Consider the following 72,089-nt stretch of genomic DNA (forward strand, 5'->3'; position numbering starts at 1 on the left):
GCAGGCCCCCACTCATGTCCCACTCATGTAACCCAGCACCCCCACCCCCCAGCAGTCAGGGGCACCTGCCAGCAGGCCCCCACTCATGTCCCACTCATGTCCCCCAGCACCCCCACCCCCCAGCAGTCAGGGGCACCTGCCAGCACGCCCCCACTCATGTCCCACTCATGTCCCCCAGCACCCCCACCCCCCAGCAGTCAGGGGCACCTTCCAGCAGGCCCCCACTCATGTCCCCCAGCACCCCCACCCCCCAGCAGTCAGGGCAGCTGCCAGCAGGCCCCCACTCATGTCCCACTCATGTCCCCCAGCACCCCTACCCCCCAACAGTCAGGGGCACCTGCCAGCAGGCCCCCACTCATGTCCCACTCATGTCCACCAGCACCCCCAGCCACCAGCAGTCAGGGGCACCTGCCAGCAGGCCCCCACTCATGTCCCACTCATGTCCCCCCAACACCACCACCCCCAACAGTCAGCGGCACCTGCCAGCAGGCCCCCACTCATGTCTCACTCATGTCCCCCAGCATCCCCACCCCCCAGCAGTCAGGGGCACCTGCCAGCAGGCCCCCACTCATGTCCCACTCTTGTCCCCCAACACCCCCACCCCCCAGCAGTCAGGGGCACCTGCCAACAGGCCCCCACTCATGTCCCACTCATGTCCACCAGCACGCCCCAGCAGTCAGGGGCACCTTCCAGCAGGCCCCCACTCATGTCCCCCAGCACCCCCACCCCCCAGCAGTCAGGGTCACCTGCCAGCAGGCCCCCACTCATGTCCCCCAGCACCCCCACACCCCAACAGTCAGGGGCACCTGCCAGCAGGCCCCCACTCATGTCTCACTCATGTCCCCCAGCACCCCCACCCCCCAGCAGTCAGGGGCACCTGCCAGCAGGCCCCCACTCATGTCCCACTCATGTCCCCCAACACCCCCACCCCCCAGCAGTCAGGGGCACCTGCCAGCAGGCCCCCAACTCATGTCCCACTCATGTCCCCCAACACCCCCCAGCAGTCAGGGGCACCTTCCAGCAGGCTCCCACTCATGTCCCCCAGCACCCCCACCCCCCAGCAGTCAGGGGCACCTGCCAGCAGGCCCCCACTCATGTCCCCCAGCATCCCCACCCCCCAACAGTCAGGGGCACCTGCCAGCAGGCCCCCACTCATGTCCCACTCATGTCCACCAGCACCCCCAGCCACCAGCAGTCAGGGGCACCTGCCAGCAGGCCCCCACTCATGTCCCACTCATGTCCCCCCAGCACCCCCACCCCCAACAGTCAGGGGCACATGCCAGCAGGCCCCCACTCATGTCTCACTCATGTCCCCCAGCACCCCCACCCCCCAGCAGTCAGGGGCACCTGCCAGCAGGCCCCCACTCATGTCCTCCAACACCCCCACCCCCCAGCAGACAGGGGCACCTGCCAGCAGGCCCCCACTCATGTCCCACTCATGTCCACCAGCACGCCCACCCCCCAGCAGTCAGGGGCACCTGCCAGCAGGCCCCCAACTCATGTCCCACTCATGTCCCCCAACACCCCCACCCCCCAGCAGTCAGGGACACCTGCCAGCAGGCCCCCACTCATGTCCCACTCATGTCCCCCAGCAACCCCACTCCCCAGCAGTCAGGGGCACCTGCCAGCAGGCCCCACTCATGTCCCCCAACACCCCACCCCCCAACAGTCAGGGGCACCTGCCAGCAGGCCCCCACTCATGTCCCCCAGCACTCCCAACCCCCAGCAGTCAGGGGCACCTGCCAGCAGGCCCCCACTCATGTCGTCCAGCACCCCCACCCGCCAGCAGTCAGGGGCACCTGCCAGCAGGCCCCCACTCATGTCCCCCAGCACCCCCACACACCCCAGCAGTCCCAGCAGTCAGGGGCACCTGCCAGGAGGCCCCCACTCAGTTCCCACTCATGTCCCCCAGCACCCCCACCCCCAGCAGTCAGGGGCACCTGCCAGCAGGCCCCCACTCATGTCCCACTCATGTACCCCAGCACCCCCACACCCCAGCAGTCAGGGGCACCTGCCAGCAGGCCCCCACTCATGTCCCCCAGCACCCCCACCCCCCAGCAGTCAGGGGCACCTGCCAGCAGGCCCCCACTCATGTCCCACTCATGTCCCCCAGCACCCCCATCCCCCAGCAGTCAGGGGCACCTTCCAGCAGGCCCCCACTCATGTCCTCCAGCACCCCCACCCCCCAGCAGTCAGGGGCACCTGCCAGCAGGCCCCCACTCATGTCCCACTCATGTCCCCCAGCACCCCTACCGCCCCAACAGTCAGGGGCACCTGCCAGCAGGCCCCCACTCATGTCCCACTCATGTCCACCAGCACCCCCAGCAGTCAGCGGCACCTGCCAGCAGGCCCCCACTCATGTCCCACTCATGTCCCCCCAGCACCCCCACCCCCAACAGTCAGGGGCACCTGCCAGCAGGCCCCCACTCATGTCTCACTCATGTCCCCCAGCACCCCCACCCCCAGCAGTCAGGGGCACCTGCCAGCAGGCCCCCACTCATGTCCCACTCATGTCCCCCAACACCCCCACCCCCCAGCAGTCAGGGGCACCTGCCAGCAGGCCCCCACTCATGTCCCACTCATGTCCACCGGCACGCCCACCCCCCAGCAGTCAGGGGCACCTGCCAGCAGGCCCCCAACTCATGTCCCACTCATGTCCCCCAACACCCCCACCCCCCAGCAGTCAGGGGCACCTGCCAACAGGCCCCGCACTCATGTCCCACTCATGTCCCCCAGCACCCCCACTCCCCAGCAGTCAGGGGCACCTGCCAGCAGGCCCCACTCATGTCCCCCAGCACCCCACCCCCCAACAGTCAGGGGCACCTGCCAGCAGGCCCCCACTCATGTCCCCCAGCACTCCCACCCCCCAGCAGTCAGGGGCACCTGCCAGCAGGCCCCCACACCTGTCCCCCAGCACCCCCACCCCCCAGCAGTCAGGGGCACCTGCCAGCAGGCCCCCACTCATGTCCCCCAGCACCCGCACACAGCCCATCACCCCCAGCAGTCAGGGGCACCTGCCAGCAGGCCCACACTCATGTCCCACTCATGTACCCCAACACCCCCACCCCCCAGCAGTCAGGGGCACCTACCAGCAGGCCCACACTCATGTCCCACTCATGTCCACCAGCACGCCCACCCTCAGCAGTCAGGGGCACCTGCCAGCAGGCCCCCAACTCCCCCACCCCCCAGCACCCCCAGCAGTCAGGGGCACCTGCCAGCAGGCCCCCACTGCCAGCAGGCCCCCAATCATGTCCCACTCATGGACCCCAGCACCCCCACCCCCCAGCAGTCAGGGGCACCTGCCAGCAGGTCGCCACTCATGTCCCCCAGCACTCCCACCCCCAGCAGTCAGGGGCACCTGCCAGCAGGCCCCCACTCATGTCTCACTCATGTCCCCCAGAACCCCCACCCCCCAGCAGTCAGGGGAACCTGCCAGCAGGCCCCCACTCATGTCCCACTCATGTCCCCCAGCACCCCCACCCCCCAGCAGTCAGGGGCACCTGCCAGCAGGCCCCCACTCATGTCTCACTCATGTCACCCAGCACCCCCACCCCCCAGCAGTCAGGGGCACCTGCCAGCAGGCCCCCACTCATGTCTTCCAACTCCCCCACCCCCCAGCAGACAGGGGCACCTGCCAGCAGGCCCCCACTCATGTCCCACTCATGTCCACCAGCACGCCCACCCCCCAGCAGTCAGGGGCACCTGCCAGCAGGCCCCCAACTCATGTCCCACTCATGTCCCCCAACACCCCCACCCCCCAGCAGTCAGGGGCACCTGCCAGCAGGCCCCCACTCATGTCCCACTCATGCCCCCCAGCAACCCCACTCCCCAGCAGTCAGGGGCACCTGCCAGCAGGCCCCACTCATGTCCCCCAACACCCCACCCCCCAACAGTCAGGGGCACCTGCCAGCAGGCCCCCACTCATGTCCCCCAGCACTCCCACCCCCCAGCAGTCAGGGGCACCTGCCAGCAGGCCCCCACTCATGTCGTCCAACACCCCCACCCGCCAGCAGTCAGGGGCCCCTGCCAGCAGGCCCCCACTCATGTCCCCCAGCACCCCCACACACCCCAGCAGCCCCAGCAGTCAGGGGCACCTGCCAGCAGGCCCCCACTCAATTCCCACTCATGTCCCCCAGCACCCCCACCCCCAGCAGTCAGGGGCACCTGCCAGCAGGCCCCCACTCATGTCCCACTCATATCCCCCAGAACCCCCACCCCCAACAGTCAGGGGCACCTGCCAGCAGGCCCCCACTCATGTCTCACTCATGTCCCCCAGCACCCCCACCCCCCAGGAGTCAGGGGCACCTGCCAGCAGGCCCCCACTCATGTCCCACTCATGTCCCCTAACATCCCCACCCCCCAGCAGCCAGGGGCACCTGCCAGCAGGCCCCCACTCATGCCCCACTCATGTCCACCAGCACGCCCACCCCCCAGCAGTCAGGGGCACCTGCCAGCAGGCCCCCAACTCATGTCCCACTCATGTCCCCCAACACCCCCACCCCCCAGCAGTCAGGGGCACCTGCCAGCAGGCCCCCACTCATGTCCCACTCATGTCCCCCAGCACCCCCACCCCCCAGCAGTCAGGGGCACCTTCCAGCAGGCCCCCACTCATGTCCCCCAGCACCCCCACCCCCCAGCAGTCAGGGGCACTGGCCAGCAGGCCCCCACTCATGTCCCACTCATGTCCCCCAGCACCCCCACCCCCCAGCAGTCAGGGGCACCTGCCAGCAGGCCCCCACTCATGTCTCACTCATGTCCCCCAGCACCCCCACCCCCCAGCAGTCAGGGGCACCTGCCAGCAGGCCCCCACTCATGTCCCACTCATGTCCCCCAACACCCCCACCCCCCAGCAGTCAGGGGCACCTGCCAACAGGCCCCCACTCATGTCCCACTCATGTCCACCAGCACGCCCACCCCCCAGCAGTCACGGGCACCTGCCAGCAGGCCCCCATCTCATGTCCCACTCATGTCCCCCAACACCCCCCAGCAGTCAGGGGCACCTTCCAGCAGGCCCCCACTCATGTCCCCCAGCACCCCCACCCCCCAGCAGTCAGGGGCACCTGCCAGCAGGCCCCCACTCATGTCCCCCAGCACCCCCACCCCCCAACAGTCAGGGGCACCTGCCAGCAGTCCCCCACTCATGTCCCACTCATGTCCACCAGCACCCCCAGCCACCAGCAGTCAAGGGCACCTGCCAGCAGGCCCCCACTCATGTCCCACTCATGTCCCCCCAGCACCCCCACCCCCAACAGTCAGGGGCACCTGCCAGCAGGCCCCCACTCATGTCTCACTCATGTCCCCCAGCACCCCCACCCCCCAGCAGTCAGGGGCACCTGCCAGCAGGCCCCCACTCATGTCCCCCAACACCCCCACCCCCCAGCAGACAGGGGCACCTGCCAGCAGGCCCCCACTCATGTCCCACTCATGTCCACCAGCACGCCCACCCCCCAGCAGTCAGGGGCACCTGCCAGCAGGCTCCCAACTCATGTCCCACTCATGTCCCCCAACACCCCCACCCCCCAGCAGTCAGGGGCACCTGCCAGCAGGCCCCCACTCATGTCCCACTCATGTCCCCCAGCAACCCCACTCCCCAGCAGTCAGGGGCACCTGCCAGCAGGCCCAACTCATGTCCCCCAACACCCCACCCCCCAACAGTCAGGGGCACCTGCCAGCAGGCCCCCACTCATGTCCCCCAGCACTCCCACCCCCCAGCAGTCAGGGGCACCTGCCAGCAGGCCCCCACTCATGTCGTCCAGCACCCCCACCCGCCAGCAGTCAGGGGCACCTGCCAGCAGGCCCCCACTCATGTCCCCCAGCACCCCCACACACCCCAGCAGCCCCAGCAGTCAGGGGCACCTGCCAGCAGGCCCCCACTCAATTCCCACTCATGTCCCCCAGCACCCCCACCCCCAGCAGTCAGGGGCACCTGCCAGCAGGCCCCCACTCATGTCCCACTCATGTACCCCAGCACCCCCACACCCCAGCAGTCAGGGGCACCTGCCAGCAGGCCCCCACTCATGTCCCACTCATGTCCCCCAGCACCCCCACCCCCCAGCAGTCAGGGGCACCTGCCAGCAGGCCCCCACTCATGTCCCACTCATGTCCCCCAGCACCCCCATCCCCCAGCAGTCAGGGGCACCTTCCAGCAGGCCCCCACTCATGTCCTCCAGCACCCCCACCCCCCAGCAGTCAGGGGCACCTGCCAGCAGGCCCCCACTCATGTCCCACTCATGTCCCCCAGCACCCCCACCGCCCCAACTGTCAGGGGCACCTGCCAGCAGGCCCCCACTCATGTCCCACTCATGTCCACCAGCACCCCCAGCCACCAGCAGTCAGCGGCACCTGCCAGCAGGCCCCCACTCATGTCCCACTCATGTCCCCCCAGCACCCCCACCCCCAACAATCAGGGGCACCTGCCAGCAGGCCCCCACTCATGTCTCACTCATGTCCCCCAGCACCCCCACCCCCCTGCAGTCAGGGGCACCTGCCAGCAGGCCCCCACTCATGTCCCACTCATGTCCCCCAACACCCCCACCCCCCAGCAGTCAGGGGCACCTGCCGGCAGGCCCCCACTCATGTCCCACTCATGTCCACCGGTACACCCACCCCCCAGCAGTCAGGGGCACCTGCCAGCAGGCCCCCAACTCATGTCCCACTCATGTCCCCCAACACCCCCACCCCCCAGCAGTCAGGGGCACCTGCCAACAGGCCCCGCACTCATGTCCCACTCATGTCCCCCAGCACCCCCACTCCCCAGCAGTCAGGGGCACCTGCCAGCAGGCCCCACTCATGTCCCCCAGCACCCCACCCCCCAAAAGTCAGGGGCACCTGCCAGCAGGCCCCCACTCATGTCCCCCAGCACTCCCACCCCCCAGCAGTCAGGGGCACCTGCCAGCAGGCCCCCACACCTGTCCCCCAGCACCCCCACCCCCCAGCAGTCAGGGGCACCTGCCAGCAGGCCCCCACTCATGTCCCCCAGCACCCCCACACAGCCCATCATCCCCAGCAGTCAGGGGCACGTGCCAGCAGGCCCCCACTCATGTCCCACTCATGTCCCCCAACACCCCCACCCCCCAGCAGTCAGGGGCACCAGCCAGCAGGCCCCCACTCATGTCCCACTCATGTCCACCAGCACGCCCACCCCCCAGCAGTCAGGGGCACCTGCCAGCAGGCCCCCAACTCATGTCCCACTCATGTCCCCCAACACCCCCACCCCCCAGCAGTCAGGGGCACCTGCCAGCAGGCCCCACTCATGTCCCCCAACACCCCACCCCCAACAGTCAGGGGCACCTACCAGCAGGCCCCCACTCATGTCCCCCAGCACTCCCACCCCCCAGCAGTCAGGGGCACCTGCCAGCAGGCCCCCACTCATGTCGTCCAGCACCCCCACCCGCCAGCAGTCAGGGGCACCTGCCAGCAGGCCCCCACTCATGTCCCCCAGCACCCCCACACACCCCAGCAGCCCCAGCAGTCAGGGGCACCTGCCAGCAGGCCCCCACTCAATTCCCACTCATGTCCCCCAGCACCCCCACCCCCAGCAGTCAGGGGCACCTGCCAGCAGGCCCCCACTCATGTCCCACTCATATCCCCCAGAACCCCCACCCCCAACAGTCAGGGGCACCTGCCAGCAGGCCCCCACTCATGTCTCACTCATGTCCCCCAGCACGCCCACCCCCCAGCAGTCAGGGGCACCTGCCAGCAGGCCCCCACTCATGTCCCACTCATGTCCCCTAACACCCCCACCCCCCAGCAGTCAGGGGCACCTGCCAGCAGGCCCCCACTCATGCCCCACTCATGTCCACCAGCACGCCCACCCCCCAGCAGTCAGGGGCACCTGCCAGCAGGCCCCCAACTCATGTCCCACTCATGTCCCCCAACACCCCCACCCCCAGCAGTCAGGGGCACCTGCCAGCAGGCCCCCACTCATGTCCCACTCATGTCCCCCAGCACCCCCACCCCCCCAGCAGTCAGGGGCACCTTCCAGCAGGCCCCCACTCATGGCCCCCAGCGCCCCCACCCCCCAGCAGTCAGGGGCACTGGCCAGCAGGCCCCCACTCATGTCCCACTCATGCCCCCCAGAACCCCCACCCCCCAGCAGTCAGGGGCACCTGCCAGCAGGCCCCCACTCATGTCTCACTCATGTCCCCCAGCACCCCCACCCCCCAGCAGTCAGGGGCACCTGCCAGCAGGCCCCCACTCATGTCCCACTCATGTCCCCCAACACCCCCACCCCCCAGCAGTCAGGGGCACCTGCCAACAGGCCCCCACTCATGTCCCACTCATGTCCACCAGCACGCCCACCCCCCAGCAGTCAGGGGCACCTGCCAGCAGGCCCCCAACTCATGTCCCACTCATGTCCCCCAACACCCCCCAGCAGTCAGGGGCACCTTCCAGCAGGCCCCCACTCATGTCCCCCAGCACCCCCACCCCCCAGCAGTCAGGGGCACCTGCCAGCAGGCCCCCACTCATGTCCTCCAGCACCCCCACCCCCCAACAGTCAGGGGCACCTGCCAGCAGGCCCCCACTCATGTCCCACTCATGTCCACCAGCACCCCCAGCCACCAGCAGTCAAGGGCACCTGCCAGCAGTCCCCCACTCATGTCCCACTCATGTCCCCCCAGCACCCCCACCCCCAACGGTCAGGGGCACCTGCCAGCAGGCCCCCACTCATGTCTCACTCATGTCCCCCAGCACCCCCACCCCCCAGCAGTCAGGGGCACCTGCCAGCAGGCCCCCACTCATGTCCCCCAACACCCCCACCCCCCAGCAGACAGGGGAACCTGCCAGCAGGCCCCCACTCATGTCCCACTCATGTCCACCAGCACACCCACCCCCCAGCAGTCAGGGGCACCTGCCAGCAGGCCCCCAACTCATGTCCCACTCATGTCCCCCAACACCCCCACCCCCCAGCAGTCAGGGGCACCTGCCAGCAGGCCCCCACTCATGTCCCACTCATGTCCCCCAGCAACCCCACTCCCCAGCAGTCAGGGGCACCTGCCAGCAGGCCCCACTCATGTCCCCCAACACCCCACCCCCCAACAGTCAGGGGCACCTGCCAGCAGGCCCCCACTCATGTCCCCCAGCACTCCCACCCCCCAGCAGTCAGGGGCACCTGCCAGCAGGCCCCCACTCATGTCGTCCAGCACCCCCACCCGCCAGCAGTCAGGGGCACCTACCAGCAGGCCCCCACTCATGTCCCCCAGCACCCCCACACACCCCAGCAGCCCCAGCAGTCAGGGGCACCTGCCAGCAGGCCCCCACTCAATTCCCACTCATGTCCCCCAGCACCCCCACCCCCAGCAGTCAGGGGCACCTGCCAGCAGGCCCCCACTCATGTCCCACTCATGTACCCCAGCACCCCCACACCCCAGCAGTCAGGGGCACCTGCCAGCAGGCCCCCACTCATGTCCCACTCATGTCCCCCAGCACCCCCACCCCCCAGCAGTCAGGGGCACCTGCCAGCAGGCCCCCACTCATGTCCCACTCATGTCCCCCAGCACCCCCATCCCCCAGCAGTCAGGGGCACCTTCCAGCAGGCCCCCACTCATGTCCTCCAGCACCCCCACCCCCCAGCAGTCAGGGGCACCTGCCAGCAGGCCCCCACTCATGTCCCACTCATGTACCCCAGCACCCCCACCGCCCCAACTGTCAGGGGCACCTGCCAGCAGGCCCCCACTCATGTCCCACTCATGTCCACCAGCACCCCCAGCCACCAGCAGTCAGCGGCACCTGCCAACAGGCCCCCACTCATGTCCCACTCATGTCCCCCAGCACCCCCACCCCCAACAATCAGGGGCACCTGCCAGCAGGCCCCCACTCATGTCCCACTCATGTCCATCGGCACACCCACCCCCCAGCAGTCAGGGGCACCTGCCAGCAGGCCCCCAACTCATGTCCCACTCATGTCCCCCAACACCCCCACCCCCCAGCAGTCAGGGGCACCTGCCAACAGGCCCCGCACTCATGTCCCACTCATGTCCCCCAGCACCCCCACTCCCCAGCAGTCAGGGGCACCTGCCAGCAGGCCCCACTCATGTCCCCCAGCACCCCACCCCCCAAAAGTCAGGGGCACCTGCCAGCAGGCCCCCACTCATGTCCCCCAGCACTCCCACCCCCCAGCAGTCAGGGGCACCTGCCAGCAGGCCCCCACACCTGTCCCCCAGCACCCCCACCCCCCAGCAATCAGGGGCACCTGCCAGCAGGCCCCCACTCATGTCCCCCAGCACCCCCACACAGCCCATCAACCCCAGCAGTCAGGGGCACCTGCCAGCAGGCCCCCACTCATGTCCCACTCATGTCCCCCAACACCCCCACCCCCCAGCAGTCAGGGGCACCTGCCAGCAGGCCCCCACTCATGTCCCACTCATGTCCACCAGCACGCCCACCCCCCAGCAGTCAGGGGCACCTGCCAGCAGGCCCCCAACTCCCCCACCCCCCAGCACCCCCAGCAGTCAGGGGCACCTGCCAGCAGGCCCCCAATCATGTCCCACTCATGTACCCCAGCACCCCCACCCCCCAGCAGTCAGGGGCACCTGCCAGCAGGTCCCCACTCATGTCCCCCAGCACTCCCACACCCCAGCAGTCAGGGGCACCTGCCAGCAGGCCCCCACTCATGTCTCACTCATGTCCCCCAGAACCCCCACCCCCCAGCAGTCAGGGGAACCTGCCAGCCGGCCCCCACTCATGTCCCCCAGCACCCCCACCCCCCAGCAGTCAGGGGCACCTGCCAGCAGGCCCCCACACATGTCCACCAGCACCCCCACCCCCCAGCAGTCAGGGGCACCTGCCAGCAGGCCCCCACTCATGTCCCCCCAGCACCCCCAACCCCCAACAGTCAGGGGCACCTGCCAGCAGGCCCCCACTGATGTCCCACTCATGTCGCCCAGCACCCCTTTCCCCCAGCAGTCAGGGACACCTGCCAGCAGGCCCCCACTCATGTCCCACACCACCCCCATCCCCCAGCAGTCAGGGGCACCTGCCAGCAGGCCCCCACTCATGTCCCCCAGCATCCCCACCCCCCAGCAGTCAGGGGCACCTGCCAGCAGGCCCCCACTCATGTCCCACACATGTCCCCCAGCACCCTCACCCCCCAGCAGTCAGGGGCACCTGCCAGCAGGCCCCCACACATGTCCCCCAGCACCCCACCCCCAAGCAGTCAGGGGCACCTGCCAGCAGGCCCCCACTCATGTCCCACTCATGTCCCCCAGCACCCCCACCCCCAGCAGTCAGGGGCACCTGCCAGCAGGCCCCAATTCATGTCCCATTCATGTCCACCAGCACCCCCAGCCATCAGGGGCACCTGCCAGCAGCCCCCCACTAATGTGCCACTCATGTCTCCCCAGCACCCCAACCCCCAACAGTCAGGGGCACCTGCCAGCAGGCCCCACTCATGTCCCCCAGCACCACACCCCCCAACAGTCAGGGGCACCTGCCAGCAGGCCCCCACTCATGTCCCCCAGCACTCCCACCCCCCAGCAGTCAGGGGCACCTGCCAGCAGGCCCCCACTCATGTCGCCCAGCACCCCTACCCCCCAGCAGTCAGGGGCACCTGCCAGCAGGCCCCCACTCATGTCCCCCAGCACCCCCACACACCCCAGCACCCCCAGCAGTCAGGGGCACCTGCCAGCAGGCTCCCACTCATGTCCCACTCATGTCCCTCAGCACCCCCCCCCAGCAGTCAGGGGCACCTGCCAGCAGGCCCCACTCATGTCCCACTCATGTACCCCAGCACCCCCACCCCCCAGCAGTCAGGGGCACCTGCCAGCAGGCCCCCACTCATGTCCTACTCATGTCCCCCAGCACCCCCACCCCCCAGCAGTCAGGGGCACCTGCCAGCAGGCCCCCACTGAGGTCCCACTCATGTCCCCCAGCACCCCCACCCCCCAGCAGTCAGGGGCACCTTCCAGCAGGCCCCCACTCATGTCCCCCAGCACCCCCACCCCCCAGCAGTCAGGGGCACCTGCCAGCAGGCCCCCACTCATGTCCCACTCATGTCCCCCAGCACACCCACCCACCAACAGTCAGGGGCACCTGCCAGCAGGCCCCCACTCATGTCCCACTCATGTCCACCAGCATCCCCAGCCACCAGCAGTCAGGGGCACCTGCCAGTAGGCCCCCACTCATGTCCCACCCATGTCCCCCCAGCACCACCAACCCCAACAGTCAGGGGCACCTGCCAGTAGGCCCCCACTCATGTCTCACTCATGTCCCCCAGCACCCCCACCCCCCAGCAGTCAGGGGCACCTGCCAGCAGGCCCCACTCATGTCCCCCAGCGCCCCACCCGCCAACAGTCAGGGTCACCTGCCAGCAGGCCCCCACTCATGTCCCCCAGCACTCCCACCCCCCAGCAGTCAGGGGCACCTGCCAGCAGGCCCCCACTCATGTCGCCCAGCACCCCCACCCCCCAGCAGTCAGGGGCACCTGCCAGCAGGCCCCCACTCATGTCCCACAGCACCACCACACACCCCAGCACCCCCAGCAGTCAGGGGCACCTGCCAGCGGGCTCCCACTCATGTCCCACTCATGTCCCCCAGCACCCCCACCCCCCAGCAGTCAGGGGCACCTGCCAGCAGGCCCCCACTCATGTCCAACTCATGTCCCCCAGCACCCCCACCCCCCAGCAGTCAGGGGCACCTTCCAGCAGGCCCCCACTCATGTCCCCCAGCACCCCCACCCCCCAGCAGTCAGGGGCACCTGCCAGCAGGCCCCCACTCATGTCCCACTCATGTCCCCCAGCACCCCCACCCCCCAACAGTCAGGGGCACCTGCCAGCAGGCCCCCACTCATGTCCCACTCATGTCCACCAGCACCCCCAGCCACCAGCAGTCAGGGGCACCTGCCAGCAGGCCCCCACTCATGTCCCACTCATGTCCCCCCAGCACCCCCACCCCCAACAGTCAGGGGCACCTGCCAGCAGGCCCCCACTCATGTCTCACTCATGTCCCCCAGCACCCCCACCCCCCAGCAGTCAGGGGCACCTGCCAGCAGGCCCCCACTCATGTCCCACTCATGTCCCCCAACACCCCCACCCCCCAGCAGTCAGGGGCACCTGACAGCAGGCCCCCAACTCATGTCCCACTCATGTCCCCCAACACCCCCCAGCAGTCAGGGGCACCTTCCAGCAGGCCCCCACTCATGTCCCCCAGCACCCCTACCCCCCAGCAGTCAGGGGCACCTGCCAGCAGGCCCCCACTCATGTCCCCCAGCACCCCCACCTCCCAACAGTCAGGGGCACCTGCCAGCAGGCCCCCACTCATGTCCCACTCATGTCCACCAGCACCCCCAGCCACCAGCAGTCAGGGGCACCTGCCAGCAGGCCCCCACTCATGTCCCACTCATGTCCCCCCAGCGCCCCCACCCCCAACAGTCAGGGGCTCCTGCCAGCAGGCCCCCACTCATGTCTCACTCATGTCCCCCAGCACCCCCACCCTCCAGCAGTCAGGGGCACCTGCCAGCAGGCCCCCACTCATGTCCCCCAACACCCCCAGCAGACAGGGGCACCTGCCAGCAGGCCCCCACTCATGTCCCACTCATGTCCACCAGCACGCCCACCCCCCAGCAGTCAGGGGCACCTGCCAGCAGGCCCCCGACTCATGTCCCACTCATGTCCCCCAACACCCCCACCCCCCAGCAGTCAGGGGCACCTGCCAGCAGGCCCCCACTCATGTCCCACTCATGGCCCCCAGCACCCCCACTCCCCAGCAGTCAGGGGCACCTGCCAGCAGGCCCCACTCATGTCCCCAGCACCCCACCCCCCAACAGTCAGGGGCACCTGCCAGCAGGCCCCCACTCATGTCCCCCAGCACTCCCACCCCCCAGCAGTCAGGGGCACCTGCCAGCAGGCCCCCACTCATGTCGTCGAGGACCCCCAACCCCCAGCAGTCAGGGGCACCTGCCAGCAGGCCCCCACACATGTCCCCCAGCACCCCCACCCCCCAGCAGTCAGGGGCACCTGCCAGCAGGCCCCCACTCATGTCCCCCAGCACCCCCACACACCCCATCACCCCCAGCAGTCAGGGGCACCTGCCAGCAGGCCCCCACTCATGTTCCACTCATGTCCCCCAACACCCCCACCCCCCAGCAGTCAGGGGCACCTGCCAGCAGGCCCCCAATCATGTTCCACTCATGTCCACCAGCACGCCCACCCCCCAGCAGTCAGGGGCACCTGCCAGCAGGCCCCCAACTCCCCCACCCCCCAGCACCCCCAGCAGTCAGGGGCACCTGCCAGCAGGCCCCCACTGCTAGCAGGCCCCCAATCATGTCCCACTCATGTACCCCAGCACCCCCACCCCCCAGCAGTCAGGGGCACCTGCCAGCAGGTCCCCACTCATGTCCCCCAGCACTCCCACCCCCAGGCAGTCAGGGGCACCTGCCAGCAGGCCCCCACTCATGTCTCACTCATGTCCCCCAGAACCCCCACTCCCCAGCAGTCAGGGGCACCTGCCAGCAGGCCCCCACTCATGTCCCACTCATGTCCCCCAGCACCCCCACCCCCAGCAGTCAGGGGCACCTGCCAGCAGGCCCCCACACATGTCCACCAGCACCCCCACCCCCCAGCAGTCAGGGGCACCTGCCAGCAGGCCCCCACTCATGTCCCACTCATGTCCCCCCAGCGCCCCCACCCCCCAACAGTCAGGGGCACCTGCCAGCAGGCCCCCACTGATGTCCCACTCATGTCGCCCAGCACCCCTTTCCCCCAGCAGTCAGGGACACCTGCCAGCAGGCCCCCACTCATGTCCCACTCATGTCCCACATCACCCCCATCCCCCAGCAGTCAGGGGCACCTGCCAGCAGGCCCCCACTCATGTCCCCCAGCATCCCCACCCCCAGCAGTCAGGGGCACCTGCCAGCAGCCCCCCACTCATGTCCCACACATGTCCCCTGGCACCCCCACCCCCCAGCAGTCAGGGGCACCTGTCAGCAGGCCCCCACACATGTCCCCCAGCACCCCACCCCCCAGCAGTCAGGGGCACCTGCCAGCAGGCCCCCACTCATGTCCCCCAGCACCCCCACCCCCCAGCAGTCAGGGGCACCTGCCAGCAGGCCCCCACACATGTCCCCCAGCACCCCACCCCCCAGTAGTCAGGGGCACCTGCCAGCAGGCCCCCACTCATGTCCCACTCATGTCCCCCAGCACCCCCACACGCCAGCAGTCAGGGGCACCTGCCAGCAGGCCCCCACTCATGTCCCTCTCATGTCCCCCAGCACCCCCACCCCCCAGCAGTCAGGGGCACCAGCACCCCCAGCCCCCAGCAGTCAGGGGCACCTGCCAGCAGCCCCCCACTCATGTGCCACTCATGTCCCCCCAGCACCCCCACCCCCCAGCAGTCAGGGGCACCTGCCAGCACGCCCCCACTCATGTCCCCCAGCACCCCCACCCCCCAGCAGTCAGGGGTACCTGCCAGCAAGCCCCCACTCATGTCCCACTCATGTACCCCAGCACCCCCACCCCCCAGCAGTCAGGGGCACCTGCCAGCAGGCCCCCACTCATGTCCCACTCTTGTCCCCCAGCACCCCCACCCCCCAGCAGTCAGGGGCACCTGCCGGCAGGCCCCCACTCATGTCCCACTCATGTCCCCCAGCACCCCCACCCCCCAGCTGTCAGGGGCACCTTCCAACAGGCCCCCACTCATGTCCCCCAGCACCCCCACCCCCCAGCAGTCAGGGGCACCTGCCAGCAGGCCCCCACTCATGTCCCATTCATGTCCACCAGCACCCCCACCCCCCAGCTGTCAGGGGCACCTTCCAACAGGCCCCCACTCATGTCCCCCAGCACCCCCACCCCCCAGCAGTCAGGGGCACCTGCCAGCAGGCCCCCACTCATGTCCCACTCATGTCCCCCCAGCACCCCCACCCCCAACAGTCAGGGGCACCTGCCAGCAGGCCCCCACTCATGTCTCACTCATGTCCCCCAGTACCCCCAACCCCCAGCAGTCAGGGGCACCTGCCACAGGCCCCCACTCATGTCCCACTCATGTCCCCCAACACCCCCACCCCCCAGCAGTCAGGGGCACCTGCCAGCAGGCCCCCACTCATGTCCCACTCATGGCCCCCAGCACCCCCACTCCCCAGCAGTCAGGGGCACCTGCCAGCAGGCCCCACTCATGTCCCCAGCACCCCACCCCCCAACAGTCAGGGGCACCTGCCAGCAGGCCCCCACTCATGTCCCCCAGCACTCCCACCCCCCAGCAGTCAGGGGCACCTGCCAGCAGGCCCCCACTCATGTCGTCGAGGACCCCCAACCCCCAGCAGTCAGGGGCACCTGCCAGCAGGCCCCCACACATGTCCCCCAGCACCCCCACCCCCCAGCAGTCAGGGGCACCTGCAGCAGGCCCCCACTCATGTCCCCCAGCACCCCCCACACACCCCATCACCCCCAGCAGTCAGGGGCACCTGCCAGCAGGCCCCCAACTCATGTCCCACTCATGTCCCCCAACACCCCCACCCCCCAGCAGTCAGGGGCACCTGCCAGCAGGCCCCCACTCATGTCCCACTCATGTCCCCCAGCACCCCCACCCCCCAGCAGTCAGGGGCACCTTCCAGCAGGCCCCCACTCATGTCCCCCAGCACCCCCACCCCCCAGCAGTCAGGGGCACTGGCCAGCAGGCCCCCACTCATGTCCCACTCATGTCCCCCAGCACCCCCACCCCCCAGCAGTCAGGGGCACCTTCCAGCAGGCCCCCACTCATGTCCCCCAGCACCCCCACCCCCCAGCAGTCAGGGGCACTGGCCAGCAGGCCCCCACTCATGTCCCACTCATGTCCCCCAACACCCCCACCCCCCAGCAGTCAGGGGCACCTGCCAACAGGCCCCCACTCATGTCCCACTCATGTCCACCAGCACGCCCACCCCCCAGCAGTCAGGGGCACCTGCCAGCAGGCCCCCATCTCATGTCCCACTCATGTCCCCCAACACCCCCCAGCAGTCAGGGGCACCTTCCAGCAGGCCCCCACTCATGTCCCCCAGCACCCCCACCCCCCAGCAGTCAGGGGCACCTGCCAGCAGGCCCCCACTCATGTCCCCCAGCACCCCCACCCCCCAACAGTCAGGGGCACCTGCCAGCAGTCCCCCACTCATGTCCCACTCATGTCCCCCAGCACCCCCACCCCCCAGCAGTCAGGGGCACCTGCCAGCAGGCCCCACTCATGTCTCACTCATGTCACCCAGCACCCCCACCCCCAGCAGTCAGGGGCACCTGCCAGCAGGCCCCCACTCATGTCTTCCAACTCCCCCCACCCCCCAGCAGACAGGGGCACCTGCCAGCAGGCCCCGACTCATGTCCCACTCATGTCCCCCAGCACCCCCACCCCCCAGCAGTCAGGGGCACCTGCCAGCAGGCCCCCACTCATGTCTCACTCATGTCCCCCAGCACCCCCACCCCCCAGCAGTCAGGGGCACCTGCCAGCAGGCCCCCACTCATGTCCCACTCATGTCCCCCAACACCCCCACCCCCCAGCAGTCAGGGGCACCTGCCAACAGGCCCCCACTCATGTCCCACTCATGTCCACCAGCACGCCCACCCCCCCAGCAGTCAGGGGCACCTGCCAGCAGGCCCCCATCTCATGTCCCACTCATGTCCCCCAACACCCCCCAGCAGTCAGGGGCACCTTCCAGCAGGCCCCCACTCATGTCCCCCAGCACCCCCACCCCCCAGCAGTCAGGGGCACCTGCCAGCAGGCCCCCACTCATGTCCCCCAGCACCCCCACCCCCCAACAGTCAGGGGCACCTGCCAGCAGTCCCCCACTCATGTCCCACTCATGTCCCCCAGCACCCCCACCCCCCAGCAGTCAGGGGCACCTGCCAGCAGGCCCCCACTCATGTCTCACTCATGTCACCCAGCACCCCCACCCCCCAGCAGTCAGGGGCACCTGCCAGCAGGCCCCCACTCATGTCTTCCAACTCCCCCACCCCCCAGCAGACAGGGGCACCTGCCAGCAGGCCCCGACTCATGTCCCACTCATGTCCACCAGCACGCCCACCCCCCAGCAGTCAGGGGCACCTGCCAGCAGGCCCCCAACTCATGTCCCACTCATGTCCCCCAACACCCCCACCCCCAGCAGTCAGGGGCACCTGCCAGCAGGCCCCCACTCATGTCCCCCAGCACCCCCACCCCCCAGCAGTCAGGGGCACTGGCCAGCAGGCCCCCACTCATGTCCCACTCATGTCCCCCAGCACCCCCACCCCCCAGCAGTCAGGGGCACCTGCCAGCAGGCCCCCACTCATGTCTCACTCATGTCCCCCAGCACCCCCACCCCCCAGCAGTCAGGGGCACCTGCCAGCAGGCCCCCACTCATGTCCCACTCATGTCCCCCAACACCCCCACCCCCCAGCAGTCAGGGGCACCTGCCAACAGGCCCCCACTCATGTCCCACTCATGTCCACCAGCACGCCCACCCCCCAGCAGTCAGGGGCACCTGCCAGCAGGCCCCCATCTCATGTCCCACTCATGTCCCCCAACACCCCCCAGCAGTCAGGGGCACCTTCCAGCAGGCCCCCACTCATGTCCCCCAGCACCCCCACCCCCCAGCAGTCAGGGGCACCTGCCAGCAGGCCCCCACTCATGTCCCCCAGCACCCCCACCCCCCAACAGTCAGGGGCACCTGCCAGCAGTCCCCCACTCATGTCCCACTCATGTCCCCCAGCACCCCCACCCCCCAGCAGTCAGGGGCACCTGCCAGCAGGCCCCCACTCATGTCTCACTCATGTCACCCAGCACCCCCACCCCCCAGCAGTCAGGGGCACCTGCCAGCAGGCCCCCACTCATGTCTTCCAACTCCCCCACCCCCCAGCAGACAGGGGCACCTGCCAGCAGGCCCCGACTCATGTCCCACTCATGTCCACCAGCACGCCCACCCCCCAGCAGTCAGGGGCACCTGCCAGCAGGCCCCCACTCATGTCCCACTCATGCCCCCCAACACCCCACCCCCCAACAGTCAGGGGCACCTGCCAGCAGGCCCCCACTCATGTCCCCCAGCACTCCCACCCCCCAGCAGTCAGGGGCACCTGCCAGCAGGCCCCCACTCATGTCGTCCAGCACCCCCACCCGCCAGCAGTCAGGGGCACCTGCCAGCAGGCCCCCACTCATGTCCCCCAGCACCTCCACACACCCCAGCAGCCCCAGCAGTCAGGGGCACCTGCCAGCAGGCCCCCACTCAATTCCCACTCATGTCCCCCAGCACCCCCACCCCCAGCAGTCAGGGGCACCTGCCAGCAGGCCCCCACTCATGTCCCACTCATATCACCCAGAACCCCCACCCCCAACAGTCAGGGGCACCTGCCAGCAGGCCCCCACTCATGTCTCACTCATGTCCCCCAGCACCCCCACCCCCCAGGAGTCAGGGGCACCTGCCAGCAGGCCCCCACTCATGTCCCACTCATGTCCCCTAACACCCCCACCCCCCAGCAGCCAGGGGCACCTGCCAGCAGGCCCCCACTCATGCCCCACTCATGTCCACCAGCACGCCCACCCCCCAGCAGTCAGGGACACCTGCCAGCAGGCCCCCAACTCATGTCCCACTCATGTCCCCCAACACCCCCACCCCCCAGCAGTCAGGGGCACCTGCCAGCAGGCCCCCACTCATGTCCCACTCATGTCCCCCAGCACCCCCACCCCCCAGCAGTCAGGGGCACCTTCCAGCAGGCCCCCACTCATGTCCCCCAGCACCCCCACCCCCCAGCAGTCAGGGGCACTGGCCAGCAGGCCCCCACTCATGTCCCACTCATGTCCCCCAGCACCCCCACCCCCCAGCAGTCAGGGGCACCTGCCAGCAGGCCCCCACTCATGTCTCACTCATGTCCCCCAGCACCCCCACCCCCCAGCAGTCAGGGGCACCTGCCAGCAGGCCCCCACTCATGTCCCACTCATGTCCCCCAACACCCCCACCCCCCAGCAGTCAGGGGCACCTGCCAACAGGCCCCCACTCATGTCCCACTCATGTCCACCAGCACGCCCACCCCCCAGCAGTCAGGGGCACCTGCCAGCAGGCCCCCATCTCATGTCCCACTCATGTCCCCCAACACCCCCCAGCAGTCAGGGGCACCTTCCAGCAGGCCCCCACTCATGTCCCCCAGCACCCCCACCCCCCAGCAGTCAGGGGCACCTGCCAGCAGGCCACCACTCATGTCCCCCAGCACCCCCACCCCCCAACAGTCAGGGGCACCTGCCAGCAGTCCCCCACTCATGTCCCACTCATGTCCACCAGCACCCCCAGCCACCAGCAGTCAAGGGCACCTGCCAGCAGGCCCCCACTCATGTCCCACTCATGTCCCCCAGAACCCCCACCCCCAACAGTGAGGGGCACCTGCCAGCAGGCCCCCACTCATGTCTCACTCATGTCCCCCAGCACCCCCACCCCCCAGCAGTCAGGGGCACCTGCCAGCAGGCCCCCACTCATGTCCCACTCATGTCCCCCAACACCCCCACCCCCCAGCAGTCAGGGACACCTGCCAGCAGGCCCCCACTCATGCCCCACTCATGTCCACCAGCACGCCCACCCCCCAGCAGTCAGGGGCACCTGCCAGCAGGCCCCCAACTCATGTCCCACTCATGTCCCCCAACACCCCCACCGCCCAGCAGTCAGGGGCACTTGCCAGCAGGCCCCCACTCATGTCCCACTCATGTCCCCCAGCACCCCCACTCCCCAGCAGTCAGGGGCACCTGCCAGCAGGCCCCACTCATGTCCCCCAGCACCCCACCCGCCAACAGTCAGGGGCACCTGCCAGCATGCCCCCACTCATGTCCCCCAGCACTCCCACCCCCCAGCAGTCAGGGGCACCTGCCAGCAGGCCCCCACTCATGTCGCCCAGCACCCCCACCCCCCAGCAGTCAGGGGCACCTGCCAGCAGGCCCCCACTCATGTCCCCCAGCACCCCCACACACCCCAGCACCCCCAGCAGTCAGGGGCACCTGCCAGCAGGCTCCCACTCATGTCCCACTCATGTCCCCCAGCACCCCCACCCCCAGCAGTCAGGGGCACCTGCCAGCAGGCCCCCACTCATGTCCCACTCATGTAACCCAGCACCCCCACCCCCCAGCAGTCAGGGGCACCTGCCAGCAGGCCCCCACTCATGTCCCACTCATGTCCCCCAGCACCCCCAGCAGTCAGGGGCACCTGCCAGCAGGCCCCCACTCATGTCCCCCAGCACCCCCACCCCCAGCAGTCAGGGGCACCTTCCAGCAGGCCCCCACTTATGTCCCCCAGCACCCCCACACCCCAGCAGTCAAGGGCACCTGCCAGCAGGCCCCCACTCATGTCCCACTCATGTCCCCCAGCACCCCCACCCCCCAACAGTCAGGGGCACCTGCAGGCAGGCCCCCACTCATGTCCCACTCATGTCCACCAGCACCCCCAGCCACCAGCAGTCAGGGGCACCTGCCAGCAGGCCCCCACTCATGTCCCACTCATGTCCCCCCAGCACCCCCACCCCCAAAAGTCAGGGGCACCTGCCAGCAGGCCCCCACTCATGTCTCACTCATGTCCCCCAGCACCCCCACCCCCAGCAGTCAGGGGCACCTGCCAGCAGGCCCCCACTCATGTCCCACTCATGTCCCCCAACACCCCCACCCCGCAGCAGTCAGGGGCACCTGCCAACAGGCCCGCACTCATGTCCCACTCATGTCCACCAGCACGCCCACCCCCCAGCAGTCAGGGGCACCTGCCAGCAGGCCCCCAACTTCATGTCCCACTCATGTCCCCCAACACACCCCAGCAGTCAGGGGCACCTTCCAGCAGGCCCCCACTCATGTCCCCCAGCACCCCCACCCCCCAGCAGTCAGGGGCACCTGCCAGCAGGCCCCCACTCATGTCCCCCAGCACCCCCACCCCCCAACAGTCAGGGGCACCTGCCAGCAGGCCCCCACTCATGTCCCACTCACGTCCACCAGCACCCCCAGCCACCAGCAGTCAGGGGCACCTGCCAGCAGGCCCCCACTCATGTCCCACTCATGTCCACCAGCACGCCCACCCCCCAGCAGTCAGGGGCACCTGCCAGCAGGCCCCCAACTCATGTCCCACTCATGTCCCCCAACACCCCCACCCCCCAGCAGTCAGGGGCACCTGCCAGCAGGCCCCCACTCATGTCCCACTCATGTCCCCCAGCAACCCCACTCCCCAGCAGTCAGGGGCACCTGCCAGCAGGCCCCACTCATGTCCCCCAACACCCCACCCCCCAACAGTCAGGGGCACCTGCCAGCAGGCCCCCACTCATGTCCCCCAGCACTCCCACCCCCCAGCAGTCAGGGGCACCTGCCAGCAGGCCCCACTCATGTCGTCCAGCACCCCCACCCGCCAGCAGTCAGGGGCACCTGCCAGCAGGCCCCCACTCATGTCCCCCAGCACCCCCACACACCCCAGAAGCCCCAGCAGTCAGGGGCACCTGCCAGCAGGCCCCCACTCAATTCCCACTCATGTCCCCCAGCACCCCCACCCCCAGCAGTCAGGGGCACCTGCCAGCAGGCCCCCACTCATGTCCCACTCATATCCCCCAGAACCCCACCCCCAACAGTCAGGGGCACCTGCCAGCAGGCCCCCCACTCATGTCTCACTCATGTCCCCGAGCACCCCCCACCCCCCAGCAGTCAGGGGCACCTGCCAGCAGGCCCCCACTCATGTCCCACTCATATCCCCCAACACCCCCACACCCCAGCAGTCAGGGGCACCTGCCAGCAGGCCCCCACTCATGCCCCACTCATGTCCACCAGCACGCCCACCGCCCAGCAGTCAGGGGCACTTGCCAGCAGGCCCCCACTCATGTCCCACTCATGTCCCTCATCACCCCCACTCCCCAGCAGTCAGGGGCACCTGCCAGCAGGCCCCACTCATGTCCCCCAGCACCCCACCCGCCAACAGTCAGGGGCACCTGCCAGCAGGCCCCCACTCATGTCCCCCAGCACTCCCACCCCCCAGCAGTCAGGGGCACCTGCCAGCAGGCCCCCACTCATGTCGCCCAGCACCCCACCCCCCAGCAGTCAGGGGCACCTGCCAGCAGGCCCCCACTCATGTCCCCCAGCACCCCACACACCCCAGCAGTCAGGGGCACCTGCCAGCAGGCTCCCACTCATGTCCCACTCATGTCCCCCAGCACCCCCACCCCCCAGCAGTCAGGGGCACCTGCCAGCAGGCCCCCACTCATGTCCCACTCATGTAACCCAGCACCCCCACCCCCCAGCAGTCAGGGGCACCTGCCAGCAGGCCCCACTCATGTCCCACTCATGTCCCCCAGCACCCCCACCCCCCAGCAGTCAGGGGCACCTGCCAGCACGCCCCCACTCATGTCCCACTCATGTCCCCCAGCACCCCCACCCCCCAGCAGTCAGGGGCACCTTCCAGCAGGCCCCCACTCATGTCCCCCAGCACCCCACCCCCCAGCAGTCAGGGCAGCTGCCAGCAGGCCCCCACTCATGTCCCACTCATGTCCCCCAGCACCCCTACCCCCAACAGTCAGGGGCACCTGCCAGCAGGCCCCCACTCATGTCCCACTCATGTCCACCAGCACCCCCAGCCACCAGCAGTCAGGGGCACCTGCCAGCAGGCCCCCACTCATGTCCCACTCATGTCCCCCCAGCACCCCCACCCCCAACAGTCAGCGGCACCTGCCAGCAGGCCCCCACTCATGTCTCACTCATGTCCCCCAGCATCCCCACCCCCCCAGCAGTCAGGGGCACCTGCCAGCAGGCCCCCACTCATGTCCCACTCTTGTCCCCCAACACCCCCACCCCCCAGCAGTCAGGGGCACCTGCCAACAGGCCCCCACTCATGTCCCACTCATGTCCACCAGCACGCCCCAGCAGTCAGGGGCACCTTCCAGCAGGCCCCCACTCATGTCCCCCAGCACCCCCACCCCCCAGCAGTCAGGGTCACCTGCCAGCAGGCCCCCACTCATGTCCCCCAGCACCCCCACACCCCAACAGTCAGGGGCACCTGCCAGCAGGCCCCCACTCATGTCTCACTCATGTCCCCCAGCACCCCCACCCCCCAGCAGTCAGGGGCACCTGCCAGCAGGCCCCCACTCATGTCCCACTCATGTCCCCCAACACCCCCACCCCCCAGCAGTCAGGGGCACCTGCCAGCAGGCCCCCAACTCATGTCCCACTCATGTCCCCCAACACCCCCCAGCAGTCAGGGGCACCTTCCAGCAGGCTCCCACTCATGTCCCCCAGCACCCCCACCCCCCAGCAGTCAGGGGCACCTGCCAGCAGGCCCCCACTCATGTCCCCCAGCATCCCCACCCCCCAACAGTCAGGGGCACCTGCCAGCAGGCCCCCACTCATGTCCCACTCATGTCCACCAGCACCCCCAGCCACCAGCAGTCAGGGGCACCTGCCAGCAGGCCCCCACTCATGTCCCACTCATGTCCCCCCAGACAACCCACCCCCAACAGTCAGGGGCACATGCCAGCAGGCCCCCACTCATGTCTCACTCATGTCCCCCAGCACCCCCACCCCCCAGCAGTCAGGGGCACCTGCCAGCAGGCCCCCACTCATGTCCTCCAACACCCCCCACCCCCCAGCAGACAGGGGCACCTGCCCGCAGGCCCCCACTCATGTCCCACTCATGTCCACCAGCACGCCCACCCCCCAGCAGTCAGGGCACCTGCCAGCAGGCCCCCAACTCATGTCCCACTCATGTCCCCCAACACCCCCACCCCCCAGCAGTCAGGGACACCTGCCAGCAGGCCCCCACTCATGTCCCACTCATGTCCCCCAGCAACCCCACTCCCCAGCAGTCAGGGGCACCTGCCAGCAGGCCCCACTCATGTCCCCCAACACCCCACCCCCCAACAGTCAGGGGCACCTGCCAGCAGGCCCCCACTCATGTCCCCCAGCACTCCCAACCCCCAGCAGTCAGGGGCACCTGCCAGCAGGCCCCCACTCATGTCGTCCAGCACCCCCACCCGCCAGCAGTCAGGGGCACCTGCCAGCAGGCCCCCACTCATGTCCCCCAGCACCCCCACACACCCCAGCAGTCCCAGCAGTCAGGGGCACCTGCCAGGAGGCCCCCACTCAGTTCCCACTCATGTCCCCCAGCACCCCCACCCCCAGCAGTCAGGGGCACCTGCCAGCAGGCCCCCACTCATGTCCCACTCATGTACCCAGCACCCCCACACCCCAGCAGTCAGGGGCACCTGCCAGCAGGCCCCCACTCATGTCCCCCAGCACCCCCACCCCCCAGCAGTCAGGGGCACCTGCCAGCAGGCCCCCACTCATGTCCCACTCATGTCCCCCAGCACCCCCATCCCCCAGCAGTCAGGGGCACCTTCAGCAGGCCCCCACTCATGTCCTCCAGCACCCCCACCCCCCAGCAGTCAGGGGCACCTGCCAGCAGGCCCCCACTCATGTCCCACTCATGTCCCCCAGCACCCCTACCGCCCCAACAGTCAGGGGCACCTGCCAGCAGGCCCCCACTCATGTCCCACTCATGTCCACCAGCACCCCCAGCAGTCAGCGGCACCTGCCAGCAGGCCCCCACTCATGTCCCACTCATGTCCCCCCAGCACCCCCACCCCAACAGTCAGGGGCACCTGCCAGCAGGCCCCCACTCATGTCTCACTCATGTCCCCCAGCACCCCCACCCCCAGCAGTCAGGGGCACCTGCCAGCAGGCCCCCACTCATGTCCCACTCATGTCCCCCAACACCCCCACCCCCCAGCAGTCAGGGGCACCTGCCAGCAGGCCCCCACTCATGTCCCACTCATGTCCACCGGCACGCCCACCCCCCCAGCAGTCAGGGGCACCTGCCAGCAGGCCCCCAACTCATGTCCCACTCATGTCCCCCAACACCCCCACCCCCCAGCAGTCAGGGGCACCTGCCAACAGGCCCCGCACTCATGTCCCACTCATGTCCCCCAGCACCCCCACTCCCCAGCAGTCAGGGGCACCTGCCAGCAGGCCCCACTCATGTCCCCCAGCACCCCACCCCCCAACAGTCAGGGGCACCTGCCAGCAGGCCCCCACTCATGTCCCCCAGCACTCCCACCCCCCAGCAGTCAGGGGCACCTGCCAGCAGGCCCCCACACCTGTCCCCCAGCACCCCCACCCCCCAGCAGTCAGGAGCACCTGCCAGCAGGCCCCCACTCATGTCCCCCAGCACCCGCACACAGCCCATCACCCCCAGCAGTCAGGGCCACCTGCCAGCAGGCCCACACTCATGTCCCACTCATGTACCCCAACACCCCCACCCCCCAGCAGTCAGGGGCACCTACCCAGCAGGCCCACACTCATGTCCCACTCATGTCCACCAGCACGCCCACCCTCAGCAGTCAGGGGCACCTGCCAGCAGGCCCCCAACTCCCCCACCCCCCAGCACCCCCAGCAGTCAGGGGCACCTGCCAGCAGGCCCCCACTGCCAGCAGGCCCCCAATCATGTCCCACTCAATGGACCCCAGCACCCCCACCCCCCAGCAGTCAGGGGCACCTGCCAGCAGGTCGCCACTCATGTCCCCCAGCACTCCCACCCCCAGCAGTCAGGGGCACCTGCCAGCAGGCCCCCACTCATGTCTCACTCATGTCCCCCAGAACCCCCACCCCCCAGCAGTCAGGGGGAACCTGCCAGCAGGCCCCCACTCATGTCCCACTCATGTCCCCAGGCACCCCCACCCCCCAGCAGTCAGGGGCACCTGCCAGCAGGCCCCCACTCATGTCTCACTCATGTCACCCAGCACCCCCACCCCCCAGCAGTCAGGGGCACCTGCCAGCAGGCCCCCACTCATTGTCTTCCAACTCCCCACCCCCCAGCAGACAGGGGCACCTGCCAGCAGGCCCCCACTCATGTCCCACTCATGTCCACCAGCACCCACACCCCCCAGCAGTCAGGGGCACCTGCCAGCAGGGCCCCCAACTCATGTCCCACTCATGTCCCCCAACACCCCCACCCCCCAGCAGTCAGGGGCACCTGCCAGCAGGCCCCCACTCATGTCCCACTCATGCCCCCCAGCAACCCCACTCCCCAGCAGTCAGGGCACCTGCCAGCAGGCCCCACTCATGTCCCCCAACACCCCACCCCCCAACAGTCAGGGGCACCTGCCAGCAGGCCCCCACTCATGTCCCCCAGCACTCCCACCCCCCAGCAGTCAGGGGCACCTGCCAGCAGGCCCCCACTCATGTCGTCCAACACCCCCACCCGCCAGCAGTCAGGGCCCCTGCCAGCAGGCCCCCACTCATGTCCCCCAGCACCCCCAACACACCCCAGCAGCCCCAGCAGTCAGGGGCACCTGCCAGCAGGCCCCCACTCAATTCCCACTCATGTCCCCCAGCACCCCCACCCCCAGCAGTCAGGGGCACCTGCCAGCAGGCCCCCACTCATGTCCCACTCATATCCCCCAGAACCCCCACCCCCAACAGTCAGGGGCACCTGCCAGCAGGCCCCCACTCATGTCTCACTCATGTCCCCCAGCACCCCCACCCCCCAGGAGTCAGGGGCACCTGCCAGCAGGCCCCCACTCATGTCCCACTCATGTCCCCTAACATCCCCACCCCCAGCAGCCCAGGGGCACCTGCCAGCAGGCCCCCACTCATGCCCCACTCATGTCCACCAGCACGCCCACCCCCCAGCAGTCAGGGGCACCTGCCAGCAGGCCCCCAACTCATGTCCCACTCATGTCCCCCCAACACCCCCACCCCCCAGCAGTCAGGGGCACCTGCCAGCAGGCCCCACTCTGTCCCACTCATGTCCCCCAGCACCCCCACCCCCCAGCAGTCAGGGGCACCTTCCAGCAGGCCCCCACTCATGTCCCCCAGCACCCCACCCCCCAGCAGTCAGGGGCACTGGCCAGCAGGCCCCCACTCATGTCCCACTCATGTCCCCCAGCACCCCCACCCCCAGCATTCAGGGCACCTGCCAGCAGGCCCCCACTCATGTCTCACTCATGTCCCCCAGCACCCCCACCCCCAGCAGTCAGGGGCACCTGCCAGCAGGCCCCCACTCATGTCCCACTCATGTCCCCAACACCCCCACCCCCCAGCAGTCCAGGGCACCTGCCAACAGGCCCCCACTCATGTCCCACTCATGTCCACCAGCACGCCCACCCCCCAGCAGTCACGGGCACCTGCCAGCAGGCCCCCCATCTCATGTCCCACTCATGTCCCCCAAACACCCCCCAGCAGTCAGGGGCACCTTCCAGCAGGCCCCCACTCATGTCCCCCAGCACCCCCACCCCCCAGCAGTCAGGGCACCTGCCAGCAGGCCCCCACTCATGTCCCCAGCACCCCACCCCCCAACAGTCAGGGGCACCTGCCAGCAGTCCCCCACTCATGTCCCACTCATGTCCACCAGCACCCCCAGCCACCAGCAGTCAAGGCACCTGCCAGCAGGCCCCCACTCATGTCCCACTCATGTCCCCCCAGCACCCCCACCCCCAACAGTCAGGGGCACCTGCCAGCAGGCCCCCACTCATGTCTCACTCATGTCCCCAGCACCCCCACCCCCCAGCAGTCAGGGCACCTGCCAGCAGGCCCCCTCTCATGTCCCCCAACACCCCACCCCCCAGCAGACAGGGGCACCTGCCAGCAGGCCCCCACTCATGTCCCACTCATGTCCACCAGCACGCCCACCCCCCAGCAGTCGAGGGCACCTGCCAGCAGGCTCCCAACTCATGTCCCACTCATGTCCCCCAACACCCCCCACCCCCCAGCAGTCAGGGGCACCTGCCAGCAGCCCCCACTCATGTCCCACTCATGTCCCCCAGCAACCCCACTCCCCAGCAGTCAGGGGCACCTGCCAGCAGGCCCAACTCATGTCCCCCAACACCCCACCCCCCAACAGTCAGGGGCACCTGCCAGCAGGCCCCCACTCATGTCCCCCAGCACTCCCACCCCCCAGCAGTCAGGGGCACCTGCCAGCAGGCCCCCACTCATGTCGTCCAGCACCCCCACCCGCCAGCAGTCAGGGGCACCTGCCAGCAGGCCCCCACTCATGTCCCCAGCACCCCCACACACCCCAGCAGCCCCAGCAGTCAGGGGCACCTGCCAGCAGGCCCCCACTCAATTCCCACTCATGTCCCCCAGCACCCCCACCCCCAGCAGTCAGGGGCACCTGCCAGCAGGCCCCCACTCATGTCCCACTCATGTACCCCAGCACCCCACACCCCAGCAGTCAGGGGCACCTGCCAGCAGGCCCCCACTCATGTCCCACTCATGTCCCCCAGCACCCCCACCCCCCAGCAGTCAGGGGCACCTGCCAGCAGGCCCCCACTCATGTCCCACTCATGTCCCCCAGCACCCCCATCCCCCAGCAGTCAGGGGCACCTTCCAGCAGGCCCCCACTCATGTCCTCCAGCACCCCCACCCCCCAGCAGTCAGGGCACCTGCCAGCAGGCCCCCACTCATGTCCCACTCATGTCCCCCAGCACCCCCACCGCCCCAACTGTCAGGGGCACCTGCCAGCAGGCCCCCACTCATGTCCCACTCATGTCCACCAGCACCCCCAGCCACCAGCAGTCAGCGGCACCTGCCAGCAGGCCCCCACTCATGTCCCACTCATGTCCCCCCAGCACCCCCACCCCCAACAATCAGGGGCACCTGCCAGCAGGCCCCCACTCATGTCTCACTCATGTCCCCCAGCACCCCCACCCCCCTGCAGTCAGGGGCACCTGCCAGCAGGCCCCCACTCATGTCCCACTCATGTCCCCCAACACCCCCACCCCCCAGCAGTCAGGGGCACCTGCCGGCAGGCCCCCACTCATGTCCCACTCATGTCCACCGGTACACCCACCCCCCAGCAGTCAGGGGGCACCTGCCAGCAGGCCCCCAACTCATGTCCCACTCATGTCCCCCAACACCCCCACCCCCCAGCAGTCAGGGGCACCTGCCAACAGGCCCCGCACTCATGTCCCACTCATGTCCCCCAGCACCCCCACTCCCCAGCAGTCAGGGGCACCTGCCAGCAGGCCCCACTCATGTCCCCCAGCACCCCACCCCCCAAAAGTCAGGGGCACCTGCCAGCAGGCCCCCACTCATGTCCCCCAGCACTCCCACCCCCCAGCAGTCAGGGGCACCTGCCAGCAGGCCCCCACACCTGTCCCCCAGCACCCCCACCCCCCAGCAGTCAGGGGCACCTGCCAGCAGGCCCCCACTCATGTCCCCCAGCACCCCCACACAGCCCATCATCCCCAGCAGACAGGGGCACGTGCCAGCAGGCCCCCACTCATGTCCCACTCATGTCCCCCAACACCCCCACCCCCCAGCAGTCAGGGGCACCAGCCAGCAGGCCCCCACTCATGTCCCACTCATGTCCACCAGCACGCCCACCCCCCAGCAGTCAGGGGCACCTGCCAGCAGGCCCCCAACTCATGTCCCACTCATGTCCCCCAACACCCCCACCCCCCAGCAGTCAGGGGCACCTGCCAGCAGGCCCCACTCATGTCCCCCAACACCCCACCCCCAACAGTCAGGGGCACCTACCAGCAGGCCCCCACTCATGTCCCCCAGCACTCCCACCCCCCAGCAGTCAGGGGCACCTGCCAGCAGGCCCCCACTCATGTCGTCCAGCACCCCCACCCGCCAGCAGTCAGGGGCACCTGCCAGCAGGCCCCCACTCATGTCCCCCAGCACCCCCACACACCCCAGCAGCCCCAGCAGTCAGGGGCACCTGCCAGCAGGCCCCCACTCAATTCCCACTCATGTCCCCCAGCACCCCCACCCCCAGCAGTCAGGGGCACCTGCCAGCAGGCCCCCACTCATGTCCCACTCATATCCCCCAGAACCCCCACCCCCAACAGTCAGGGGCACCTGCCAGCAGGCCCCCACTCATGTCTCACTCATGTCCCCCAGCACGCCCACCCCCCAGCAGTCAGGGGCACCTGCCAGCAGGCCCCCACTCATGTCCCACTCATGTCCCCTAACACCCCCACCCCCCAGCAGTCAGGGGCACCTGCCAGCAGGCCCCCACTCATGCCCCACTCATGTCCACCAGCACGCCCACCCCCCAGCAGTCAGGGGCACCTGCCAGCAGGCCCCCAACTCATGTCCCACTCATGTCCCCCAACACCCCCACCCCCAGCAGTCAGGGGCACCTGCCAGCAGGCCCCCACTCATGTCCCACTCATGTCCCCCAGCACCCCCACCCCCCCAGCAGTCAGGGGCACCTTCCAGCAGGCCCCCACTCATGTCCCCCAGCGCCCCCACCCCCCAGCAGTCAGGGGCACTGGCCAGCAGGCCCCCACTCATGTCCCACTCATGTCCCCCAGAACCCCCACCCCCCAGCAGTCAGGGGCACCTGCCAGCAGGCCCCCACTCATGTCTCACTCATGTCCCCCAGCACCCCCACCCCCCAGCAGTCAGGGGCACCTGCCAGCAGGCCCCCACTCATGTCCCACTCATGTCCCCCAACACCCCCACCCCCCAGCAGTCAGGGGCACCTGCCAACAGGCCCCCACTCATGTCCCACTCATGTCCACCAGCACGCCCACCCCCCAGCAGTCAGGGGCACCTGCCAGCAGGCCCCCAACTCATGTCCCACTCATGTCCCCCAACACCCCCCAGCAGTCAGGGGCACCTTCCAGCAGGCCCCCACTCATGTCCCCCAGCACCCCCACCCCCCAGCAGTCAGGGGCACCTGCCAGCAGGCCCCCACTCATGTCCTCCAGCACCCCCACCCCCCAACAGTCAGGGGCACCTGCCAGCAGGCCCCCACTCATGTCCCACTCATGTCCACCAGCACCCCCAGCCACCAGCAGTCAAGGGCACCTGCCAGCAGTCCCCCACTCATGTCCCACTCATGTCCCCCCAGCACCCCCACCCCCAACGGTCAGGGGCACCTGCCAGCAGGCCCCCACTCATGTCTCACTCATGTCCCCCAGCACCCCCACCCCCCAGCAGTCAGGGGCACCTGCCAGCAGGCCCCCACTCATGTCCCCCAACACCCCCACCCCCCAGCAGACAGGGGAACCTGCCAGCAGGCCCCCACTCATGTCCCACTCATGTCCACCAGCACACCCACCCCCCAGCAGTCAGGGGCACCTGCCAGCAGGCCCCCAACTCATGTCCCACTCATGTCCCCCAACACCCCCACCCCCCAGCAGTCAGGGGCACCTGCCAGCAGGCCCCCACTCATGTCCCACTCATGTCCCCCAGCAACCCCACTCCCCAGCAGTCAGGGGCACCTGCCAGCAGGCCCCACTCATGTCCCCCAACACCCCACCCCCCAACAGTCAGGGGCACCTGCCAGCAGGCCCCCACTCATGTCCCCCAGCACTCCCACCCCCAGCAGTCAGGGGCACCTGCCAGCAGGCCCCCACTCATGTCGTCCAGCACCCCCACCCGCCAGCAGTCAGGGGCACCTACCAGCAGGCCCCCACTCATGTCCCCCAGCACCCCCACACACCCCAGCAGCCCCAGCAGTCAGGGGCACCTGCCAGCAGGCCCCCACTCAATTCCCACTCATGTCCCCCAGCACCCCCACCCCCAGCAGTCAGGGGCACCTGCCAGCAGGCCCCCACTCATGTCCCACTCATGTACCCCAGCACCCCCACACCCCAGCAGTCAGGGGCACCTGCCAGCAGGCCCCCACTCATGTCCCACTCATGTCCCCCAGCACCCCCACCCCCCAGCAGTCAGGGGCACCTGCCAGCAGGCCCCCACTCATGTCCCACTCATGTCCCCCAGCACCCCCATCCCCCAGCAGTCAGGGGCACCTTCCAGCAGGCCCCCACTCATGTCCTCCAGCACCCCCACCCCCCAGCAGTCAGGGGCACCTGCCAGCAGGCCCCCACTCATGTCCCACTCATGTACCCCAGCACCCCCACCGCCCCAACTGTCAGGGGCACCTGCCAGCAGGCCCCCACTCATGTCCCACTCATGTCCACCAGCACCCCCAGCCACCAGCAGTCAGCGGCACCTGCCAACAGGCCCCCACTCATGTCCCACTCATGTCCCCCAGCACCCCCACCCCCAACAATCAGGGGCACCTGCCAGCAGGCCCCCACTCATGTCCCACTCATGTCCATCGGCACACCCACCCCCCAGCAGTCAGGGGCACCTGCCAGCAGGCCCCCAACTCATGTCCCACTCATGTCCCCCAACACCCCCACCCCCCAGCAGTCAGGGGCACCTGCCAACAGGCCCCGCACTCATGTCCCACTCATGTCCCCCAGCACCCCCACTCCCCAGCAGTCAGGGGCACCTGCCAGCAGGCCCCACTCATGTCCCCCAGCACCCCACCCCCCAAAAGTCAGGGGCACCTGCCAGCAGGCCCCCACTCATGTCCCCCAGCACTCCCACCCCCCAGCAGTCAGGGGCACCTGCCAGCAGGCCCCCACACCTGTCCCCCAGCACCCCCACCCCCCAGCAATCAGGGGCACCTGCCAGCAGGCCCCCACTCATGTCCCCCAGCACCCCCACACAGCCCATCAACCCCAGCAGTCAGGGGCACCTGCCAGCAGGCCCCCACTCATGTCCCACTCATGTCCCCCAACACCCCCACTCCCCAGCAGTCAGGGGCACCTGCCAGCAGGCCCCCACTCATGTCCCACTCATGTCCACCAGCACGCCCACCCCCCAGCAGTCAGGGGCACCTGCCAGCAGGCCCCCAACTCCCCCACCCCCCAGCACCCCCAGCAGTCAGGGGCACCTGCCAGCAGGCCCCCAATCATGTCCCACTCATGTACCCCAGCACCCCCACCCCCCAGCAGTCAGGGGCACCTGCCAGCAGGTCCCCACTCATGTCCCCCAGCACTCCCACACCCCAGCAGTCAGGGGCACCTGCCAGCAGGCCCCCACTCATGTCTCACTCATGTCCCCCAGAACCCCCACCCCCCAGCAGTCAGGGGAACCTGCCAGCCGGCCCCCACTCATGTCCCCCAGCACCCCCACCCCCCAGCAGTCAGGGGCACCTGCCAGCAGGCCCCCACACATGTCCACCAGCACCCCCACCCCCCAGCAGTCAGGGGCACCTGCCAGCAGGCCCCCACTCATGTCCCCCCAGCACCCCCAACCCCCAACAGTCAGGGGCACCTGCCAGCAGGCCCCCACTGATGTCCCACTCATGTCGCCCAGCACCCCTTTCCCCCAGCAGTCAGGGACACCTGCCAGCAGGCCCCCACTCATGTCCCACACCACCCCCATCCCCCAGCAGTCAGGGGATCCTGCCAGCAGGCCCCCACTCATGTCCCCCAGCATCCCCACCCCCCAGCAGTCAGGGGCACCTGCCAGCAGGCCCCCACTCATGTCCCACACATGTCCCCCAGCACCCTCACCCCCCAGCAGTCAGGGGCACCTGCCAGCAGGCCCCCACACATGTCCCCCAGCACCCCACCCCCAAGCAGTCAGGGGCACCTGCCAGCAGGCCCCCACTCATGTCCCACTCATGTCCCCCAGCACCCCCACCCCCAGCAGTCAGGGGCACCTGCCAGCAGGCCCCAATTCATGTCCCATTCATGTCCACCAGCACCCCCAGCCATCAGGGGCACCTGCCAGCAGCCCCCCACTAATGTGCCACTCATGTCTCCCCAGCACCCCAACCCCCAACAGTCAGGGGCACCTGCCAGCAGGCCCCACTCATGTCCCCCAGCACCACACCCCCCAACAGTCAGGGGCACCTGCCAGCAGGCCCCCACTCATGTCCCCCAGCACTCCCACCCCCCAGCAGTCAGGGGCACCTGCCAGCAGGCCCCCACTCATGTCGCCCAGCACCCCTACCCCCCAGCAGTCAGGGGCACCTGCCAGCAGGCCCCCACTCATGTCCCCCAGCACCCCCACACACCCCAGCACCCCCAGCAGTCAGGGGCACCTGCCAGCAGGCTCCCACTCATGTCCCACTCATGTCCCTCAGCACCCCCCCCCAGCAGTCAGGGGCACCTGCCAGCAGGCCCCACTCATGTCCCACTCATGTACCCCAGCACCCCCACCCCCCAGCAGTCAGGGGCACCTGCCAGCAGGCCCCCACTCATGTCCTACTCATGTCCCCCAGCACCCCCACCCCCCAGCAGTCAGGGGCACCTGCCAGCAGGCCCCCACTGAGGTCCCACTCATGTCCCCCAGCACCCCCACCCCCCAGCAGTCAGGGGCACCTTCCAGCAGGCCCCCACTCATGTCCCCCAGCACCCCCACCCCCCAGCAGTCAGGGGCACCTGCCAGCAGGCCCCCACTCATGTCCCACTCATGTCCCCCAGCACACCCACCCACCAACAGTCAGGGGCACCTGCCAGCAGGCCCCCACTCATGTCCCACTCATGTCCACCAGCATCCCCAGCCACCAGCAGTCAGGGGCACCTGCCAGTAGGCCCCCACTCATGTCCCACCCATGTCCCCCCAGCACCACCAACCCCAACAGTCAGGGGCACCTGCCAGTAGGCCCCCACTCATGTCTCACTCATGTCCCCCAGCACCCCCACCCCCCAGCAGTCAGGGGCACCTGCCAGCAGGCCCCACTCATGTCCCCCAGCGCCCCACCCGCCAACAGTCAGGGTCACCTGCCAGCAGGCCCCCACTCATGTCCCCCAGCACTCCCACCCCCCAGCAGTCAGGGGCACCTGCCAGCAGGCCCCCACTCATGTCGCCCAGCACCCCCACCCCCCAGCAGTCAGGGGCACCTGCCAGCAGGCCCCCACTCATGTCCCACAGCACCCCCACACACCCCAGCACCCCCAGCAGTCAGGGGCACCTGCCAGCGGGCTCCCACTCATGTCCCACTCATGTCCCCCAGCACCCCCACCCCCCAGCAGTCAGGGGCACCTGCCAGCAGGCCCCCACTCATGTCCAACTCATGTCCCCCAGCACCCCCACCCCCCAGCAGTCAGGGGCACCTTCCAGCAGGCCCCCACTCATGTCCCCCAGCACCCCCACCCCCCAGCAGTCAGGGGCACCTGCCAGCAGGCCCCCACTCATGTCCCACTCATGTCCCCCAGCACCCCCACCCCCCAACAGTCAGGGGCACCTGCCAGCAGGCCCCCACTCATGTCCCACTCATGTCCACCAGCACCCCCAGCCACCAGCAGTCAGGGGCACCTGCCAGCAGGCCCCCACTCATGTCCCACTCATGTCCCCCCAGCACCCCCACCCCCAACAGTCAGGGGCACCTGCCAGCAGGCCCCCACTCATGTCTCACTCATGTCCCCCAGCACCCCCACCCCCCAGCAGTCAGGGGCACCTGCCAGCAGGCCCCCACTCATGTCCCACTCATGTCCCCCAACACCCCCACCCCCCAGCAGTCAGGGGCACCTGACAGCAGGCCCCCAACTCATGTCCCACTCATGTCCCCCAACACCCCCCAGCAGTCAGGGGCACCTTCCAGCAGGCCCCCACTCATGTCCCCCAGCACCCCTACCCCCCAGCAGTCAGGGGCACCTGCCAGCAGGCCCCCACTCATGTCCCCCAGCACCCCCACCTCCCAACAGTCAGGGGCACCTGCCAGCAGGCCCCCACTCATGTCCCACTCATGTCCACCAGCACCCCCAGCCACCAGCAGTCAGGGGCACCTGCCAGCAGGCCCCCACTCATGTCCCACTCATGTCCCCCCAGCGCCCCCACCCCCAACAGTCAGGGGCTCCTGCCAGCAGGCCCCCACTCATGTCTCACTCATGTCCCCCAGCACCCCCACCCTCCAGCAGTCAGGGGCACCTGCCAGCAGGCCCCCACTCATGTCCCCCAACACCCCCAGCAGACAGGGGCACCTGCCAGCAGGCCCCCACTCATGTCCCACTCATGTCCACCAGCACGCCCACCCCCCAGCAGTCAGGGGCACCTGCCAGCAGGCCCCCGACTCATGTCCCACTCATGTCCCCCAACACCCCCACCCCCCAGCAGTCAGGGGCACCTGCCAGCAGGCCCCCACTCATGTCCCACTCATGGCCCCCAGCACCCCCACTCCCCAGCAGTCAGGGGCACCTGCCAGCAGGCCCCACTCATGTCCCCAGCACCCCACCCCCCAACAGTCAGGGGCACCTGCCAGCAGGCCCCCACTCATGTCCCCCAGCACTCCCACCCCCCAGCAGTCAGGGGCACCTGCCAGCAGGCCCCCACTCATGTCGTCGAGGACCCCCAACCCCCAGCAGTCAGGGGCACCTGCCAGCAGGCCCCCACACATGTCCCCCAGCACCCCCACCCCCCAGCAGTCAGGGGCACCTGCCAGCAGGCCCCCACTCATGTCCCCCAGCACCCCCACACACCCCATCACCCCCAGCAGTCAGGGGCACCTGCCAGCAGGCCCCCACTCATGTTCCACTCATGTCCCCCAACACCCCCACCCCCCAGCAGTCAGGGGCACCTGCCAGCAGGCCCCCAATCATGTTCCACTCATGTCCACCAGCACGCCCACCCCCCAGCAGTCAGGGGCACCTGCCAGCAGGCCCCCAACTCCCCCACCCCCCAGCACCCCCAGCAGTCAGGGGCACCTGCCAGCAGGCCCCCACTGCTAGCAGGCCCCCAATCATGTCCCACTCATGTACCCCAGCACCCCCACCCCCCAGCAGTCAGGGGCACCTGCCAGCAGGTCCCCACTCATGTCCCCCAGCACTCCCACCCCCAGGCAGTCAGGGGCACCTGCCAGCAGGCCCCCACTCATGTCTCACTCATGTCCCCCAGAACCCCCACTCCCCAGCAGTCAGGGGCACCTGCCAGCAGGCCCCCACTCATGTCCCACTCATGTCCCCCAGCACCCCCACCCCCAGCAGTCAGGGGCACCTGCCAGCAGGCCCCCACACATGTCCACCAGCACCCCCACCCCCCAGCAGTCAGGGGCACCTGCCAGCAGGCCCCCACTCATGTCCCACTCATGTCCCCCCAGCGCCCCCACCCCCCAACAGTCAGGGGCACCTGCCAGCAGGCCCCCACTGATGTCCCACTCATGTCGCCCAGCACCCCTTTCCCCCAGCAGTCAGGGACACCTGCCAGCAGGCCCCCACTCATGTCCCACTCATGTCCCACATCACCCCCATCCCCCAGCAGTCAGGGGCACCTGCCAGCAGGCCCCCACTCATGTCCCCCAGCATCCCCACCCCCAGCAGTCAGGGGCACCTGCCAGCAGCCCCCCACTCATGTCCCACACATGTCCCCTGGCACCCCCACCCCCCAGCAGTCAGGGGCACCTGTCAGCAGGCCCCCACACATGTCCCCCAGCACCCCACCCCCCAGCAGTCAGGGGCACCTGCCAGCAGGCCCCCACTCATGTCCCCCAGCACCCCCACCCCCCAGCAGTCAGGGGCACCTGCCAGCAGGCCCCCACACATGTCCCCCAGCACCCCACCCCCCAGTAGTCAGGGGCACCTGCCAGCAGGCCCCCACTCATGTCCCACTCATGTCCCCCAGCACCCCCACACGCCAGCAGTCAGGGGCACCTGCCAGCAGGCCCCCACTCATGTCCCTCTCATGTCCCCCAGCACCCCCACCCCCCAGCAGTCAGGGGCACCAGCACCCCCAGCCCCCAGCAGTCAGGGGCACCTGCCAGCAGCCCCCCACTCATGTGCCACTCATGTCCCCCCAGCACCCCCACCCCCCAGCAGTCAGGGGCACCTGCCAGCACGCCCCCACTCATGTCCCCCAGCACCCCCACCCCCCAGCAGTCAGGGGTACCTGCCAGCAAGCCCCCACTCATGTCCCACTCATGTACCCCAGCACCCCCACCCCCCAGCAGTCAGGGGCACCTGCCAGCAGGCCCCCACTCATGTCCCACTCTTGTCCCCCAGCACCCCCACCCCCCAGCAGTCAGGGGCACCTGCCGGCAGGCCCCCACTCATGTCCCACTCATGTCCCCCAGCACCCCCACCCCCCAGCTGTCAGGGGCACCTTCCAACAGGCCCCCACTCATGTCCCCCAGCACCCCCACCCCCCAGCAGTCAGGGGCACCTGCCAGCAGGCCCCCACTCATGTCCCATTCATGTCCACCAGCACCCCCACCCCCCAGCTGTCAGGGGCACCTTCCAACAGGCCCCCACTCATGTCCCCCAGCACCCCCACCCCCCAGCAGTCAGGGGCACCTGCCAGCAGGCCCCCACTCATGTCCCACTCATGTCCCCCCAGCACCCCCACCCCCAACAGTCAGGGGCACCTGCCAGCAGGCCCCCACTCATGTCTCACTCATGTCCCCCAGTACCCCCAACCCCCAGCAGTCAGGGGCACCTGCCACAGGCCCCCACTCATGTCCCACTCATGTCCCCCAACACCCCCACCCCCCAGCAGTCAGGGGCACCTGCCAGCAGGCCCCCACTCATGTCCCACTCATGGCCCCCAGCACCCCCACTCCCCAGCAGTCAGGGGCACCTGCCAGCAGGCCCCACTCATGTCCCCAGCACCCCACCCCCCAACAGTCAGGGGCACCTGCCAGCAGGCCCCCACTCATGTCCCCCAGCACTCCCACCCCCCAGCAGTCAGGGGCACCTGCCAGCAGGCCCCCACTCATGTCGTCGAGGACCCCCAACCCCCAGCAGTCAGGGGCACCTGCCAGCAGGCCCCCACACATGTCCCCCAGCACCCCCACCCCCCAGCAGTCAGGGGCACCTGCCAGCAGGCCCCCACTCATGTCCCCCAGCACCCCCACACACCCCATCACCCCCAGCAGTCAGGGGCACCTGCCAGCAGGCCCCCACTCATGTTACACTCATGTCCCCCAACACCCCCACCCCCCAGCAGTCAGGGGCACCTGCCAGCAGGCCCCCAATCATGTTCCACTCATGTCCACCAGCACGCCCACCCCCCAGCAGTCAGGGGCACCTGCCAGCAGGCCCCCAACTCCCCCACCCCACAGCACCCCCAGCAGTCAGGGGCACCTGCCAGCAGGCCCCCACTGCTAGCAGGCCCCCAATCATGTCCCACTCATGTACCCCAGCACCCCCACCCCCCAGCAGTCAGGGGCACCTGCCAGCAGGTCCCCACTCATGTCCCCCAGCACCCCCACCCCCCAGCAGTCAGGGGCACCTGCCAGCAGGCCCCCAATCATGTTCCACTCATGTCCACCAGCACGCCCACCCCCCAGCAGTCAGGGGCACCTGCCAGCAGGCCCCCAACTCCCCCACCCCACAGCACCCCCAGCAGTCAGGGGCACCTGCCAGCAGGCCCCCACTGCTAGCAGGCCCCCACTCATGTCTCACTCATGTCACCCAGAACCCCCACTCCCCAGCAGTCAGGGGCACCTGCCAGCAGGCCCCCACTCATGTCCCACTCATGTCCCCCAGCACCCCCACCCCCAGCAGTCAGGGGCACCTGCCAGCAGGCCCCCACACATGTCCACCAGCACCCCCACCCCCCAGCAGTCAGGGGCACCTGCCAGCAGGCCCCCACTCATGTCCCACTCATGTCCCCCCAGCGCCCCCACCCCCCAACAGTCAGGGGCACCTGCCAGCAGGCCCCCACTGATGTCCCACTCATGTCGCCCAGCACCCCTTTCCCCCAGCAGTCAGGGACACCTGCCAGCAGGCCCCCACTCATGTCCCACTCATGTCCCACATCACCCCCATCCCCCAGCAGTCAGGGGCACCTGCCAGCAGGCCCCCACTCCTGTCCCCCAGCATCCCCACCCCCAGCAGTCAGGGGCACCTGCCAGCAGCCCCCCACTCATGTCCCACACATGTCCCCTGGCACCCCCACCCCCCAGCAGTCAGGGGCACCTGTCAGCAGGCCCCCACACATGTCCCCCAGCACCCCACCCCCCAGCAGTCAGGGGCACCTGCCAGCAGGCCCCCACTCATGTCCCACTCATGTCCCCCAGCACCCCCACCCCCCAGCAGTCAGGGGCACCTGCCAGCAGGCCCCCACACATGTCCCCCAGCACCCCACCCCCCAGTAGTCAGGGGCACCTGCCAGCAGGCCCCCACTCATGTCCCACTCATGTCCCCCAGCACCCCCACACGCCAGCAGTCAGGGGCACCTGCCAGCAGGCCCCCACTCATGTCCCTCTCATGTCCCCCAGCACCCCCACCCCCCAGCAGTCAGGGGCACCAGCACCCCCAGCCCCCAGCAGTCAGGGGCACCTGCCAGCAGCCCCCCCATCATGTGCCACTCATGTCCCCCCAGCACCCCCACCCCCCAGCAGTCAGGGGCACCTGCCAGCACGCCCCCACTCATGTCCCCCAGCACCCCCACCCCCCAGCAGTCAGGGGTACCTGCCAGCAAGCCCCCACTCATGTCCCACTCATGTACCCCAGCACCCCCACCCCCCAGCAGTCAGGGGCACCTGCCAGCAGGCCCCCACTCATGTCCCACTCTTGTCCCCCAGCACCCCCACCCCCCAGCAGTCAGGGGCACCTGCCGGCAGGCCCCCACTCATGTCCCACTCATGTCCCCCAGCACCCCCACCCCCCAGCTGTCAGGGGCACCTTCCAACAGGCCCCCACTCATGTCCCCCAGCACCCCCACCCCCCAGCAGTCAGGGGCACCTGCCAGCAGGCCCCCACTCATGTCCCATTCATGTCCACCAGCACCCCCAGCCACCAGCAGTCAGGGGCACCTGCCAGCAGGCCCCCACTCATGTCCCACTCATGTCCCCCCAGCACCCCCACCCCCAACAGTCAGGGGCACCTGCCAGCAGGCCCCCACTCATGTCTCACTCATGTCCCCCAGTACCCCCAACCCCCAGCAGTCAGGGGCACCTGCCACAGGCCCCCACTCATGTCCCCCAGCACTCCCACCCCCCAGCAGTCAGGGGCACCTGCCAGCAGGCCCCCACTCATGTCCCACTCATGTCCCCCAGCACCCCACCCCCCAACAGTCAGGGGCAGCTGCCAGCAGGCCCCCACTCATGTCCCCCAGCACTCCCACCCCCCAGCAGTCAGGGGCACCTGCCAGCAGGCCCCCACTCATGTCCCCCAGCACCCCCACCCCCCTGCAGTCAGGGGCACCTGCCAGCAGGCCCCCACTCATGTCCCACTCATGTCCCCCAGCACCCCCACCCCCCAGCAGTCAGGGGCACCTGCCAGCAGGCCCCCACTCATGTCCCACTCATGTACCCCAGCACCCCCACCCCCCAGCAGTCAGGGGCACCTGCCAGCAGGTCCCCACTCATGTCCCCCCAGCACCCCCACCCCCAACAGTCAGGGGCACCTGCCAGCAGGCCCCCACCCATGTCTCACCCATGTCCCCCAGCACCCCCAGCCCCCAGCAGTCAGGGGCACCTGCCAGCAGGCCCCCACTCATGTCCCCCAACACCCCCACCCCCCAGCAGTCAAGGGGCACCTGCCAGCAGGCCCCCACTCATGTCCACCAGCACGCCCACCCCCCAGCAGTCAGGGGCACCTGCCAGCAGGCCCCCAACTCATGTCCCACTCATGTCCCCTAACACCCCCACCCCCCAGCAGTCAGGGGCACCTGCCAGCAGGCCCCCACTCATGTCCCCCAGCACCCCCACTCCCCAGCAGTCAGGGGCACCTGCCAGCAGGCCCCACTCATGTCCCCCAGCACCCCACCCCCCAACAGTCAGGGGCACCTGCCAGCAGGCCCCCACTCATGTCCCCCAGCACTCCCAACCCTCAGCAGTCAGGGGCACCTGTCAGCAGGCCCCCACTCATGTCCCCCAGCACCCCCACCCCCCAGCAGTCAGGGGCACCTGCCAGCAGGCCCCCACTCATGTCCCCCAGCACCCCCACACACCCCAGCACCCCCAGCAGTCAGGGGCACCTGCCAGCAGGCCCCCACTCATGTCCCACTCATGTCCCCCAGCACCCCCACCCCCCAGCAGTCAGGGGCACCTGCCAGCAGGCCCCCACTCATGTCCCACTCATGTACCCCAGCACCCCCACCCCCCAGCAGTCAGGGGCACCTGCCAGCAGGCCCCCACTCATGTCTCACTCATGTCCCCCAGAACTCCCATCCCCCAGCAGTCAGGGGCACCTGCCAGCAGGCCCCCACTCATGTCCCACTCATGTCCCCCAGCACCCCCACCCCCCAGCAGTCAGGGGCACCTGCCTGCAGGCCCCCACGCATGTCCACCAGCACCCCCAGCCCCCAGCAGTCAGGGGCACCTGCCAGCAGGCCCCCACTCATGTCCCACTCATGTCGTCCCCCCAGCACCCCCACCCCCCAACAGTAAGGGGCACCTGCCAGCAGGCCCCCACTGATGTCCCACTCATGTTGCCCAGCACCCCTTTCCCCCAGCAGTCAGGGACACCTGCCAGCAGGCCCCCACTCATGTCCCACTCATGTCCCCCAGCATTCCCACCCCCCAGCAGTCACGGGCACCTGCCAGCAGGCCCCCACTCATCTCCCACACATGTCCCCAGCACCCCCACCCCCCAGCAGTCAGGGGCACCTGCCAGCAGGCCCCTACTCATGTCCCACTCATGTCCCCCAGCACCCCCACCCACAGCAGTCAGGGGCACCTGCCAGCAGGCCCCACTCATGTCCCCCAGCACCCCACCCCCAGCAGTCAGGGGCACCTGCCAGCATGCCCCCACTCATGTCCCACTCATGTCCCCCAGCACCCCCACCCCCCAGTAGTCAGGGGCACCTGCCAGCAGGCCCTCATTCATGTCCCATTCATGTCCACCAGTACCCCCAGCCCCCAGCAGTCAGGGGCACCTGCCAGCAGGCCCCAATTCATGTCCCATTCATGTCCACCAGCACCCCCAGCCCCCAGCAGTCAGGGGCACCTGCCAGCAGGCCCCCACTCATGTCCCACTCATGTCCCCCCAGCACCCCCACCCTCCAACAGTCAGGGGCACCTGCAAGCAGGCCCCCAGTCATGTCTCACTCATGTCCCCCAGCACCCCCACCCCCCAGCAGTCAGGGTCTCCTGCCAGCAGGCCCAACCATGTCACACTCATGTCCCCCAACACCCCCACCCCCCAGCAGTCAGGAGCACCTGCCAGCAGGCCCCACTCATGTCCCACTCATGTCCACCAGCACCCCCACCCCCCAGCAGTCAGGGGCACCTGCCAGCAGGCCCCCACTCATGTCCCCCAGCAGCCCCACCCTCCAGCAGTCAGGGGCACCTGCCAGCAGGCCCCCACTCATGTCCCCCAGCACCCCCACCCCCCAGCAGTCAGAGGCACCTGCCAGCAGGCCCCCACTCATGTCCCACTCATGTCCCCCAGCACCCCCACCCCCCAACAGTCAGGGGCACCTGCCAGCAGGCCCCCACTCATGTCCCCCAGCACCCCCAGCTCCCAACAGTCAGGGACACCTGCCAGCAGGCCCCCACTCATGTCCCCCAGCACCCCCACGCCCCAGCAGTCAGGGGCACCTGCCAGCACGCCCCCACTCATGTCCCCAGCACCCCCACCCCCCAGCAGTCAGGGGTACCTGCCAGCAGGCCCCCACTCATGTCCCACTCATGTCACCCAGCACCCCCACCCCCCGAAAGTCAGGGGCACCTGCCAGCAGGCCCCCACTCATGTCCCCCAGCACCCCCACCCCCCAGCAGTCAGGGGCACCTGCCAGCAGGCCCCCACTCATGTCCCCAGCACCCCCACCCCCCAGCAGTCAGGGGCACCTGCCAGCAGGCCCCACTCATGTCCCCCTGCACCCCCACCCCCCAGCAGTCAGGGGCACCTGCCAGCAGGCCCCCACTCATGTCCCCCAGCACCCCCACCCCCCAGCAGTCAGGGGCACCTGCCAACAGGCCCCCACTCATGTCTCCCAGCACCCCCACCCCCCAACAGTCAGGGGCACCTGCCAGCAGGCCCCCACTCATGTCTCCCAGCACCCCCACCCCCCCCAGCAGTCAGGGGCACCTGCCAGCAGGCCCCCACTCATGTCCCCCCCTACATGAAATACAGATGCACAATCATGTCCTACTTCTACACCAAAATACCACAGCACGCCACTCCATTCTTGAGACACTATGATTTCCCAATCCACCCCACACTAACATGCCTATCTCAAGACACAAACCAATAGTCAACTATGTACATCAACACATGTCCATCACACACACACACTGGTTGGCATTGATTGTGTAAACCCACATTTTCACATGCATCAACTCAATGAGCGAATCCCACACATGGAACTAAAATATGAAAATGTATTATGTACAAAAAAAATCAATGACATGAAAGCATAAAAAAACAGCAAACATGAAATGAAAAGCATGTGCAAAAGATGAGTAAATGAAAGTATAACCAATCCAAACAAATCCGAAAGAAAAATAGTCCAAACTCTCCCTCCAACAACGCAAATCCAAAGGAAAGGTAAAAAGAAAAATCCATTGATCCATGGTGAAATCAAATGAAAAAGGTCAAAATAATCCATTGTCCAACTATGTAAAATCCATTGTCAAGGGTCCATGAGCCTAACGAAAGAAATGAAACCTACTTAATAAACTACCTAATAAAAAAACTATATACAAATGTGTGTGGCATAGTCCATTCACCACAAAACAAAGAAAAAGGAAAAGGAAACCTAACTCTAAAAACTATTTACAATGGCAGCGGGCTAGTCCGACAGCTCACTTTTTGATGCCCCGGGCCAGGGCATCATCAAACTCCCGCTCAATGTCCTGGAGGCGGTCCTCTTCCATGGCCCCGAGGATTCGCAGGGACGACGACATGTTCACCTCCAACTCCCTGCGAATTGCCTCAAAGCACTACGCCCGCCTCAGTGCCCTAAGCATGTAGTTCTCCGCCCTGACCATTATGAGCCGTCCCTCTTCCGCCCGCTGCCGCTCCGCATCTATGGCGTGGCCCAACCGCTGCCACATGGAAGACACTTGAAATCCTGGGTCCTCCTAACCTCTGGCCGATGCCTGCCCCTCCAATGTTGAAGGCCCCGAGCCATCATTGCTCCCACCATGTTGCTGCTGTGCCTGTGCCTGCGCCCTGGCTCTTGCTGCCTGCACATCCTCCTCCGGCTGTGGTGCAGTTGTCGTGGTGGCCACCCCTGCTGGATGTCCGACTCCCGACTGTGGCAGGGATGTGTCCTCCACCAGCCTGGCCGCTGGGTCAGAGGCAGCCTCCACAGGGTACCCAGGTGATACATGGGTGGGAAGATGGCATGGAGGATGACTGGAACGTAGGGTTTTCAGGTGAGGAGGGGGTCACAATAAGGTCCAGCACACGGAGGAATCCTGCACCGGTGACCCGTCCCAGCAGGTCAAGGTGGTCAAAGAGGCATCCGAGATGACGTGCAGTCTCTTCACGAAAAGACCGCAGGTCACCTCGCATGCCCTGTTGACGCAACGCTATCCCGGCCAGGACAGGCTCAATACGGTCCCGGATAGCCACGTCCACAGGGAGAGGAAGGCCAGTTGTTGTGTGCTCATCCCCTCCCTGAAAACGGGTCTGGACGTAGGCATCTCTGCTGGTGCCAGATGATGCAGTGACAGGATCAGGGACAGGATTGCACACAGGCACCTCCGCGGCGGCCTGTGCTGCCTCCTGTCCCTGCGCCTGCACTGCACCACTAGAACCCTGTGTGTGTCCCTTCTGCGGCCTCCTCCTCCACCAAACCCCCCACCAACCTGGATGACTCTGTGCCATCTTCCTCCGTTGGACCCTGTGGGGTCTCAGCTGCCCCTGCTGCTGCCGAGGAGTCCACCTCCGACCTCCGCCTCTTGGACCTACCCTCGGCAGCTGCGGCCTGGGACGCGGCACCAGACTCCTCACTCCTCGACGAGATGACAATCTGGGAGGGGAGCCGGGCCTTGCGTCTCCGGCTGGTGGTTCGATCCCTGCCGCTGTGCTCCACAGCACCCTCTCCGCCCTCTTCATCAGTTGACGCTGCAGACAGGGAGAGATAAACACAGACATCAGGGCACTGTACGATGGACTGATACACACATGACAGTTGCACATGAGTGGCAGTGTCAAACTTTAGACATGGCATCACACTCCACAACACGCAAGTCATTTCAACTCACACACATGAGCATTTCCACAGCAATATTGCACCAGGCAGCACCATCCATACACATACAACAGCATGAACAGCCGAAGGTGAGCCTGACATCACATGAAACACAGGGAGTGCACCAACTGTCGCAGTGATGCAATCGCCATACATGTCACATCTGGCATTCAGCCTTCTACATATCAGTGTCACATGCATCCATGTTGCATCACAGTTGCACACTTGTCAAATACACACACAAGCACATGTGCACAGTGCAGATACATGCAGCAGGAACCACCATCCATGTGTGACACCACAACCATGCCAACGTACATACACAGAAAATCAAACATGTGTGCTCCCACACCTGCATTTGCACAGCATGCTTACCAACACATACACCATTGATGTGTCTCACACCTAAGAGGATTCACATGTGGCAGCCTCACGCCCCTGTTCATACTCATCCCTACATGGCCCTACGAAAACACATGTGCAACCTGCACACTACTGGCACACCACCACACGCACATCATCCAATCAGTATGCATGTACACTTACCGCTCGACTCCAGACGGGTTTGCCTCTCAAGGACCTGGACGTAGAGCGCTGGGCATATGTTTTCCAGGACCCTCATTTGGTGGTCGGACAGGTGGCCCTGGCGCCCCTTGGCATCCGCTGCCTTCAAGAGGCGCCGTGCCTTGTTGAGGGTCCAGGACCTGAAGTCCTCCCAGCGCTTCTTGACATGTTGTAAGTCGCGGACTGCCACCCCCTCTGCGTTGATGCCAGTCACGATGTCCATCCAGATCCTGGTCCGTCCTTCATTGCTGGCGCGCGAACTTCCAAAGAGGGCATCAAACTACCCCAGGACTTGCTCCACCAGGACACCAACTTCCCTGGCACTGAAGCTGGTGGCCCTCTGCCTCTCTGGCTGGGGGTTGCCAGTGGTGCCAGATGGTGTTGTGCCCGACATGGCAACCCCAGAGGCAGGAGTGGGTGGGCAACTGGGTCCTGGGGCTGGGCTGTGGAGCGATGGTATCCCAGTCAGGAGTCTTCGGTTCCAGCAGGGGTGGTCACAGCAACTGCACCCCGGGCTGATGTGCAGGCAGCAAATAGCAGGGCACTTGGGCAGCAGGCAGTCAGGCAGCAGCAGATGGCAGGTGGGAGCGTGCTCGGGGCTCTGAGGGGCAGTAATTCGGCCTTCTGGGCAGGAGCATGGTCTTCTGTGTGTTGTTGCGTGGCTAGCTTGATACGGAGTGATTTGGCACGTGAAAATCTTGCATGTCAGCGTGTAATTCGAGGAAAGGCCCTTCGCGCGTAAGAGCGTCAGCATACGTACGCGGTTTCATTGGACCAAAGGCCCTTAGCGCGTAAGCGCTTCTGTGACGTGACTTGTGCGGGCGTTTTCCTCGTGACGTGGGCATAGTGGTTCAGCGCCTGCATGTCCACGTGTGAATGCGTGTAATCCGAGGAACGGGCCTACGCACGTAAGTGACGTGACGTGCGCGGGCGTTTCCATCAACACGGGTGCATGTTCATCGTACACATCCAAAAACTGCACGTCCGAGTGTCAGCTCGTGTAATTAGAGGAAAGGGCCTTAGCGGGTACACGCGTGAGTGACGCTGTACGCGTGGGCCACTTTAAAAGGTACGTGTAGGACACCATTCCCTTGCACATGCTTGTCGAGGAGAGCAAGTGGGTGAATTCTTTACTTCTTGTCAGTTCACATGCGATTACTTCACAGCGTTTCAAGTTCGTACTCCCTGTTACCTCTGACAGCGTTCTTTATATTTTTTTGGTCCTGTTTCCTCAAAAAAGCGTTCACTTCTTCTTTTGTCCTGTCTCCTCAGACAGCGTACAATTCTTCTTTTGGCGGGGGTGTTGCCTATGCACACACGTGTGTTTTTTTCACGTTATTTTTCCAGGCAGATGGTGAGTCGCTCACGCATTTACCAACTGTGCTTGCCCCGTGTGTCGTGTACCCCTTCAGAGGTCATTGTAGGCTGCGTGTAACACGCGTACGCTTGTTTTTGTGTTTCTGGGTGCCACAGCGTAGTGTGGTTTCATTTTTCCACGCACGTAGTCTACGAGGGGTTGCGTGCACGTTACTTTTTGTTTTTGGGGTGCCTGTGCGTTGTGTGACCCGTCATCTTCCCCCAGGGATCACAGACAGCCTTGCTAGAGCCCTAGGGTATGAATTCCATCTAGTACCCTATCCCTTTCACCCCCAATTGCCCAGGACAATTGTTTACTGCAACTCCCATACGCACAACAACATCAGTGCCATGGTTGGGAGGCGACCAAGCGGTAAGGGAGGCAAAGGTGGCCGACCTCCAAAAGGTGGGCGTGGTGGGCGCGCTAGGGGACGTGGCCAGGATACGCAGGTTGCCCCTAGACCCCCATGTGTGGAAGACCAATCAGGGACACCCATGCCCCCCCCATGGTTGAGGGAAACGTGGCTGACACCATCCCAGCTCAGCCCTTGTTGGACCAGCCCATTGTGGCACCTGACCCGGCACAGGATGACTCCCAGGCTGACTTCCAGGTCAGCAAGTCTAAGCCATATGTGCCGGTGCAAGTTGGTGTCACCAGGCCATGTGGATCTGGAGCAGCAATGTCATCTACTGCCCCAAGTAGGCAGGGTGGGGAGGCTGCAGGGGAAGCTGCAGCTCTATCCACCCCTGCTCTGAGTCTCCCAGCCGGGACAGTGTCGGTCCTGGTCCATCAAACTGACGTTGCCCCTGCCAACATCACACTTCAGCCAATGCCTGCACCAAGACCTATGGTCATTGTGCATTCGCACACTCCCAGTACCCAGTCCACCTGCGCTTCTGCCCTTACTGACCAGAACGGCGCAAGCCACTCAGGCTCTGCTCCACCTTTGAAGAAGAGGAAGAAGGGTGCTCTGGCACTACAGGCTGAAACCTCAGACACGGCTACACAGTCTGGCACGTCAAGGAAGCCTAGCTTTAATGACCCCGAACTTGATGCACTTGTGACCTATGTGTCGGCAAATAGCCACGAAATGGTGGTGACTGCAGGGTGCAAGACCACACCTGGTCAACGAAGGGCGCACTGGCAGACCATCGCGCACCGCATAAGCGCCCTTGGATTTGTGAGGCGCACAGCTGATGATTGCTACAAGCCGTGGAATAACCTGAAACGCAGAGCAAAGAACAAGCTGGGCTCAAATCATGCAGCTACTCTGGTGACTGGCGGTGGGTCTCCACCAGAGGACAACAAACTCACTGAACATGAGTCTGTTGCTGGGACCTTCGTCACAGAGGAATAGATCCAAGGCATGGGAGAGCTACCTGATTACGAGGCATTGTCCGGTGAGTGCCCATGCATGTGTGTGTAATCCATGTGTATGTTGTTTGGGTGACGGGTTCTGATTGAGTGCCAGGTGAGGGTGTGTACTCCTGAGTGTAATGGGTCACCCATGTGCTTCCTCCAATCCATTCATGTGCCTTTGATTTGGGTATGACAGTATCCCTTCTGCCCACAGTAGCCAATTAGCCCCACATTACTGCTGTTGCACTTGAACTATCATCTTGCAACAACATTATTCTTATTTTTTCCGTGTTCATTCAGGCTGATTGTTTAGATTATCCCATTTTTCATATGCTTTTTTCATCCCTAATGCCACATATGTGACATGCTTCTGTCATTGTTTACAGCCCACATTGTGCCACTTTAGTTACCTGGTTATGTGAATGTTTAAACCATTCAGGGCGAGGGAGTATTGGCCTGCTGAAATGTATTTTTAGGGCCTGTTTGCATGTGGAACATGATAGTTGTTTCCTGTCATGTTGAAGTGACCAACCATTGATGTGCACATCGGCCTACAATCACTGTCTAATTGTACACTGGATGTGTTGCAGTGTGCGGCACATGCATATTTTGCAACACTATTCTGCATTAATCTTCTCATCATGTCCATGTGACATGGATGTGTGACAGTACTCATTCACTGACATATCGCTGTAGTTGTCTAATTTACCATGGCTATGGTACATGACATCTGTGTGCTGGCATGTGTCATGTATGTGTATTGGACATGCCACTCACAGTCTGATGTGTGATGCCAGTGCTACACGACATGCTGCGAATGTGTTGCTTTTCCATCTTGGTGTCCTCATTGTCTGCCTTTTTGACTCCCCTTCAGAATCATTGACAGTGCATGCATGCCAGGGTTATGGTCATGTGGGACATGTGCTAACCATGTACAGGATCTCTGTCTTTTCAGGCCTATGTGTGTGCTATGGTGCTCATGCCTGTTTCCATTTCTTGTGTTTCATGTTTTTGCAGGTGATGACGCACTTGATGCTGGTGAGGTTCAGGAGATGGTGCAGACCCAGGAGTATTCTCAGCCACGACCAGGCACCAGTGGGGGACGTGGTGTGGTGGTGGGTGAAAACACTTTGGTACTGCAGACCATACTGTCGAGGGGTGCCTCTGGGTGCAGCTCCCCAGACCTCTATTCAGGTGCTGAGTCGGATGATGAGACTTATGTACTGCCACAGGTCAATGCTTCTGGCAGGGATTCTGTTCTGTCCAACCCACCTGGACCAGGGGTAGAACCCTCTATGGGGATGTCAGTGTTGGTAGGTCTGCCTTTGGTGGTTACGGATGCAGGGTCACACTCCACAGCATCTGATCCTGTTCCTGGGCCAGCAGATCAGAGGGGGAATGCAGTCCTGCAGCCTCAGGCAATGCCAGCACAGTAAGGTGCAGATCGCCTTGCCCCAAACAGGTGTGGTGCCCGCCGACGCGGTGGCCGTGCGCCACCAGGCAATACTGTATGGGAAAACTCCATGTACGGTATGGCAACCCAACAGGCAGCATCAGTAGAAATGATGGCTCAGGCAATGGAGAGGGTGGCCACTTCCATTATCCCCCTGAAAGGCAAATGGAGCAACAACAGCAGGCAACAGACTCCATTTGCCAATCACACAGGGAAGACATGTTGGTGTCCAACAGGGACCGACGGGCGGCACTGGAGACTCTGCGCGAATCCATATCAATAGAGTCACAGGGCCACAGCGAAGCCCTGAGGGTGGAACGCCATAACCTCAGGCAGAGTCTGCTTGAACTTGAGGCTTCCCGAAATGTTAGGGCAGAACAGCAGCTGGAGCAGCTCACACGTTCGCTCTCAGCTGAGCTGCAGGCAACACGTGAGGAGATCCGGGCATCCCGCGAGGCCATGCATGCAGAAGTGCAGGCAACCCATGACGTGCTGCATGGGGATCTCCGCACTTTAATCCTCCAGAATCAGACCTTCCAGACCCGCATGCTTGCTGCCATGGAGGACCATACCAGGGCTTTGCGTGGGCTGCCTCCCATAGTGCCACCACCTTCTGATGCAGCAGCAGAGGGTGAAGAGACCGACATCAGTTCTCCCACAATGGCAGAGCCGTGCAGGCCATGAACCCATGGAGGTATTATTTTTTTCCCAACATTGCAGGTGGGTGTTGTTGTGCACCCTGTCCTCGAACCTCCTGGGTGGCCTCCCCTCTCTGCCCCCATATGGCCATTTTTGAATTTTTTTTTTACAGTGTGTTGCCTTGTGTGGCTCCCGTGGGCATCCACTGTATTCCGGCTGAGCACATGCATGCTTGTCCTGAGTTTGGGTTAGATGCTTGGGTTTGTGACACACACACCCCTCCTGCTTCCTGTTTCCATGGGCTTGCAAAGGGTGTGACCAAGTGACAGTGACTTACACAGTGACATTGGGCTCCCATGAGCTGTGTGGGCAGTCTGCAGTCAATACTGTGTGTACATCCCTAGTGGGTATTGTTGTTGTATTGTACACTGAATGGTGTATTGATATGTGCTTGTGCATCCATGTCTTCCTCCTAATTTGCAGGTTCCTTCCTCATGTCTTCACAAGGCCGTCTCCTTTGCAGATGGAGTTCATGTTGTATGCAGTACACTGACACATTTGCGTGGCAGCAACACTCTACATTTGGAAGGGGTCGATGTGCTGGTTTATTCAGGTTGTAAGACTACCACTACTTTGACTTAGTACTGTCATGTTTTTGCAATGTTTCATGGTGTGTTGCTGTATTGTGTTTGGTGGTAAGTATTTGCTCATGTGTGCTGTTTGTTATTGATTACTGGGAGCATATTGTCTGTGGGCAGTTTCTATTTGGGACAGTGCACTTTGTGACACTTGTGTCAGGTCTTATGCATTGCTTTGTTTGCTTTCACATTGCATGACATGCCATGGTGTGTTGGTTGGCGGAGCTGGGGAGGGGTTGGGTGACATGGCGCTATTTTCATGTTGTATTTTGCAAAGGGGTAGTCCTTCATGCAGCATAAATGTGTTTTTTTTTTTGTGACACAGCATTGGTTGTCTTTCGGCAGGTAGCGATGCACACAATGTAACACTTCCAGGTGACCAATCTCAGGCTGGTATGGTTGTGACAGTTGACACATGTCATCATCATTGATTGTCAGCTGGTATGTGCCAGGGCTGTGTGCACTCCACAGGGATGTGATTTTAGGTGAAGTAATTAGCCACCAGCTGCGTACGGGCTGCCTCACCATGTGCCCTTTCCCCTCCCATGCGCAGCAGCCGTGCTTGTGGTTGGGGATGTGGGGGCACCACCATGTCCACGGGCAGGCCCCGGCGTGTTGCAACGTTGTGCAGGACAAATGCTGCCACTATGATCCTGCACACTACTGGGGGCGCGTATAGCAGCTGCCCACCAGAGCGGTCAAGGGAGCGAAAGCGTGACTTGAGCACTCCGAATGTGCGCTCCACTATGCCCTGGGTTGCAATATGGGCTGTGTTGTGTCTTACCTCGGGTGGTGTGGTGGGGTTCTGAATTGGCGTCATCATATGGGTGCTCAGTGGGTAGGCACTGTCCCCTGGGGAGGTGATGATGGGTATCATTAGTGGGGTTGTGACATTACTCAGTATCTGACATGCATGCATGTGCAGGGGCATTTATACTCACCAAGCAGCCATGTATCACCATGCCGCCCAGCTTCTAGGTCCTGGTTAAGTGTTGACATTCTGTAAATGAAACTATCATGGGTGGACCCTGGATAGTTTGCATATACTGAGGTGATGATTCCCTTGGCATCACATACTACCTGCACGTTGATGGAATGCCAGTGCTTGCGGGTTCTGTAGATGTGCTCAGTTGCCCTGGGAGGACGTAGAGCCACATGGGTGCAGGCAATGGCACCTAGCACTTTGGGGAAGTGCGCCACCCCCGTAAAAATCCTGGACGACAAACTGCCTTTCTGCAGGTGTTCTGGGCAGGTATATGTGCCTGCGGACTGATGGGTATGCAGTCATGATGGCCAACACCTGGTGCAGGCAGCGTGACTGCGTGGCCTATGAGACACCCCACTATGGCAGTTGTCCGCTGGAATGAACCAGTGGCCAAGAAGTGCAGTACATTGAGCACCTTTTCCAAGGGGCTCAGTGATTGGGAGCACAGGGTGGGTGATGTGAGGTCATCCTCCCACTCACTCACCAGTTTGAGTATTATGTGAGGTGGAAACCTGTACCTCCCATACACCTGGTCATCAGGCATCCCAAAAAGGCTGGTTCTGGGTGTAAGAATTCTGGGCCTGACTATCCTCCTCCTCCTCCTGCGGTATCCCACGACCACTGCTGTGAGGAACGGTATATTCATCTTGGTGTCTGAGCTTGTTTGTTGTTTGCGCTCACTTTTATGCTGCGCGGGTCCACGTATGCCTGCTTCCTGCTGGCGTACGTGTTTCCGGATTAGCGCGTCTTTTTTGGCGCACACATTGGCCCTGTTCGATTCCATGAATACGTGTTGTAGACGCGCGTGTGGGCGTTCCGCGCATTTGGCTCCTGTACTTCCCCCGTGACACACACATTTTCACGCGTTGTTCCGCCTACTTTAGTTGTGTGCGCTGCGCTATGTGCGCTTTCACTGTGCGCGTAGCACACGCTGTTTGGAGATGTGTGCGCCAGCGTGCGCCACGCAGGATTCTAGTGCACATCCAGGGATTGACACGCGCACGGACTTCCATGAATCGCTGTGCGTGGGTTTCGCTGCTATTTTCGCACTTGCGCTGCGAGTCGCACGCTTGCGTGGGAATTTTCAGTGCACATTTATTCCATGAATCGGCCTCTAAATCACTTATTTAAAAAAAGAGTAATTAAAAAGGTATTTAAATAAGGAGTTAATATCGGGTTAAACTACAGATTAAATGAAAGCTTTAGTAAGAATCAAAAATCTTGATAAATACTATGGGTGAAAATGGGTTTTGCAAATTTGCCACAGATGTAAAATTGTTTGAGTGTACACTATCTATTTTTTCAAGATAGGAGTACGGGTAGATCAGATAGTGAGGTGGTTTTGTTTCCAGTATTACACATGTAATGAGTGTATTTTGTTGTCCTATCTCTTTGGTTATGAAAATATATCTATACATCCCCTGATGGTAGAGATAGTGACCACTAATGGTATTCGTGTTTTACCTTTTTGATTCACTACACAAATGCTGAAACACTGCCAAATCTGATTTTTTTTTGTAGCAGATAAAGGTGGTGGTTCCTCTGCGGTTTACAAGGACAACATATTGTGTGAGGGAGTACTGGGCTTGCTAGGAATACGTGAAGTCATTACATGTCCTTCCTTTCTTAGCAGTGTGTGGTGGTGGTGGTAAAACTGGGTTTGCTCTGTGAAGAAGTCAAGGTAGAGGGAAATGCTCCAGTTGCATGGTCTTTTTCAAGTTGACACCTCTATAGCTTATGTTGGAATGCATTTTAGGATCCACTGCTGACATTTTTCTATGTTCCCCTCTTACTATGTCTAAGAAGAAGACAGTTCACATTTCTATCGTGCATCCAGAATGGTTGCACAGACATATTCTTGGGAGGACCAAATATATTTCTTGTACCAAACATTTGATCTAGTGCCAACTTTAAGGATTTGTTAGTGTCTGCAAAACATGTCAACATCTAGGGCGATAAAAAACATGCATTACTAAGCACTATGAAATTGGATTCCAGGTGATTGCTTTGCAATAGAAAACACCAGAATTAGTATCTGCTGCAGCTGGTGACGTGGGGCACAAATGAGAGGGATCACATGTCTGCCTCACTGTTGACTGCCTCTGTGGCATATTCATATGGTGAAAGAATGCTGATGAATTAGTCCCCATTGACAAGGAGGCACACACATGTGTGTCCTTTGCCCACCTTTTTCCAGCATCACAAATTCATTGATAGCTTTGTGTTATTTGAAAAGATGTCACAACATAGAGCTCAATTTTCTCACATCGTCCTGTATGAGTTCATCCTGGGGCAGTCCTCCTCCTTCTGTAACTTTCACAAGAACGCGCGTGCTTTAACAGAATTACTAAAATACAGACAATTTGTTCGGCATATGGCCTTCATCTTTGAAAGGTCTGCTTACTTTTCAGAAGAGACCTTGATGATAAGATTTAGGCAATATACAAAACATGGCACCCAGAGGTATCTTCCATCAGCCGGTCGACACACTGTTTGCACCACAGTCAGAGATGACCAAAATGACAGTCAAAGCCCTTGGTCAAAGTCATTTCTGTAACGTGGTCATCAAATGCCAGCGGTAATTTGGCGTGGACCATAGCAATCGTTTCATGGTGGCCAAGAGTCTGTATGGCTTTGCTGATGGTGCTGACACTGGTATTCAATGCTCTGATTTTGGCCGAATTTGCAGTGTTTTACATGTAGTCAGTAGCTTGATCACTGCCCCCCATATCTGTTGTCAGATGGATGCTGTGCACTGATGGGCCTTACACAGCCATTGGCCCTTATTACAAGTTTGGTGGTATTCTGGTGGTAATGAGGCCCATTGTCTTGATAACTTTGTTTTCATTGGCACCATTCTCATTGCCACCATTTCACACATATCCTTGTGAGGCTTAGGCACAGCAACTGTGGAGAAGTATACCCTGCTAACTATTGGGTGTTTCAGACAAACTGCCTGAATACATTTTTGAAATGTGTTTCAAAATCTACAAAAGAAAATGCATGGATGTCCAATGCCCACATTTGGAATAGATTTACATCATACAGGGTGGGTCTGTCTATATTTCGTATCCTAATTGTGACTAGCTCTTGAATACTGGCTTGTTTCGTTTGTTTCCCCAGTGCCACTACAAAATATAGGTATAGGTGAACTTCTTGCAGAATGTTTCTGGTTTTGGTGCTGCAGTGGTGGTGCTGCCACGATGGAATGCAATCTTTTGGAATTTGAGACCTCCTCCTCATGGCTTCTCCTTTGACTGTTGTTGCAATTGGCTTAGGACTTTGACTGTGGCTGTCTTTTAAAACAACAATGGAGCATTGTTTTGGCAATGCTACTGGCACTATCTACACATCAACGTTTCACTTGCTTTATCACCAGTTATGGTGATCCCATGCACAACCCTCCTCATTGTCAAGTTAAACAAAAACTGCCAGTTATTGTAATTTCTTGGGATCTACTTATGTTACCCTCTTTCACCTGGCCCTTGGGAGCTCACTCATATCTTCACCACCATAAATCAAGTAGGTGGGGGTGGAGGCAAAGAATGACTGCTCCTTTCCTCAACCACGTATTTGTTGGATAGTGTGTTTGATACTGTGGCTGCCACTTTAATGTTTCTCCGACTACTGGTGTGTCCTATGACTTTACAGCTTCACTCAAGATTAGGCCAATAACACCTGGAGCCCCAAAACAATGCTGTCGTCTCTATCCAAACCTCTCTGCTGATGGATGTTGTTGGGAAGTTGGTCTTGCTATAAGAGCATCTAGAAACATTGGTTCAACAGCTTTCTTGGCTTGCTCTTGGAGTTTTTTGGGAACAACAAAGAGCATTACTATCACATTGCAAAAAAGCACACTTCGAATGTCTGTAAGGAAGAGAAACACTGTTGACATGATTGTTAACATTCACTGCACAAGCACAGTCACAAACATAAAGCATCTGGGCTGCATATAGCATGGGACGGGATCATATTTATGCATGATAATTTTTTATTAGTAATTTGCCTGCAAATGCCTCAAAGACATAAACTGCTCCTACAACTGTTTTCCTTCTTGAGCATTAGTTCATTTCGGATTGTTTTTTACAGGTACTTCTTGTCCCCTACTTGTCCCCCAAAAATAAAATCACAATAAAATAATTTGGAGTGTGCCTGCCCAGTGCCAAACACTCCCACCCTGCCTTCCCAATGGTCAACAAAAGTAGTAACAGTCTATTCCATGCTGTGCTTATGGCCTGCTCTATATGATCCGTGCATAAGCGTTGAACTGCTCGAACAACAATTCCTTAGAAGAGCTTTGCCAACACGGTTCTTTATAGAAAATATTATGTAAACCTGTTCCTTAGTATCCATTGGTCTCATTACGAGTTAAGTGTTAATTTGTGGTAAATATGACAAATGACCGCCAAACTCGATTATCAATACTGCCACTTGGCCCTGTAGTTTTACCACAGGATTACCAGTGGTAGTAATGTGGTGTAATTCCCTGTTTTTTGGAGTCCATAGGACTCCATGGGGATTTGGGCAACATTACTTTCAGCGGTATTTCCACTGTGTACATTTCTCTGATTTCTGGTGGCAATGTGAAAGATTTACCTCCTGCTTTTTGCTGGAGGTAAATGTTACACCTTACGGCCAAACCCAATGTATGGAGGTGCGGTAATGCAGCAGTAATGTGGCAGTAACAGAATGACTACAATTTACCACCACTTTTACTGGGACTGAGGCAATGTCTTTTGTAAAGTAGTTCGCCTACTGCAAATGCATCGAAGAAACTGTGCAAATAACTGTTTTCCTTTTACAGCATAAAAAAACTTCAAATATTAGTTTTCCAGCAAAAGTATTTTTTTTTGCAGTGCAAGTTGGACCACAAAATAAAAATCACAATGAAACATTTTGGAGCATACATGCCCAGTGCCCACAACTAACCCACGGATTCCCCATAATCATTAAAAGTAGTAACGGTTAAAAATAATAATTTAAAAAGAATAATACATTTAGTTGGTTGCTAGATTGATTTAAATGGTTTTAATGATGTAGTTACAGCAGGCAGGCCTCCTCACATACACAAAGAAAGGAGGCAGGAAGGAACACACAAACACACACACACAGGTGTCGCTAGGATGGGTGCTGGGGGGTTGGGCTATAGCCCTGGGTCTTTTGGTTGTAGCCCCGGATAGAAGCTCAAGGGAAACAACCAAAAGGCTAGCGAGCCCCGAGGCCCGACAGTCCCGACATTAGCCCCGGATCTTTTTCCAGACCTAGCAACCTCACTGTACACACATACCAGAAAATGGCTGCTTCTGTCCTCACAGTAGACTCTCGAACAATGACTCATGAGGGACAACGGGAAACAGTAACAATCTATATTATGCTGTTCTTTGTGAGGGCTCTCTAGGAGTACCCAGCCAAAAGCATTGACCTAAAACAATTCTCTAGAAAACTTTACAAATAACAATTTTGCCTGGAAAGTGCAAACCCATTTAGCGGAATCATTATTTATGCATAATGTTTTTTGAAAACTAGTTTGCCTGCTGCAAATGGCTCGAAGATCAAAGCCACGCAAGCAATACTTTCCATGTATTCAGATTTGTTTTCCAGCAAATATTAATTTGCCGGTTTCTACAGCAAAATTCATCAATTTATTTAATTCTGTTATTCTTTACTTTTGTGTTTCTTTAAGGATAGTTTAGGGCTAACTGCGTTTCAGTGAAGGTCCCCCGCTGCCCACTGACTTATTTACTGAAACTGGGGACTGAGGGTGATGCAGGGAGACTGACCAATGAATGCACATATGGCTGGGCTTTTGCTACAGTGTTTCATTCGGATGTGCTGGGAGGGCACTGCAAAAGTGGAGCAAATTGTGAGCAAAACAAGATAAGCCTTTGGAATGCAGCAAGAAATGAATACCAACATGTCTGGCAGGTGGATAAAATCATGAATCCATGAAGGTAAGGGGTTAGGGAGTTTACCTTTCAGTTAGTTTGCTGAGAAAATCGAAGTCAAAAGTAAATTTGCTCATTTTTAGTAAATTAATTGCACTGGAAAGTCGATACCTGAAGTAAGAGTTTTTTCACTTTGTTATCTGTGAAATCTTCCAGCTAAAGTTAATTTGTGGATTTTATTTCCAACAATTAGTTAATTTTCAAATGCGTTTTCCACCAAAAGTACTTTTACAAAGTTTAGGAAACATCAGCTATGTTAATTGGTCAGAAAGATGTATAATACTATGTCAATACAGTGCACCTTCCATAAAACAATCACATGAAATCAAGTTACAAATAGCAAGAGGCTCTAAAAGGTTTACCATCTTAACAAATATTTAAAACAGACAATATGAATGCAAATATTGATGTATTTTACAGTACAGTACATCCTTAGCTAAAATCATCAAATCATTAATTTATTAAAAACATATTCACATAACTAAGAAACTATAACATAGCTAAAGTTTCATGTTGCGTTATTTAAAACAGTTCTGCCTTCTATTCCATGCACTGATAAGAAATCCAGAAACAGCTGGCACAGGCAACTCACTCTGTGTTGTCCTACATACATGGAGCGTGTCTGCCATTGTAGTTATTTCATAATACTTAAGCAATGGAACCAACCCAGTGCGTCTAAATTTATTAAGGAAAGGCACAAAAATAAAAAGAATTTTGTCTTCATTATAATGTGGCTTATAGGACAAGACAACGCCTGATCATGAGTTTGGAGGTATTATGGCTGGTAATGTATCAAAATCGTCTGCGTTATTTACGGGGGGCCTGGTAGGTCCACATGATTACGAATCTTGCAGACCATACATTTATCCCTCATTATGGGACTCCATGGGGATCTGTAAATTACTGCATGAGGTAATACCTCACTAGGTAATAACCTCATGCAGTACTTTGTTGTGTGGTGGTAAAACCTGCTACACAAAACCTGTCTGTAAAATGAGTTTCATTGACGAAACTCAAAATTTGGTAGAGTGATAAAACACAGTAATGGCAAATACCAGGTGTTTTTTCACTACAGCCAAACTTGTAATCAGGCCACCAAATTCCTACAAGTAATTAAAAAAATACTTCACAAGATTAGGAGCTATGCATTTAAGAGATCTCATTATGAGCACTGTGTTGTAGTATAAAGTGGCAGTAATTCTGTTACAGCCACTTTACTGCCGCATTAGCATACCGCCGTACCACAAGTCTGGTGGTAAGGGGGAAAATGTAACTTCAGCAGAAAGCTGGAGGTAAATATCCCACTTTACTGCCCAAACTTTGTGAATTCACTGTGTGGTTAAACTGCTCACGATAAATCCGTTAGACATCCCCATGGAGTTCTATGGACTCCAAAAATGGGTACTAACACCATTGGCCCACCACCCATAAACCCCTGGAAAGTCCTAAGGCCAAGAAGTGACATTGGTAAACACAGTTGACAGTAAATTGGTGATTTTACCACTGATTTACAGCCAAACTCTTAGTGAGGCCCCCAGTTAAGGCCCATTTCCCAATTCCTCTTATTAAATCGTACACCTAGATAATCAAAGTGATCAACATTTTTAATCCTAACACCATTCAGCTCTAATTTAATAAAGGTGAAGTTTTCTGATCAGCCCTCATTACGAGTTTGGCAGCATTTCGGCAGCAAATCCACCAAAATACTGTTACCGCCACTTAGTGCTGCGGACTTACAGCGTGATTATAAGTAGTGAAGTAGAATCCATTGGGATTTTTGCGGATTTACCAGTAACTGAGTTACTGCCACTTTTTTACAGCATTGCCAAACTTTTTATAATGTTTTATTTATTACAGCGATTATAAAGTGCTTTAATCCACAGTGCTGAACAAAGAAATTGACAGTATAATAATAATGAAAAGGCAACGGCATGAACCATGAAAGCATATCAGACTGCAACAAAGGAGATTTGAGACGTGTATTGAACTGATTAGAGTGGGGCCGGACCGAAAGCCCCTGGGTAAGGGGTTACATAATTTAGGGGCTAAAAAGTTGGAAATAATGGAAACGGGAAGATGCACAGTCTTAGATGCATACATAGCTCAATCCGTAGTTAGGATTCCTCTTGTGGCACCATTCAACATCAAGTCTTTTGACCACATTAGGCAGCTGAAGTTGGATACTGTGACTTGCTAGTGTTTCCCCATAGCAAATCTCAATTAACATTGTCAAAAGCTCCCTGAAGGTGGATACATATTAGATATAGAGGAATTATTTTCTGCATAACATATTTCTGCATAATGTGGAAGCTTGCCTAATTGTCACCACCCATTTACATAAACCAGCCTGCACATGACTCTGTATCTTCTTCTCAACTGCCTATTGATTTAATCTTGTCCCTAGGCTTTTGCATAAGTACTATATCAAAACATCCCCAAAGATTCAACACCTTCCACTGTATGCTTTATGAACAGTATTTACTTAGATCACTTGCAAAATAATCCACACACACCAACAAAACAATATGCAAACAAGTGAGAAAAATATTACATATGGAATTTTAACCTTGGGGGATCATAGCAAATTTGGCACCATACTTTACATACAATGTATACAAAAGTCCCTTTCAAAAACAAACAGAAGAGTGGGGAATGTATTATTAAAAACGTTAAGGTTACTACCTACAAAATGTTGAAGTCTATGACAAAGGAAAAGGTAATATCAGCACACGCATATACCTTACAACATACACAGCATAACAAAATAAATATAAAACATTCAATACATTCTAAAAACACACAAAATTATGATTAACACATCAACACAATCACGTATTAATAACAATATAAACCAAGAGGGTTATTTAAGGTTTTAGCAATGTTTGTTTTAATGTTGATGTTATTTATTGTTATGTTTAGTGTATAAATAAGCAAGCATTGTTGTTGTGTGACAAAGTCCCCAGGCTGACTCAAAGTGTGGATAATGGGGTCACCAAGGGGCCAGGTATCAGCCGCTGATACTGTGCCTGGGGATCAGATGGAGGCGGGGATTGCCACATGAGAAAGAGAGCCAGGGTCTGCATTTGCAAGCCCCTTTATGTTTGGACTCACTAATGTATAAGAGAAGAAGGAAGCAAAACAGAGAACCGTGCACAGCATTCACAGCTTGTTCCATAGATCACCCTTAAATCCAGTCAATGTGAAGATTCAAGATGGCTGATAGTCTGTGAAAAGGTTCTTTCTCTGAAAGCAGTGGAGGAGGCAGAGCCAAAACATTGAAAATCACAAGAGTGCTGCCCAGGAACCAGGAGTAGCCAATCTCGAAGGCTGAAGCAGAATTACCCACAAAAGAACCCAACAAACTGTGAGACCACCACAAGTGTGTGCACAGGGTCTGCCATTCTGTGAACTTCACATGCAAAAACCACCAATTCATGCTCCCAAGGGCACATTGCTCACACCTGCAACCAATAGTGACATAACCATCCCTAGATGTGGGCAGATGAGAGAGGCATGTATGAATTTGGCAAAGGGGCTCATTTGGAGATGGCTGGAAAGTCAAGCAGAAGGAGCAGAAGGCAGTGGGATGGGGAGAGAAAGAGACAAGAGGCTGCCGGTGGAGAAACCCAGGGTTCTGGGGAGAGAAGGAGACAGGAGGTTAGAGGATAGATCCAAGAGATTGAGGAGAGAAGATAACACGAATCTGCAGTAGAGACCAGGAGTCTAGGGAGAGAAGGAGGTGATTAAAATGCTGGTACGTGATAGTGTGGAGGGGGTCTGAAAAAAGGTGGTGAATAGTGCACAGTATCCAGTACCTGATACAGGGGATCCTGAGGAGATGGTGTTGAATTTGATATAGAGATGTCTGAGGAGGAGGAAGGGATTAAAGTGGAGGCTGGCCAGAGAGGAACGGTGGGGAGAATGATCTAAACATACTTCATCCCTCTCAAAAAATAACTCTCCAACATCTTCTGAGACCTCCCGTAATGATATCGACTCTCTGAATGACCTGCAGATAAACAACTCTTTTTCAGGAAATATACATTACTCAGACAAAAATCAACACATGTTTTGGTTGAGGCAGAGATGAAGATGAAGCGTATCTAGAGCGGTATGTCGAATAGTGGGGCTCATTCTGCAATTTACCATTAGATCAATTTCATTCCCAATTTGCTAAACTTAATTTGCCTTGTAATCATGAGGGAACTAACCGAATCAACCCCCTCAATTGCTAATTCTTCAAGGTCTGGGTTCACCTGTCCAATGTTAGCATTACCATCCCCCATAACTATTAAACCAGACAAAAATGACCAGATGTGGGTCATACTATTTGGAACCTAAGGAAGGATTATGCAACATAATGAGTATCAAGTCAAATAGTGGTTGGTGGTGTTCATACATGTAATGCAAGTAGTCTTGTGCGGAGTGCTTGTGCCACTTTTGTTGGCCTCGCTGTGTGTGCCTCTGCAAGCAAAGGGAAGAAGGCGAATAGTGGGGTAGAGGCAGATGCTAAACCTGTGGTATTTATGAGTGTAGGTTGAAAGTACCCAGCTCCTGTGTGTCAATCTGCTTTCTACGGGTTTGTCAGAGACACTTGGGAGTATGTTATCTGAAGGGAAGAGCCTAAGCTCTGACAGACTACGGCACTTTGGATCTGCTTAGCTGCTGAAGGGCTGAAGAGGAGAGGTTGGCTATGGCTCGATTAGTGATCATGTGCTAATGGCTATGCCTTAGGTTGCTATCTGCGGGGGATTTGCGTGTTTCTTTTAAGATAAACACAGTGTGCCCCGAGTGCAACAAAACAAGGATCTATGAATTGGCAGATCAGAGGAATGGTGAAGTCTGCAACCTCCACTTATTACTGCAAACTGCATGTTAATGGTTAAAGGAGGCAAGAACCTTGTGTTCAGACTATGGGCTGCTTAAATGTTGTGGACCGCAGGCACCCATTTCACCTTCCTTGGTATGTTAGTTGGCAGGCTGTGAGATGCCTCTAAGTAACCTCACTCAACATGCTCAGATGCTCTGCTATGTGGCTTGCTCTGACATTTGCCAGTTGGGGTAAAATTCATCAGTGAACGTGGAAGGCTTTGCCAGGTGGTCTTAAGCTCAGGGACCAGAATCCTTGCTCATTTCTTCGAGAGGTCTAACTTGCATTCTCTCAGAAGCATCAAACTCCTCTCACATTCTGGACACAGTCACAGACTGAAATGAGATCCCCCCTGCCCACACCAGCAGCCAATCACTAGGTTTTGAGGCAGCACCAGAACCTCAGTTTCAGAATGATACTGCAACCCTGCAGGGTGTTCTTCATGGTGAAATGAGGAGCAGAGAAGATAAAAGGCGGAGTATAAATTCCTCAAAGTGCCCTACGATGCTCGGTGCACCATACCTTGGTCAAAAGGGTGGGTGGGTAGAAGCTGCAGGAAGGGGAACTGAAAAATGCTGACAGTGAAATAACACTGTTTGGGGGTAGAATGGACAGTCCACCAACACTGCTATCTCGAATTTGCAGCCTCTCCTCCCCTTGCCAAGTAAGGACCTTTGCCTGAATTCATTCCAAAGAGTGGTGTGGCTGATAAAACCAGAGCACAAAAGAAAATAGAGAATAATCATACTATCAGCATACATGTCTTTATAATTCAACGATAATGAATTTGCTAGCCATATGGCCAAGCAGAGCGTCAGCCCCTCATACGTGTGCCTGCTCCTTTTTAAAAATACCTAAATTCATTTAAACCTATCGAGTTCCTAGTCCAGGTCCCCTGCAGGATCACTAACTCCATTTGTGAGATCCATTGAAGCAAATTACTGTCCTCATTTCTTTTTGCAGAGCCAGACAGCTATATTCCACGTGACACAAAATAGGTGTCTTTCCTGTACTTGTAAGAAAAGATTGACCTATTTGCGCATACTGGGGCTACATTAACTTCTTGCCCTTCTGGAGCTACTCATGTGTCCCCTATTCACATTGAGATGTACATCTAAGAAAGTCTCACACCCCTCAATTCTACCCCCGCCCCATTAGTAGGGGTTGATGTTGTCATACTTGACTATCCTTTCTGAATTATAATAAGGACCTTGACAAGAATTATTTCTCCTAAGGCCTGTGCCAAAAAATCCAAAAATGAAGTGGACAATTTTGACATATGGTCAGCTAAAATGCAGTGTGTCTCTATCTATACAAATCTCAATGCATAAAACATGTTTCTTTCAGCAATCATTTTAGGCATGAAAATATTGGTGACTCTTTACAAACATTGTTATGAGTGTTTGAGCGTGGGCAGATTAGCTTCATGCCAAATGGTGGTGAAATTTCATGGATGAGAACAAATGTTGTACAGAAAAAAATATTTGCATTTTTCTATGTAAAGTGTAATGTGCACTTAACAACCACAACTCGAAATTGGGACTTTAAACACTTGAGTCATGGGTAGAGAAGGAACTAAATAGTTATATATTCCATCATCCAGTAACTGAGAGCTTTTGGTGGCCAACTTTTCTTAGGGACTGCCCCTTTATTAAAGCAGCAGAGGAGGAAGATGTAACGCTCACCTGACTCCCACAGAGGTGCTCACCTGGTTCGCGCTGCTGTGACCTCTTCTAAGGTGATGCACAGGGTTCGGAAGACGGACTGGACCGGGCCACCAAATCTGGCTTGTCTTGCTCGCAGAAGTATCCTTCTGTAGGCGAAAATAGGGGATTAACTGTCTGCGGGCTAATGCAATCAGCCTCCCACTTTCCCCTCTCACCCTCCTCGAAACCCTTCTGTGATTCCTCGTAGCGTCTCACCTTAGGGTCTGGAAGGACGAGCTCTCCATCCTGCTTATGATGCAGGGGCGCATTGGTATCCAGTTACTTCACTGGATTTTCGGATTGGTGAGAACCAAACTTGCTTGGCTTCCAGGTAAGTTTTTTGATAAGAGGTTCCCCTTGTGTCCATGCATTAATGTACTAATGCTAGTGTCTTTTTCCCCATAGGGGCCGGGGTACGGAATGCCGGGGAACAGGCACCGACCTGAGATGAGAGGTGAAATCCTTGTAGAAATCAGGTAAGTCTTTAATGAGCGTTTTTTGGTAAAGTCTTTTCATTCGCTCATTAACGCTGATGTCTCTTTTTCCCCTTAGGGGCCGGGGTCCGGAAATGCCAGGATGCGGCGCAGACCCGAAATGAAGAGGGAATGAATGAACAGGTAAGTCTTAACATGGAGATTTAGCTTTCCTTATTCCCTTCTCTCTCTCACCTTTTGTTCTGGTCTTTTTCTCCCTAGGCGCTGGGGCGTGACTGCGAATCCGGATGATGGCTGCTGAACATGGAGGCGCCCTGTAAAGGTGAGTGGAATGCGGCGCTGCAGCGATCGACGCAATGAGCTTTTAAATAAAAGTCTTCCTTTTCAGGATTGTCGGCAAGATGTCTCCGGGATGCGGATTTAGCAGGTAAGGACTTTTACTTCTTCTGTTCTCTTCTTCTCTTCCTTTGCAGGTGATCCAGGATGCTGGCAGGTGTGGCAGGAGTCAGGATGCAGGAGCAGACACGGTGAGCATCCAGCTGCTAGATGCAGAACAACGCGAAGCACGTGTGGCTGTTCGGTGGGGTTTAAATAGCCTTGGAAGAAGTTCCAGGTATGTATCCTTCCTCCAATCAGGTATGTATCCTTCCCCGACCACGCCCGGATGGTAAATTAGTCCCACAGGTAAAGTAGTTCCTTTCAGGCCTCAAGGAGGCCGGGATCCTGCAGCATGGTCTGCATCAGGTAAGTGCACCCAAGCACTTCCATAATGAGCCTGGCGCCTATGGCGCCAGGACTGATGTCTTTTATGAGCCTGGCGCCATAGGCGCCAGGACACTGTCCAAAGGGCCCCTATATGGGGTTGCTGGGTCCTTCCTTGGGGACTGGATGTCCGCTTTCGGGGACGCAGGGCTTGAACCGGCTCCCCGGGAGCGGGCATCATGACAGAAGAAAAGGATTTGGCCACGTCCTGTATTAGTTTTGATGTTATTGGTCAAGATGCTATGTAAGAGCAAATCTTGAAAATGCAAATCAGATATATGGTGGCTGATTCATATAACCCCAATGGAATTAATCCATATAAGAGATGTTACATGCATTTCTGGCAGCGTTGCTATTCTACTTACAGAATATCAAGGAGAACAGAAGAGTTCAAAATATGGGGCATTGAAGCAGCACATAGAAAATGGCTCACACAGCCATTGGGCATCATTACAAGTTTGGTGGTATTCTGGTGGTAATGAGGCCCATTGTCTTGATAGCACCATTTTTAATCCATCGATTTAGTAAATTTGATGCACTATAATAACTTTTGAATGTAGTTCTGTCCATGTAGTTGGTCAAACTATTTCTCATGGTCTCCATTACTGCTTATATCTGTTAAATCCAGTGGGCATACATTAAAATTACCACATGTGGAAAACCCAATGTGAGTTTTTATGGTGCTCATTGTAGAAGTGTTTTTGCTATGCCATATAAATGCCACAAACATTTCATGATCCAGTCTAATACTGGTATTTAAAGATCTTCTAAGGATGATTTGTGAATGGCCACCAACATATTCATTAAAATTCCTATTGATTTTTAGAATCCCACTGTGTCTTAATATATTTCTACAGATATTGCTTTATCAACGCATTTAATAATAAATACAAACTTCTTTCATTGGGGCCCATGCACCAATACATTTCTTTGTGGCCCACTAGCCATGGCTCTCAGCTTTGGCCCAGTACATGTTGCACCAAAGGTTTCTTTGGTGCCCATGCTCCAATAAGGTTCCTTGGAGCCCACTAGCCACGGCCCTCCACCATGGCCACGGCATGATGTACCAATAGGTTTCTTTGGGGCCCATGCACCAATACATTTCTTTGTGGCCCACTAGTCATTGCCTTCTGCCATAGCCAGCAGACACAGGCTACGGCGAGTGGCCATAGCCTCTGGTCATGACCACTAGCACCACCCCAATCTTACTCATCACAGTTCTCAACTACACCACTTCACTCTTCCTCATCGCAGTCCCCAACTACACAATTTCAGTCTTCCTCATCACAGTCCCCTTCTAACTCTGCGTTACTCTTCCTCTTCACAGCCCTCCACTATCACCACCTCACTATTTCTTGTCCAAGTCCCCCACTGCCACATCACCCTTTCTCGTCACAGTACCCCACGCCCACCTACTCAATATTCCTTGTGACAGTACTCCACTACCACCAATTCACTCTTCCTCTTCACAGTCCCTCACTACGACCGCCTCACTCTTCCTCATCACAGTCCCCAAATAGTGCACCTTCATCTTCCTCATCACAGTTCCCAACTACACCACAACACCCTTCCTCATCACAGACCTCAACTACAAAACTTAATTCTTCTTTGTCACAGCCCCCACTAATCCCACCTTGTTCTTCTTTGTCAAAATACCCCATTAATAATTACTTCTTATCTAGTGGACACTAAAAGATGACATACTTGATAAACCTGATGCTGCGTATGACATCAGTATGTTATCAGAAAAAAGACAGAATTACAGGTGGTGGGAGGTATAGCATAACAAAAAGGTTGAAGTTCAGTGAAATATCTATAGTGAAGCATCGTTAAGGTGAAACAATCTGATGCAATGAAACCTTTGAAATTCAGTAGAAAACCTTTAGTTGAGGTGACGTTAATGTGCGTAGTTAATGCAACAAACCCCAGAAATTCGGCATGTGTTGAAGGTTTACCATCTTAACTATGATGCTTCCATTGCGCGGCATCTAAGCACCCTGATGACATCCTGAATTACATCACTGATGATATCAGATATGACATCACCTATGGAATAAGGAGTGACATCACTGGTACAGCAGATTACGCGTGCAAGAATGAGAGATGCAACATTTAAAAGGCGTGTTTCTGCATATAAGGGTGGATTCAGCTTGGTTGGAGTTTGCATTTAAATATATTGTCCATTTACAACTAGGGTATTCTTACACATGAGAGTTCTCTGTATTGATTGAACATTAACCATGATGAGATTTCTAGTGCGTTTATCACTCTGTTCTAAAAACAGTCCCCTATGCAAAGAAGACATTTGAGTACTTAAATTCTGGCTTTACACCTATCTGCCAAAGAATACAACATACAACAACCAAATTGGCACTTAACATATTTAACAAAGAATATAAACAGAGTCTTTTCTTTTCGAATCACAATTCACGTGTACAAATAATCTGCAATTGGATTGGCTCAAGGGCATGTGCATGGTATGATATTTGAGAGCTGATTTGTTCATAGGCACACCGATTGTGAATCACATGTATACACTGCAGAAATCCTTACATTTCCTCATTGCTTTGGAGACAAATTCAGGTAGACACAGTGTACACTTTTTCTACCATATTTGCTCAATTGGCACTATTTCCTACCCAAATCTTTTCCCTTTGTGTTGTACCTCGTTTTCTGTCTGTTTTATATTCGTGTTTGGGTATGCTATTCCCTTTTTAAGGATTTTAAAATCTGTTTTCTTTAAATTTTGGTGTTTTTTCTTTTGATTTTGATTATTTTTTGGAGATGGCGACACAACATCCCGAGACTCCCTCCTGCTTATGAGATCCGCCTTGTCACTGTCCCTTAAGACCCAGAAGAGGTTGAAAGGGTAGAGCAGCCAGCTCCACCCAAGACGTACCACTACCCAAAGAAACTCCACTGTCACACATCGAGAAAGAACTGTGCACGTTTTACGGCAAGGTTGCGAAGAAGAGGATTCTCCATGGTTCTTGCACAAAGCAAGAGCACCATTGAGTTCATTAACCACCTGATTCGTTACCACTGGTGGCAAGTGGATGAACATTTCAGTAGTAGATTCTGGCAACAGGCAATCCGTCTTGGTTGCAATGACTTACAACCCAACTCCAGACCTGCAACACCACAGGCCACAGCGGAAGCAGGACATCCATCACTAGGTGCTTCATCCTCTGGACCTCTCCCATCGACTTCATCTGATGCCAATGATAGGAGTGTCACCTCTGTCGCCCCGGCGTTCGACCCTTCATGCCGAAGAAGGTCTCTAGTGGGTGGCGTTTTCATCTGCAGGCAGCATTATATATGAATGGGACTGAATGCAACAACTTTTGAGGTTATGGAGGATGACTGGGTAGAGCATGGGTGAAATTGTGGTCATTTCTCTTTTTTTTTTACTCCCTTTTTAAGTTTTGTTTTTACCTCAATGTTAATTAAATATATATATATATTTTTATATATATATATATATATATATATATATTAAAAAAATATATTACATGGCCACAGTAGTGGCCATGTAGTTATGGTTAAGTTGCTGTTTCCATAGGAATAGCACTTTTTGGGCGGGTTATATCTTGGCTCCCCCTGGACGAATCCTTACCATTTTTTTTGCAAAGTTTGGTAAGGATTCGTCCAGGGGTGGCAAAGTTATAGGGGGGTCCCAAAATGTCTTTTTTTCCATAGACTGAATGGGGTAAAAACATTGCGCATGGCTACAGGCCAAAGCACTGGACGGATTTTCACCAATTTTGCAGCAGGGGCTGCGGCTTGTTCCCCAAAGCGTGCTTTTGTAAATTTTGTGACAAATCGTCCAGTAGTTTCCTTGATCAAAAAGTAGCACTCTAACAATTAGTGATATCTATGTCTGCTCCGCGGTCCCACTTCCCTGTTCGCTCAGTGGAGAAGATTTCTATTGGCTAATCTGTGGCATGCAGCACGTCAAGATGTTGCGCTTTCACCGATTGGTTCTGCCATAGCGTCAGCATTCTTTCGATACAGCCGCCATGGTCATTTTGTTTTCTGTTGTATGCCAAAATCACCGCAAACAAACCCTTATGGAAAACTGTGTCGAAAGGTAAGCATTACTTATATGTGGCAATAGGAAGTGAAACAGTGCTTTATTCTTGTTACAACTATCATACCGTACAGTGGGACTTGGTAGGCAATGTACGACAAGCCCTTACTGCGTCTATGTAAGAAGCCATAACCAACAGTACTGCGGTCAGACTGGCGTCCTATAGTTTGGAATCTGAGGCAGCCACCTGCACTGTTTCGTAAACACAGCGCTTCTGCACGTGTTCGGGAGTAACGGTTCTCATGAATGACTGCTGATATGTTGTTGCAAAATGAGAATGTATTTGCGTTCTGAGTGAAGGTCACTTAATTTCAATTTTTCAGTAGGCGCTCAGTATTGTCGCACATGTACCAAAACTCATAAGGGTCAATTGTTTTTCGACCTTGACGTACAGGGAAGACACAGAAAGAATGTAGGGAGGCACAGTTTGTGAAACATACCCTTTGATAAGTTATGCTTCAAAAAGGTTTCTGAAGCACATGAAAAATCAGTTCCCGAGGATAGCTTCCTGCAAACAACCAACTGTGTAACTGCAGAGGCCGCAATGGAGCCGGTGCATATCATGTAAGCTTATTTTTCAGGCCTG

Source organism: Ambystoma mexicanum, chromosome 2p (assembly GCF_040938575.1).
Source record: "Ambystoma mexicanum isolate Mex_15411 chromosome 2p, UKY_AmexF1_1, whole genome shotgun sequence".
Taxonomy (NCBI): Eukaryota; Metazoa; Chordata; class Amphibia; order Caudata; family Ambystomatidae; genus Ambystoma; species Ambystoma mexicanum.